Source organism: Centroberyx gerrardi, chromosome 14 (assembly GCF_048128805.1).
Source record: "Centroberyx gerrardi isolate f3 chromosome 14, fCenGer3.hap1.cur.20231027, whole genome shotgun sequence".
In the NCBI taxonomy this organism is placed as follows: domain Eukaryota; kingdom Metazoa; phylum Chordata; class Actinopteri; order Beryciformes; family Berycidae; genus Centroberyx; species Centroberyx gerrardi.
Window position 1 is genome coordinate 14,353,135 of NC_136010.1, and position 72,089 is coordinate 14,425,223.

The window sequence follows — 72,089 nt, forward strand, 5'->3', positions numbered from 1 at the left end:
TATGGTGTGAAAGCATGAACTTTTCATAACAAGCCTCAGCCTCAACTCCTCCAATCAACATTTTTTTGTATTTTTATGTATTTCTCTATTAGAACCGGACATGACAAGCAATGTTAAGCAGTGTTAAGCCATATTGGGCCGTGTTACATGTGCAGCATACGCAGTATTTCTCACTGGCTCTGAAGGAATTTGACACCAGAGAATGTATCAAACATGCACAGCCCCTCTTTAGATGTTAGTCCTACTTTCACTATGTTAAGGATGTTCAGGTGAGCTCCGAATCTATTATTATACTAGTGTATTATTTGTCACAGTATGCACTCTGTCTAACTTTTTGAAAAGCAATTTGAAGGCAACAATAAACATATCATCCCCTAAGCATAATTCAGTTATTGTTTGGACTAATCATTTAAAAAAGATCAGAAAACAAAAGCCTTACAAAAGAAACAGTTTTAAAAAAAATCCCAAATTACGGAAAATCATTACGGCAGATGTGTTCGGTTCAAGAGGCAAAGTTGTAGAATAAGGAAAGCTGGATGTGTGTAGCAATCAAGTTTCGGACTAATGGTGTAGACATTAGGACCTTTCAAAGTCAATTTTGACCTTTTATAATAGCAGTTCATCAGGCCAATAATGTACAGAACAAAGCACCAAGATGCCTCATCCCTCCAAGATTTGTCAAAATCGGACCAGTAGAGTACGAGATATTACATTTGTGTAATTATAGCGCCCTCATTAGACATTTTTCGAAATGCCACAACACACTGACAGGACATGTCAGTCATGTCAGTCAGTCAGTTATGGCCTTTCAGAGCTTGAAATCTTGACCTTTAACAAGAAAAAGTATATTTCCTTGAGCAAATGTATGGGCCAGCTGAAAGCAGCTGGAAGTAAGCAACACGTTTCTTAGTGAATTACTGGATTATCAAGTGCATGATGACCTCTGACAGAAAATCCAACTTGGTGGAGTGCAAAGTGCTTCATAGACTGGCTAGAGAGACTGCCGGCGTATCTTGCACTTCTAATGCGATTTGAAAAGTTTCATCACATGTAAATAAAAAACAGAATACATCTTCTCTGTTGTTGGCAGTCTCTCTGGTCAGCCCGTGCTTCGTGGCTTGAGGAGAGTGCGCAGATGGGTCTAATGTGGTCATGAGGTGACAGAGACTTTCAAAGGTTACTTTTAAACGAAACTGCACTTTTTGGTGATTTTTTTTTTTTTAATATTTATATTGTGTCAAATTGGCTTTCTGCCGCACGGCATCTCATCAGGTTTTGCTACCAGGAAAACAGCAGGCCGTGGTTGGACGCCATTTAGAGTCTGTGGGTCTATAGTGGAAGCTACATTTTCACAGCAGTAGGTCTACTTGCAAATATGGGTCTGGCGCAGATCACTGTTTTGCCAGTACAGTAACAGGATGGGTTGAGTTTGGAGTAAAATGAAATGGGACAGCTGAGTGTATGTTCATGAAAGCGAACCAAACATCATTACTGTGTTGCAAAGAGTTGCAAACAGTTGTTTATGTTACTCAGTAACCTAATGGGAGGCACGTTCTCTGGGTATAACCTTACTCTGAAGAGTGGCATAACTGTTGCTACAGGCAATTCATTAGAGGTGCATGGAGAGAGAGATGAATGAATGGACAGAAAGGATTTCATTATGTTCCTTTGTGCTGTTTTCTCATTTGGTCAAGGGGCTACTCCTCATATATCAGCCACGCCGGCTGGATTGGCTACAGTGATTGATTGGAAGTAGAGAAACGTGTGGATGCTAAAAGCCTTCAGGAGAGATTCCACAAAGCGCTGGCAAAAAGCCAACGCTCCCTCATAAAGCTCGCCCGCTTGTTCCATTTATGTCCAACAAAACCAGACTGAAGGTCAGCGACGTTTCATGGATTCACTCCTAATTTACAGGAAAGCATCCTTCACCCCCGTTGTTGGCCTTTTGCTTTCTAGCACACAGCTCTCTTCATCACAGGCTGGTCCAGATAAGGACAAAAGGCTGCAGTTCAGTACTTAATTATTATTGCATGTGGAATGAAGGAGTTTTTACTCCTATTGCACCTGAACCTGAGTACTCTTAAATCTTCTGGTGGAGGGGAGACTCATAAACTCTGAATGAAGGGGGTGGTCTGATCTGGTTTTATGGAGAAGCTGCTGGTTATAGATGACCATGGTGATGTAAGCTTGTCTGTGGGACACCTATCACCTTGACAATGCAGCTCTTTTTATCCTTGATGCTCAGTGTACCGTACCAAGCAATCATGGAGAGAGTAAGAAGAGCTTTGATAAATGACTTATAAAACAATGACATCATTGTCCTATCTATATTAAAACTATTTCACTTCCCGAGGAAATACAATACATTGCGGTCACTTCTTATAGACCACATCCGTGTTTGCACCAAATTTCAGTTTGTTGTCAATCACCGTACCCAAATATTTATATTGTTCAACAAATCCTATGCTAGACCCTTTAATGAAGGTTTCCAATGGTGGGATGACCTCCTAAAGTCAATGGCCATGTCCTTGGTCTTAGTGCCATTTCATTTAATAGGATTTTCCTCTACTAGGTGTCAATCAATCTGCAAAGAAGGGTTCATGCAAGATATCAGCCAGAGAAATCCACATCAAAGGAAACTGGCTTTTCTGTGGTGGCAGTGGTTGAGCATGGGGCTGATTACACACAGATGGATTTTGGATCAATTTTTGCATGAAAATGACAATAGAAATTGGAGTGATTGTTAGAGGTGTAAGAAAGAGATAGATTATAGTGTATTAAAGTACTGTATGTTATTTGAAGGGGAGAATCAAACAGAAACAGGCACATAGAGCTGTGAATGACTGAGCTGATACTGTCGGGGAGGAAGAGGAACAAAGCGCTGGGCTCGGCATACAGATAAGTCACAGCACAGCAGGAGGGACTGGAGAGGGATGGGGAAGAAACAACAACACTGCCATAGACATGTAGTTGGCACCAATTACTCCACTTTCAGAGTTCATACAGATTGCTACCAGACTAGGAATATTCAGTGTTTGTGTGTCTCTCTTTCTGTCTCCTGTATCTCTATCAGGGGCCTGAATTGAATCGCATGAATAATCTGATCCTGCCCAGATGCACTGGAACAACATGCGTGCACACACACACACACGCACACACACACGCACACACGCAAACGCACACGCACACGCACACGCACACACACACACACGTATAAGTATGTGTCCAAGTGCATTTTCCAGCCACAGCAGTCGCTAATCTCCTATCTCCTCCTACATGCAGGGACCTTTTTCTAATCTCACATCCTCCTTAAAGTCACAATGAAATGGCATTTTGAGAGGATCTTGTCTCCGTAATTTGATGTATTGCTGGTTGAAACAGGATGTTGATGCGTGGCATAATGTGAGTAGGGGTCATTCAAAAGTGGCTGACGGTACAAATCGATGGGACAGCAGTATCCTTTAGGGAGATAAAGGCAGTTTTATATGATGGGAAGGGTGGAGAGGGGATTGTTCAAGAATCTGCTTTGGTTGGAATTTGTATGTTCGCCTACTCAGTAGGCGAACATACAAATTCCAACCTCACAGATTAACACAGTAGGCCCTACTGTGTTATGAAGCAATGACAAAAAATTATTGTTATGCAGGTGTATATTATGACATGGAAAATTAGCTAACAAGGTCAAAAAGTCATTTTTCAATTCATTTACATTTTAATTTCTTTTAACTTTGAACACAAGCATTGAACTCTGTGGGGGTGAAAGCAGCTCCTTGCAGCATCAAATGGGCTAATTTAGAGGAAACAGAAGTGTGGAGGACACAGTACAAAAACTTGAATCCAGATGTCAAGTGTTTCATTTATTTGTACCAAATAAGGGTTTTTTGATCAACATCAGAGTTAAGCCTATCACCAAGTCTTCTCTGTCTGCGCACTAATGTCTTATGATGAAGAGATCACACTCCTAGAGTCACTCCAAGAAGTCTAATTGCATACTGCTGTTTCCTATCAGCTAGACCCATAAAGTGTAGTCCAATCATTAGGGAGCAATTACATCAGGACACAATCTTTCCATTCAGCCCACATACCAGTCCACATTCATTAGATCACTGTAAACAGATTAGATTCACCAGTAAATAAAAAAATTAAAGAACACAAACAACACAACACACAGATTGGCTCACCTTGTTTGGAATTCACTCGCTTGCTTTCAGGCAGTTGAAGCATTGACGATACTTTGTGTGAAGTGAAGTTGTTATTTTGTACCAGGAGAAAATTTCAAAGCATTTCCACTAATGTTTGATGAATGGACTTCAGAGGAGTGTGGGAAGGGATTTGCTAGAGGCTTGTTGCGCTGCTATCTATGCCTGTATCTGTCTACCATGAAAGCAGCACCTCAAGCGTCCCGCTCGCACTCCAGGAGCTATGCTTCTGATATCCGTTGACTGAATAGCATCTAAAATGCATAGGAGTGCAATGGCGGAAAATAGCATTGTAAGACTTAAAGGCATACTGAGTAGGATTGTGGCTTGTAAACACAACTTTCAAAGTTGTCCCCTCCTCCATAGCTCAACAAGATGCGAAGCACACGCCTCCTGAATGCGGTTGCCAGAACAGCAAGAGACAAGCACAGATCCTGTACAGGATGTACGTGACGGCGCGTGTGTTCAATTTTATGCACTGAAGCACCGCGACACGGTTAAATACCACAAGATGACGTCACCTACCGTTAAAGTCTGTATGGCAGCGAAGAAGAGTTACTGTCTGCAAATCCCCGTTACTGACTGTGGAATGTTAAGTTTCACTTTTGTTTTCACACCGGGAGACTCTGTGGATTGAGTTCAGTGCTGCTGGTCTGCTGTCTGTACATCTCCAAATTATGACGTGATGCGACATCAGGCGCATTAGAGATCGATTTAGATCCATTTCTATACAGTGAGCAACTTCTGATTTTGTGCTTCTGTATGGGAAACACTGCATCTCACAGTCAAAAACGCCCTATAGAGGCCATCTGATGAAGCGCATCATCTCACTAAGTGTTAACTGACTGACTGCCTGACCTGAATTTACCTCGTGATGCCCTCGGCTGCGCCGTGGGAAAAACAGTTAAAAAGTACAGCAAGGCGAAATGGCAAGCAGATAAGACTCAATCCAAAACAAGAGTGAATCTGGGGTTGGCAAGTATTGAAGGAGAGGATGGAGATGAAGAGCGACACAAAGTTGGCCTGTTTTCTGTTGGACAGGTAGGTGCTGGTTAGCTTATCAGCTTTTCTACTACAACGAAGCTTTGCTAATAACGGTAGCTAGCTGCCAGCTCACAACACACACAAGCTCTGACCAGAACTCCAGTTACTCTGTGTTAGAGTTCAGGATCGCTACCGTAGCCAGCGAGGCTTTTAGATATAAAACGATTTAGCAGTGGTTTTGGTTGCAGGCGTACACACCCACTGCCAAAAGGTTGACGCCCCAAACATTCAGAAATAAGAAAATCCAGGCAGAAGGCAGGCTCTCTGCAGACACAGACACTGTCACAGACGCCAATGGGCTGTAAGTAATGATTGAGTAGGATCCTTTTTGTTTTTTGAGTTTATGCTATTTCAAAGGGGCAAATCCTGCTCAGTATGCCTTTAAAAAAGATGGACCCCAAATAAACAAGTATAACAGCCTCCATACTCTACTATATCATTTGAAGGATGTATACAGTAGGCTACGTTATCTGACCTGCATTACATAGACACTGTATATTGTCGCAGTCAGGTGAAAACCTTGCATCTCCAAAATGTCAACTTTGTCTTCTTTTTAGCTTGACCACCATCCATTTCTGAGTTTATCCAATCCATGTAAATCTTCAAGTGAAGTTAAAACATGAAAATCACCAAAATTGGATTTACTTAGTTTTCACATGACGACTTCATTGACATGAGTGTTCCATTTACAAGTTATGTTGACACATCCCAGCATGCACATCCATATAGTCTGTCTTTCTCTCTCTCTCCCTCCCTCCCTCCCTTTCCCTCTCTTTCTGAAACAGACTTTTTCCCTCCTCCTTCAAATGCAAATGAGTACTATCTATAACCCATTGAGAGAGTGAAACTCAATTATTCCATTCAATACATAGACACTCACTGCCTCTATTCACATAATGACACTATTATTCCGCCTTAAATTATAATTTCAATCCATTGCATAAGCAATTACAGATTGTAGTTGTGAGGGTCTGTGTTGTTGTCTTCGTTATCTCAATCCCTTTTCATCTCCCATTGAGATTGCACCTTACACACCATGATACACTGAAGGGCATCCTGTCCCTCTTTTCTGTTTTGCTTATCTTGCTCTCAAGCCCCCTTATACAGTTACTCTCTACCTCTTCCATCTGTCACTCATCATCTCCATTTAATCAATAGATACCCCCCCCTTAATACATCTGCTCCTGCAATCTGCACCTCCACCCTTTACTATCAAGTGGCCAAATGGTTGTTTTACATTGACGTCAACACTTTCCTGTTCATCTTTATTTTTGCTTTTAGTTATCCTGAGGAGTTACTTTTATTGCCCCGAATAGACTTTTCTTTATTTCAGCACAGCCTTACAACACATTGTTTTTCTCTTTTTCACCTGGGAGCTGCGGAGTACAACAACAAATTTTACTGTTGGCCACTGAGCAGTTGGGGAGTAGGTGATAGCTGATGATTGAAGGGGAGAGCACCACTTCCCTGTGCAGCTTTTACAGGCTTGTTTCTCTAATCTCCTTTAATTTACAGGTCCCTGCAAACCCATATAGTAATATGACTTCTATTGCATTTTCCCAAGCCTTATAATTCATTTTTGTTACCCTCAGAAGTGACCTGTCTAGAATTCACCATAAACCTTGGCTGATGATGTATGACTTAACCACAATCCTCCCGCACAACTGCTATCCTCCCCCATCCCCATGTCACTCAGCCTCCTCCATTCCTCCTAGCACTATTCTTTCATCATACATTACATTGGTCTTTTGTAACACCTGAACACCTCTTCCCCTGCACCTCCACCTCTGCTCTCGCCTAGCTTTCTCATCATTCTTCCTTCCCTCCTCTATCTTCACTTCTTCTCTCTCCCCTTTCCTTTTCTTTTCCCTTCGCAGCATGAGGGGGGTTGATGAGCTACTTTCCCTGGAAGTGCTGAGCGTTGTGTTTATTCAGTCGCTTTAATGACTTGCTCACTCATTAGAGTCTGTCATCCTCAGCCCTGACACGGTGGCATAATGGTAGGTGTTGAGAGCAGGAGGGAAAACAGCCTCCCTTAAGATCCAATCTATGTCAGACAGAGAGAGAGAGAGGGGGGGGGGGCAAGGAGGAGAGAGAGACAGAGAGGGAAGTTGTGATGTAATCTTCTAAAGAGAGAGAGAAAGAGTCATGTAAGAGATAAGGAAAGAAGACAGCAAGAGATGTGCCCTTTTCTGCTAACTTCAAGCTGTACATCAGGCTCGGACCAAACTATGCAGCTGCTTAAGGTACTTAATGAGGCATGTCTGAGTTAATGAGATGTGTGGGCTTGTGTGCGCCTAATGTGTGTGTCTTGGGAGTGTGCATCGACTATGTATGCAGGACGTGTGTGTTCGCATGTGTATGCATGTGTGTGTCTGTGTGTGTATGTCCTCCTGTGAGAGTATTTACATTAAAAGTATTTCTTCATAAAGTTTTGAGCAAGCGGAGGATGCCGGAGGAGACGAGAGGGTGCCATGATGGCTTTGTTGCCATAGATGCAGCGTGATCATGAGTGGGAGGGAATTTGTCACATTTCGTGATTGCAAATTGATTTGAATTAGAGTTACAGTGGGGATATAGGGCGAAGCATAGTGTTATGTTAATGGTGCCGCAGTTACACAATCATCACAATGGCACAGATTCACACCAATCACGCGGGACAAGTGAGGAGAACAAGAGAACGGGAAAAAGCTTTCAAATGGAAATAGTTGGAGTGCACTTGTACTACTTATGGAGACTGATATGAGTTTCAACTTCATTGATCCCAAGGGGAAATTGAAGTCTTCACACAAAATACAGAGATCCTGAACAAAAAACAAAAACAAACAAAAAAACAGCTCATACATAAAAACATATAGACTCTACACACTTAGGCCATCAAAGACACAATGATTTTAAGTGTTATGGTTGTAGTAAAGCTCAGCTAGGACCTGTGCCAAGTCCAACAGCATCCTGTCACATGGGCCATTCCAAATATATTCACCTTATCATTGCCTGCTGGCTGTGTGGTGTGGTGTTTACATCCAGACCCCCCCCCCAGTCATTAAAGCCCGGGGTCAACTTACTGCTGGTGCTGGTGAGATAGTAGCAGTGAGTTAGAGTGTGATTGACATGTAACACCTGTGGAGAGTGTACATTGTAATACTCAGGCTTTTCCACATCAATATTAGGCAACAATTCACCAACACACATGTTCTTAGCCTCAACTATAAAGATACACCACACCTTTTGTCCTCATGTTGTCATTTTCAAAGCAGTTTGTGTTATCACAAACTTGGTCCGTACTCTACTTAGATATAAGATCTATTATTTAAAGATCAAAAAGTTATTAAGTCTCAACCATTGACAAAAAAGAGTAGAAAGAGTTCAGACATGTATTTTGTGACAGGTACACTAGTATCATTGTGATCGAAGGCCATTAACATGGCCACGGCTGACCTATGACACCTGGACTCCTGTAAAAGGATTTCTCCCATCATGCATCATGTGGGGAAATAAAAAGAATGGGAGACAAGGGAATGGAAAGCGAAATGGAAAGAAATAACAAGGGAAAGGGGAAGCAAGGTAGAGAAAGGAATGACAAATAACATTTTTGGTACCAAACAACCCATGGCCTATTAACAATGTGGACATTACCGAGCCACTGGAATTTAGTAGCTGTGTGTATATGTGTATGTGTCTGTGATCATGCATGTATTAGTGTGGTGTGTGTGTGTGTGTGTAAGAGCATTATTATATTTTTCTTGATATTTATTTTTTCCTAAGTGTTATGTCTATGCTGTGGATTGTGTATTCCTGGTAGTTATCCGTACTGAGTGGGGGAACCTGGTACGTTGATTTATCTTTGATAGTGACTTTTTGATCATGTATTTTTCATATTGATTGTATAATTAATTGAACTGTATGCATGTATGTATTTAAGTGTCACTTCCGCTTTGAGCAACACAACGCTGATGATGGCTTATTGCTGAAACGCGTCCGTCGTTTGTGCTCTATAGCTGCCCATTCAAATATATGACAAAAGGACATTAAGAGTGCTGGCTTTTCTTTCTTCATGTATTAATCTTTGGCCGTGCACCTAAGGAGGATTTTCTTGACCGAGTTGTGCTCGCATTTGGTGGAGTTTGGTCATGTTGCACTTAAAGACAGCCTATGTTTTGCGAGTGACAGCCTCATGCATAATGCATGCTGTACATGAGCATATCAGGATAGCTGACATTTGGTTGCTTGTCAGTCAGGATATATCAACCCGGGGGAAATGACCACATGTCCCCAGATAGCCTGATAATCACACATGGGCATTGACGTGCACACACAGCACATACAAAAGTCAGAGCACATTTCCCTCCAAGGTAGTGTAAATGGCAGATGTCCCTGTTACTGTGAAAGGCTCTACTGTATATGTATCGCTTTGGGGCAAATCAGCCGATCTCTGTCTAACAGCATAAAACATTTGTTCAGCTTCCCATTCTCTGTAAAGCACAGCATCAGTGGTTATTTAATACTCACTGCTACTAAGCTAAGATGCCACACTTTCTATGCTGTTCTGCATATAGCCGGCCTGTCACACACACTCATGTAACACAACATACTGTATACACAAGCCCCCCCCCCCACCCCCCCCCCCCCACCCCCCCACCCCCCCCCCCCCCCACACACACACACACACACACACACATACAGGGAGTCATGGAGAAAGCAGCTGCTCAGGCATGGCTTACTGTTGGAATCACACTTTTATTTTTAAACTGGCTGTTTGTGCCACTCCAGTGAGAAGAGACAGGATGAAGGGAGTGATGCACATTCTGCACATAAGAGCATTTCTTCACTAACCTGCACTGACAATATAGGTGCTTGGGATATTTCATGAACACTGCAAGGTATCATTTTTTCAATCTCTGGTAGATTCCCTTTTTTCTTTCTAGTCAGATCATGTGAACCGTGGTCTTAATTACTGGACAGCTCCCTCCATGGGTGTACGTTTGGTTTGAGAGGTGGTGGTGGTGGTGGTGGGTGGGGGTTCAATGAACTGCTTACATAAGATCACATGACTCAAAGTGCTATACGGCTGTTTTTTTTTCAAAGCTGCAAATCACATGAAACCTTGCACAGACATACAAACATCCTATGCGTATACATGTGAAAAGCCATGAGTCAAAGTGTCACACGACAGACTCCAGCCCATCTTACACCAAATGCATGAGCTAGACCATGAAAAAAAGTATGAAAGAGAAGTAATAATAAAACAGCCACAGCACTCGGACAGTGCATTCTAGAGTTAAAATCAGGCTGTTTTCATTCTACTTCAGCCACCTATGTTTCTTTCCTTAATCTAATCAGCTTTTTTTCTAATGTTGTGTTTATTTTATTTTGTTAAATTCTCCTTGTCTATTTTAAAGAGGGATTATTCTTCTTTTTGTCACCATCAAACCATCCATACTCTCAGCTGTGTTCTTCTTCTTTAATGTTCAGGCTGTTTTAGTAGAGTAGAAATACTGAATAGAGCAGAACAGAGCAGAACAGAACAGAGCAGAACAGAACGGAAATACTGATGGTATTTCCATTTGCTGAAGGTGTGATCTGAGCTCTCTCTCTGGAGTGGTATAACCCCACACCTGCCACAATGCAGCGCAGAGCCAAGGTACACACATGTACACACACGCACACACACCATGGGTAACATGGGATCAATTTGAATGTGTGTGTGTGTGCGTGCATGCGTGTGTGTGTGTGTGTGTCACTGTGTGTATGAAGGCAGGGTTAGTGTCATGCCACGCGGGGTCTCATCCTTTAAAGAGTGTCTATCCTGCTGATGTCCTGCCACCTCTAGGGAGACAGAGGAGAGACGCTCCACTGATTGGATTTACGACAGGAGACAATAAGGATATGGATGAGGGCGAATGGAAGGAAAGAGAAGGAGAGAGAGAAAACAAAATGGAGTGACAGGATGAAAGAGAGAGAGAGAGAGAGAGAGAGAGAGAGAGGATACATGTACCCACACAAATGAACGTCAGCTCCTTTTTGCGGAAATGCAGGCTGACAGGCTCAAAGGTGTGGCTTACATTAACCTCCACTATGGAGGAGATGTCAGAGGTACAAGGACCACCGGCTGCACTGAAAGCCACAAAATGCTGTTCTACAGCATAGTGGGAACCAAAGGAATATAGATGAGCGGTGTTGTGCGGAAACATGGTGGCAAAGCATTGATATAATGTGGTGACTGAACAGGCCACATTACAGATATGAAAGGCAAAATACTAGTTGGCGTTAGATCATTTTGTGTTCTGTCCTGTCCTGTTTAATTTAGTGTCTTGTCTTGTGTTTCATCCTGTGTGATAAAGGTCTTATGCCAGGAGTGTGTGTGTCCTGTCCTGTCCATGTCCTGCTGCCTATTTGTAAGGTCCCTGATTATACTGATAACTATAACAAAAAGATTTGAGTAAAAGTTTCTCCTTTGATTAAGAGCAGATGCCTGGTTCACACTGTTTTGACGCGCCATGCGATGCCTTCGCTACCCTCCACCACTAAACAGAGACTTTTATGTAATTGCAGATTTCCACCAAGCAATTGTATGCTGTACACTCATTTATTCTACTGCAACTTTTCCATATATTGTCTTCTAATGAGCAGGTTGGGTATATGTCCAATTATTTTGTGCATATGCTGATTATTAACAAGGAGTATCATGAATTCATGGGATTAGGCTTGAAAATGAGACTGTCAATCCTATAATGGTTTGGTTATGCTAAATGTATACAAAGATATGGTATGACAAGGCAATAGTCACCTAATGGTACATTGCACAGGACAGGACACAGTAATGGACAGGACAGGACAGGAATTGTATCATTAGGATACACCTAATAATACAAGACCCTCAGGACAGGACACTGCCCAGGAAAAAAGCACAAAATGATCTATTGTAACCCTCTCTCCAAAACACATCAAAGGAGTGATGGTTCAGCAGGAGGACGAGTCGACGTCGGTTGCACTGTGTTTGTCCTCAAACTACCCTCTGGCAAAGACAAAGTATAAAGGAGAAGAGTTTGGATTGAGCGAATTTTTAACGTCATGCAGGGAAAACTTCAGGATCAGGAATAATGAGTAGCATGAAACCTATACTTGTTCTTCTGCACGTGGAGGAGCGATAGCTCTTTCAAACATACAGTAGACACTCCTTTATCAAACACAGAGCCAGTGTTGGGTTTCACAGCTAACTTGGGAGAGGACATCCACCCAATGTTTCCATATGTCACTTAAAGCTACAGTAGGCAACTTGGGTCTCAGTTAGGGGGGCTGGGATGCTCTTCTCTGTTGCAGCCCCATTTTGTGATTTAGTCTGATGACATGGGTGTGTTTTTGCCAGGCCTCTGGGACCGGCCTAGAAGAGTGAAAGTAGCTAACTGACTGACTGACTGACTGACTGACTGACTGACTACCCATTGTTGAAAGTTGCGCAAGAAGTGGCGTCAAGACCTACACAGTTATGATGGTATACATCAGTGGTTCTCAACGTGGGGTCCGGGGACCACCAGGGGTCCCCAGCATATTGATCAATTGTTAAACTTCATTATTTCATTTACAATAAGTTAACACAATTAGAGAATGTAGAAGAATGACTGTTTTTATCATAGTTTTACTGTTATCTCTCTACAGATAGTCATGGAATTGGTATAGTTATAGTTATCTTTATATTTATCGTTCTAGATGATGTGAATGGGCCTTTATTGTACAAAGTGCCACTTATATAGTATATCATTACAATGCAGAGGGCATACTAGGGTGCAAAAGCCAAGAGGAGGTGAGACATCAAGGGCCCGGCTTGCAGTAGGTCAACCTAGTCGTGTTACATAAAAAGCTTGTCCATATAGTGCAGCTTTAAATCTTCCAAGAAACAAGCAAGGATCAAAGTGCTGACCACACCTTGGATTTGAACTGAAAAGGATGTGTTGTGCTCCTCTCTTTCACGTCACACTCAACGACCTATTCACTACAAGAGGTGCCATATCATCCCCGAGGCCTGTCCTGTGACTTGTGATGCATTTAAAAAAGATTGATGATAGCAAGGGGATTGTAGTTGCCCACATGACAGCAGAAGTCTAAAAATACAGAAAAGTGAACAGTGACAGCGGGGATTTAAAGCAATAATCCATCATAAAGCACGGCTCACATGTTATTCCTATGTCTCTGGAGTGTTTGGCCTATAAGCAACTTTGTCCCAAAACTACAGAATGGAACCAAAACTGATTTGTGATGTCATCAAAACCCACTTTCTGTTGCTGTTTGGCTGACTATAAATAGGGCATGGATTTTGCAGACTTGCGTTGACCTTTTACTCTCAAACATAAAAGCTGCTGATAAACCTGGGAAATCACCATGAGTCCTGTCACAGTGTCTGTGAACATTGTCTCCAATTCACTGAAAATGTTCATGTACGTTTTACCACAGATTGAGTCAATTTATAAGAATAAATTGACTCAATCTGTGGTAAAACGTACATGAAGGGTGGATTTTTATTTTAAATCCCGACTGGAGACTTGTTCGTTCTTTCTTTTTGCTTTTCGTGTTTACACTTGTTCTTCTCTGGTGGACACCATGTAATCCCCTTACTTTACAGATAAGGTTTGTGTTTTGCTTCAGGTAGCAGAGCAACACTGCCAAGCCAAGCCAAACATTTTGATTTTGAACATTTTACAGCAACAGCAACAGCAACAGCAACAACAACAACAACCACAACAACAATAACTATCTTCATGCACTTTTCTTTTGAGCTGTAATATACAGTATATATCTATATATTATGTATAAACATATATCAATCTCATATAATAATGGGAAGATTAGCTGACTCCATTAATGCCCAGATCCTGTTAGCAGAAGCTAAATTCAGAAACCTTATTGTGTATTTTCAGTTAGAAGACTTAAAAGAAGAAACAGATTATGAATCTTATTTCCTCTGGCAGGTTGTTTCAAAATTGAGGCCCTGGACAGTAAAAAGAGTTTTATCTTTATATTTCTGGACATAGGGAGTTAAAATCTCTATCATATAAGCTGAGGTCAAGCCAGTTATTGCTTTAAAAGTAATCAATAAAATCTTAAATTTTAATGAACTTGTGCAGATGCTCATGAAGATCCCACGCCTTATGTGATTTCAAAAGTCGAAATATAGAATTGCTGCAGTTAAACCATTAGTCCAGTCATGTTTCTGTTACTGTCTGTCTGAGCGCATGCTTGTGTACATGAGTGAGATTCTTGAGTCATTCCTGAGTCACCTTTAACACATCTGACTTTTTGAACATAAAAACTGAAACAATGAGTGAATCCCCCTGCATTACTGTACTTGCACATAGCCAGCTATTTGCTTGAACAACTTGAACAAATTAAAATTAAGTGACAGATTTATGGTTATTATGATTCATAAACATTTCATTGAGTCTGGGAAAAGTAGATATCTTTAAATCCCGCAAACGAAACCATTGGCATGCATTGGTGTAATTTGGTTTGGGAAGGAATTATTTGCAGCACAACGTACAATAATCACACAGGTGCTAGTGCCAGTGTTTGTGTGTGTGTGTGTGTGTGTGTGTGTGTGTGCGTGTGCCTCAGACAGCGTTACATTGGTGGATCATGCCTTTAAGCTTCTCACAGAAACAGCTAAGAAAACTGTCCTGTAACCACTTCTGCAATGCCTGACCATGTTCCACTTTCCACTCTATTGCACTTTTAATTTAACTGCAAAGTGTTTTTGTGAGAGAAAGGCAGCATGGGGATCCAACCTGGCAGAAGAGAGACAACTCCAGTAACCTGGGGCCTCATTTATATACTTTACACACGCTCAAAAAGGATGCGTACACCACATTCCATGCAAACGTTGGGATTTATAAAAACCAGACTTGATGTGAGAATGTGTGTACATCTATAGAAATTTTGACCCAGGCATACGCACATTTTGGACACACTGAGAAATGGCAACTCTTTAATCAATTCTTTATGCTCCATATAAAATTACACAGACTTCTAATAGGCTAAACTTCCACAGGAACAAGCAGGCCTTAATCATTTGTTTGTTGCTTTAGTCTAAAAACCATCTGCCCTAAAGCATCTCCCTATTTGCAATGAACTCTCATTATGGGCTCATAAGTTGTGTGTCCCAATTAATTGCTATAGGTGTTCAAGATGTGGACTGAATGTCACAAGGTTAAACAAGTACAGATCCTGTACAGGCACACGGCGCGTGTGTTGAATTCCACTAGCTGCGGCCATACTGATCCGTCGAAAAACGGACAGAATTATTGACGGATAGATTTCTGTCCATTGGGCTGTTGTGGAACGTCAACATGGTGGAGAGGCAGAAATACAGCAGCCTAGCTTCGCTCATAACGGAGCTACTTCATACAAACAAGTTAACCCTCCAGACCCCAGTAGAATTCTAGAATGTTGCTGCAGTTCACTGAGAATTTTCACTTAAATCAGCATTTTCTTGCTCATTCCAAACAAACAGCTATATCTCAAAAATAAAAAGAAATTGACAATCACAAGTTTTTCCATTTAAAAAAACACAACTTACCCCTTTACTTTGGTACCAAATACATGGCAAGGCGAGTCAGGGCGTCTCCTTACTTAAGTGTCATTCACAGCATGACAACAAAACAGATCGTTCCTATCTTGGCTAGCGATAAGCTTTCAAAATACATACAAAACCTCCAGCGCTTCAACCTACACAGTAATGAGACCAGACAATAGTAGTCGCCAAACAAATATGGAAAAAGTCACCAAACTTATATGGAGAAAACTCGCCGCGACCCGGTCGGTCCTCCTACAGACTCTTCGGCGCACTGTCTCCCAGAAAACAGCGTCCGTCTCCGGCAGTGAGAGCCAGGTAGGTCCCGCTGTTTAGTGAAGGTGATCTTGTGTCTTGTTTTATCGAACAACAAGAAGCGATTTTGATCAAAGATCTTCAACTCACAATGTCTACGTAACTTTCCACTACACATGGTGGGTCAGGTTGTCTCACAGCACAATCTTACAGCTTCCATAAGGTTTTACAGTAAAAGCGGTGACGCTTAGCCGGCGAAGCATAGCCGGCGAAACTGTCTGTCTGTGTCTGTCATTTGATTGTGTGTTTGTTTAAAGTCGCCTGGAATGAGTGGAGTTTTCCGTTGTTAAGCACTGTGGTTGGCCCGAAGGTCCAAACACCACCCAGCCGGAAAACTTTGGTCATAAAAGCGAGCGACATCTTGATAAGTGTTACCTGACTGACTGACTGACTAACTGACTGACTGACTGAGTGACTGAGTGACTGACTGACTGACTGACTGACTGACTGACTGACTGACTGACTGACTGACTGACTGACTGACTGAGTGACTGACTGAGTGACTGACTGACTGACTGACTGACTGACTGACTGACTGACTGACTGACTGACTGACTAACTGACTGAGTGACTGACTGACTAACTGACTGACTGACTGACTGACTGACTGACTAACTGACTGAGTGACTGACTGACTAACTGACTGACTGACTGACTGACTGACCTGAATTTGTCACATGATGCCCTGAAGTCTGTTCTTTAGCTTGCTATTCATCTTTTTTTAGTCAATTCAAATGAATGTGAAATGTTGAATGTGTGGTTATATTCATTCTTTCCAAAAACAAAAGGCACATAGGATATGTGGGTCACCCAGCAGCCTCATCTTCCTCTGATGTCATGTTGGTGTCACCCTCTTTTCTGGCACAATGGCACTAATTAGAGTTTCCCTGATTATCATTCATCAAGAGGAGAGAGCTCCGGTGTCTCCTCGCCCCGCCAGTGGCTCTGACACTCCGTCGATGCGCAGCAATACGCTCCTTGGCATCAACCTTTACACCTTTATTTATTTTTTATTTTTAGTTTGATAAAGGGTCCGGCTCTCGGAGCTGGCAGCATTAACTGCAGCTGTGACATGCTGCCACTCAACAAAACTTTTTTTGGTTGGTGATACCCGAACTGAGGCCTTTGCCATTTTCTCACACAAAGATAATGGAATTACAAGCACATTTACATGCATATCAATATTCATGAAGGGCATTTCATTAACCCATCTATGGTTAATGGTGGGAGTAAAGGGGGCGGAGTATGACGCTTGTGTGTGTGTGTACCATTTCAAGATTATTGGGATTTAAAAATTGCGTGCCGGTGTGCGTGCCCACGGTTTTATAAATCCGAACACTCTTTGTCTGTACATACTTTTCCTCTTTTGTACACACGTAACCTTTTAGTGCGGAGTCTACACACAGTTATATAAAGGAGGCCCCTGGTCATTGAAACAAGAGCTCTCACTTGGCGGGAGAACACTAAAGCCTCCCTCTTCAAATTATCCATTTTACCACATTTCCTGCTGAACTGCTAACAGCTCCTTAACCTGTGCAATGCATTCTGAAACTTGCCTGCAGACAAGCTTACGTGTGCGTATGCACACACACACACACACACACACACACACACACACACACACACCCACACACACACACACACACACACACACACAGAGAAAACACTCAAACTGGCAAAGGCATTTACCACAAAGTGACTTAATTCCGTATTATCCTTTTGTCATTAATTTGATTCACACCCACACATTTGTTACGTGAGACACATATACAAAAAGGGGATAACACCGTCTTACACACAGATAACTACGTGTGGCATTCATTTGCATATGTCCTTCCTCACAGTGTTTGTAATCCCACACGAAAGGTTTAAACTTCTCATTCAACAAAGATTCGCTGTCCCATCAACATTTTCACACTTAAGAAATGATGGTGACTTTGAAAAGACGCAACTCAGATGACGGAAACCACCGAGTGAATCAAGGAGAACGGCACTGCATCTACATTGTGCACAGTCAGGGGGACGGTTTCATAAGTCCAACGGATGGATGGCCCTGTTTGCGTGGTAAGAGAGGAAAGGGATTGTGTAAGGAGGTAACTATATGTATGACTATCTACCCACACAATCACTACAGTGACCAAGTGTTATGTGTTTCATTATGGACACCCACACATTACGTCAATGACCTCTTCCCATTCATGTCTGGGTACAAAGCTGAGGATGAGGAGGTGTTTGAGCATGTGGTTGTATCTGTTTTTTTTGGTCCATGTGTTTGTGTGGAACAAGGTGTTTGAAGGAATGTGTGAATTTTGTTATGTGTGTATGCTGGTACCATGATTCATGACGCATCCTTGACTATTGTTATTTTAGCATATATTATATATTCAGTCACATATGGCGATTAAATCCATTTGTCCCACCAATATGTTCCCATACACTCAGTCACCTCACTCCTACAGGCAGGCGAGGAGACCAGTGAGAGGAGAAAGAGAGAAGCTGAGCAAGATATATAGAGAGAAGGGGATGAGAGAACAAGGCTGAATATTCTTTCCCCTATATGGAAGAGCCTGAGACCAACAGTCCTTCCTGCATTCAAAACCCTAACACATCACTTTCCCAGCTCAGTGGGAAGGGAATTCTCCTTCAGTTACTCCGTAAACATGACTAATTTGGAGCTCAGCCTCCAACCCCCACCGACACATCATTAAGTAGCACCTTCCTTCCCAGAGCTGATGTGGATGCTGCTGCCTTGGGTTACACCTCCGTACTGTCACACAATGCTACAGGTAGAGCACTAAGTGGGCAATAACACCCACACATAAAAAGCCACATAACATAACATGGACATACACATTCAACACTACACACACACACACACACACACACATACTTTATACATATACTACAACACAGCAATGCACGCTGTAAGCATTTTCCTTAGGCTCCAAGTAGAATAAACCTGATAGCAAAACAAAGATCTCTCATGAGAGCAGCAAACAGTGAGCAATTATTCATGTTCTTTTTACAGCAATTCTTATTCTAATGAGCCAAGTCACAGAGTTGCTTAATTATCATTTTTTTTGTTGCTGGCAGGGCCAGTGTAGAATATCAGCAACGCCCAATTCTGTAGGATGTTTATTGATATGGTCCTCAATCTAAAAGGTCAGGGGAATACATATCCTTTCCAAATAATAACATGGCCTTGTGTGCTGTGATTATCAGGCAGCTCCAATCCTGTAATTCAGGCTCCAACTCTATTCTAACGATCAACTCTAAACCAGCATTTGATTGGTCAGTCAGAAAAGTTCTTTTTTCCAAAGGCTTAATCAATAGCCAAGCATCCTGCATAAAGATTGCTTCTTGCTGTGATAAAATGAAAGAGCAGAAATGGCTGCAGGACAGTCAAATTTGAATCAATGCTTTGTACACAAAACCATCAATAGAGCCCAGCTTAATGGTTTATATGATTATCAAAGTTATCAGCGTGAAAACTAACCAGAATCAATTAGTTTAATCAAATTATCCATCCAATCAGCGGAGGCAGCATTTCAGTTAGAGTCATTAAATTAGAATATGTTTCTAAAATGTATTACACATCCTAAAAACTAATTGAGAATGCAGTCCAGTGCACTTTTACATCACCTGCTAAATTGTATTGTTTATTAGTTTGATGTGGTTAAAACTCCATTTGATGTATAGCACATGTACTTAGTGACTAAATGGTTAAATTAATCTGTCCATACTGTGGGCACTCTGGGCGACTGTGGGTTCATAGTAACTTGCAAGCAAAAGTAGACCCAGTCAGAGAAAGCATATAATGTGGCTGAATGTGAAGCAGAGAGGCGCAACAAAGGAGAGTGGTTCAGATAGTTATAGCTCAGATTTCAGGGGGCAACAAGGTCTATATTTGGGAAAGCCGCTGAGACATTTGGTTATCCCTCTTCATTTGTGTGTTTATGAGAGCCTCATTTTCCCCGCTGCACTCTATTTACGAGCACATTCATTGTGACTTGCCCTCTCCTCTCTGGCAGGAGCGATAGGCATGAGCAAGTCACACGGGGCAAACAACCTTGCTACTTGCAATTGTTTGTGTCTGTATGTTGAACACAGACTTACAGTACAATGTATGCCAGTCAAATAAATCCAATCTATACTGTGATGTGAGAGCCGTTACCACTCCATGTCATGGCTCACACAAACCACATGGTGGATTCCAAGTAACTGTCACTCAATAAACTGTAGAATGCAACGTATAGTATCATACTAGCGTTGACCCGGTTATCCTCTCTAAACCACATGTGCTCAATCAATCTTGTAGCCCGCACACTTATGAAGACTCACCCCTGCTGCATAACCAACAGCCTAGGTCCACTAAAGCCATGTGGAAATATTCAGCCAGCTGCTTATCAGCGCTGCAGTACAGTAAGATGCAAAAAAAAGATTGTAATGTAATGTAAAATGATGGCAAATCAATGCACACACTTCACGTGGGCAACGCAAATCAGCCAGGATGCTTGTACACACACAGAACAGGTCAGACCAGACACAATAAACAGTGAAACTAGAGCCTCTGTGAGACTAGGGCAAAAGCAACATAATCTACCTCACATTCAGTATCATGCTTGTTTTTTTTAAATAGACCAAATATTAAACTCAGTAAACTTCTTTAATGAAACTCTCCTTGGGACACTTTGCACTTGTTAGAGTTAGAGTTCATATCTGTCTTCTCAGAACAAAGGACAACATGATACAGCTCCCACTAAAACTCTTGCCAGTTCAATCACATCAAGATACTTCTGCTGGTGCCAGAATGCCTACCTTACTGAGAGGGTATGCCAGAGATGGCTGGGGATCACGTGTTTTGGGTGAAATCCAGAGCGGAGCCGGGCATCGCTTCACCCATGGGTGGCAGTACCATAGCCAGAGCGGACGAGCGGGGCACGGTGCATGCTGCAGACTTCTGTGTAGCCACGGGAAAACTCTGGCGTGCGCAGTACTACACACTCAGTCGCTCCCTCACACACAGTCGCTGAGTGAGGGGATCCGCTCGCAGCACAGCGCAACAGTAGAGAAGGTGCAGCCCAGCAGCTGCGCTCAGGGAGATCCAAGAAGGGACAGACACAGACAGACGTGCTGCTGCTGCTGCTGCCCTCAACTGATCTGCTGCCTCTCTCTGAACTCTCCTCCCTCTCTCTCTCTCTCTCTCTTTTCTCTGTCTCTCCCTCCTGCTGCCACTCTCCCCCCGTTCCCTTATCTGCTTTTCACTGGTGCTTTTCCTTGAGTCTGTCTTCTGCTCTCCTCTTTCGGTCTGCAGCTCCCACTCTCTCCCCTAGTCCCCTCTCTGTTTCTCTGCGCTCCCTCTCTAGTTAAATCTGTCTTTCTTGTGCATACACACATGCACTCTCCACACTGTGTCTCTCCTCCCTCTATCTCGCCCTCTCTCCCTCTCTCTCCCTCTCTCCCTCCCTCTCTTTCACACACACACACAGATACACATGTTACAGAAACTGTACACTCTCTCAGTCTCACACTTTGATGTTTCAGGGTTTTGTTTTTTTTTCACACAAAACACATTCAGTACTCACATGCAGAATCTCTTTCAAAAGGGTTTGCTTTCTCAACCAGTCATTCTCATGAATACACTTGTCTGTTTAAACTGTTTTTCATCTCTCCTTACGAGTGATTACAGCCCCTTGTTCTCTCATTCCCATCTCACCCCCTGGACATAAACTCACATACTCTCTTGACAATCTCTCTTGACAAATCCATAAAACATAAAGCCTCCGTGCTGTACAATCCTCAGCAGAGCCCTTATTCATTTTAAATGCCGTGCTACATAAATATGGTAGAGAGGAACAGAGGAGATAAGGACCAGGGGATGAGAGAGCAAGAGAGAAATGTAACAGTAGGGAGGCAGAGGGATAATGACACAATATAAAATGGATATCTGGATGTGGAGGCTTCTTTGGGGAGATCTGCAGAGTGGTTTGGGACTGGGGCAAGGGGTTTGGCTTCGAAGTGCAAGTGAAAGCAAAATGTCACAGCTAATCTTTGCCAGCGCGTGCTGTTCATCCGTCGCCACCAGCAAAGACACACTGGTGTGTCACCCATCCTCCCCAGCTCCCTTCGTACACTGTTTCACAACCAGTGGAATATGTAGTGGGACCATTATTCAAAAGGGGAAAAAACAACAAAAAAAAAACTTTACATCAGCCTTCATTCTGACAAGGAAATGAATGAACATAGGGGCTTGAAGAGGGGTATTTCATATGTACAGTGAAAATAGTGCTACTATTGTACCCATTCATGCATGTGAGTGTGAATGCAGAAATATGCCTTCAGTCAATGCAGTGCTGTGTAAGTGGAATAAATTAGAGCGAGACTGAGAGAAGAAATGGGGGTGGAGGAAAAGCATCAGCCAATCGCCATGCACATAATCCTGTTTGATCTTGATCACATATTGACCACTATAATATCAATCACAGGAAAGACTGTATGGTTATTGATCTCTCTTGTTTACTATATTCATTGATTTCACTAATATTACTGTGAAGTCTGCATTAGAATATTCTGAGTTACATTTATGACTGGATTCTCTTATAGGCTTAAATTGAAAATAAATCAATACGGTGTCCAAGGGAAACAGATAGCTATAATGTCCTCCATTACAACAAGTGATAAAACACACCTGAGGAGTACGCATCTACTTCACAAGACAACAAGGGAGAATGCTTTTGTGATGGATTTTTTTTGTAATGCTTGTATCTTTGCAGCAACACAACGCAATCCGTTCCATCACAGTATCCTCTCTCTCTCTCTCTCTCTCTCTCTCACTGCCCCTGCGTCCCTTCTTTCTGCTCTATAGCACCAGCTGCTCAGTCTTCAGTGGGATGCCTTTACGCTCACCTGAATCAGCATACAACATGGTCAGCAATAGCAGAACAGCACCTGGTGAATGGACAGATAGCCATCCATCAGGGTACAGCTCGCTCCAGCAGCTCATGCAGAAATAAGCAGAAGAAGGCAGCTCGAGCACAAATGATGTGATGACAATGTAAATGAGCAATGAGCAACTGTATCATAACGTGAAATTAGAGTGATTTTCTTCTTTTCTTTTATCAAATTGATGCTAAATGGACAAAATGACATACAGCTTGGTGAGCCAGGCGATGCTGTGTTAGATTCACCATTTGAACAGGTGGATGAGATGAATGGATACTGTGTGTTCAGGGAGATTCTTGCCACACTCGCCGGGTAAGATGAATGGGATGTGCAGGGAGTCCATCCTTTTTTGTGTGACGTATTGACTTACAAAGGCAAAGTTTGATTTACTTTCCGGACTTTGTAGGGTTTCTGTCATTGATGTGAGCCTTTTAACACAGCGAAGAGGAATCCAGCAGCTCAGATAAAACTTTTCTTATCTGCCTCTGGCCATCTCCGCTGTGTCTTGTGCCCCAGTGTGACCACTTGAAAGAGGTCAATTCCAAATGACATATGAGCACACACAGACCACAAACAGAAGTGGGACCACAAATCTGCACACACACACAATTGTACTCATAAAGGAATAGTTCACCCAAAAATGAAAATTCAGTCATTATCTACCCACCCCCATGTCAGTTGAAACTCTGGTGAAGTTTGGTTGTTTGTCTTTGAGGACTTTAGGGTTCCAAAAATAACAAAACATAATCATAAAATTACTCCATACAGCTCGTGCAGCATAATCCCAGTCTTCTGACGCCATGCGATCACTCTGTGAGTGGAAAAAACGAGATTTGATCCATTAATGCAAATCTTTCTGCATTGTATTTAGCTTCCGCATTACCAAACCTCACGAGATGGAGGTCGTACACTGCCGCACACACGAACCTTGCGCGGCCACGGTGGCCTTGCGAGGTTTGGTTTGTGGCATGGGGCATGGGGGGTGAGTAAGATAATGACTGAATTTTCATTTTTGGGTGAACTATTCCTTTAAGGCCACTCTTCACTAACAGTATGTCGATCTGATTGAGGAATCACATCGTCTTTCAAACAGTTGTCCCCTTGTCGCACTGCTGAGTCAAATCTTTGTCTCCACTGTCCGCCCGTCTTCCAAAGCAGCGTGTGGCAAACATGTCATAAATATATTTTCATAGGCAGGGAGTGGCTCGGACGCCAGGAGAGCTGCTGCTGAGCTGATAGTCACAGAAAGTGAGGCAGGCCCGGCCGGCAGATCTACTGCAGGGATCCGTAACCCCGAGCAAAAGCATAAATCAAGAACAGAAGACGCTTGTACATAGATATCTCCACCAGGTTTGCCTGCCCTGTGCAGCGCAGCAAGCTGTCATGTGTCTTGATTATGACCTACTGGGAAACTGCACCACCTCATGTTTGTGTTCTCAGGGAAATATTGTGCATGAAGTGTGGGAATTGTTTTGTTGGCAGGGGTTGCCAGAGTTTTTAAACCTTAAGATGTTTATTTTAGACATTTAGACATGCCATTTCATATTGTTGCCAGTTATTATATCAAGAAACTGTATATATCTATGTATCTGTCTCATATCTTATGCATGTGTGTATGTATATGCGTACATATGGTACCTGTGTCTGCATATTAGGGAGCATGTAACATATTTGGACATGTAGTCTGTCTATGCTACATTCTGTTTAGACAGGCTGTCACTCTGTGTCTTGTATCCCGCTGATTGATGGCTGTTTAATGTTGGCTCTAACCGCTGCTTTTCATTTCTCCCCCTTAAGTATGGGAGCTTCCTCCCCTGACTTTCTTTCTTTCTTTCTTTCTTTCTAATTGCTTTATTTGTATTATATGCTTTGTTTGTTTTTTGTTTTTTTCTTATTTATTCTAAATTTTGTTTCTCATTACCATACATGTAAACCAATTACATTTTGCATTTGCTTATGATTTGCTTAGAATTGGCCTAACTTTCTAAAGGCAGCATCTGTCAACAACACGACTGTTAAGTTTACATTCGTATCAGCTAACCAAAGCCCCACCCATTACCGCTGTTATCAATTATCAATAGCACAGCATTATATATCTGTCCCTCATGCTTGTTAATGACTAGGCTAGTTACCATATTATTATTATTATTCTGCCAATTGCATTTATTGTGAATTGCTCTGGATACGACCATCAGCAAATGCCTCAAATGTAACGTAAATGTAATTTGATTACTTCAGTGATTACTGCAATGTTCAGCTGTACCCTATCTTCTTGATAGAATATCCTAAAGGTTTATTTTCAGACCTACTGATAATGCCTAATATACGTTTTTCCTCAGTGTTAATAAATTTTAAACTTTCATTTTCTTCTTCTTTGTTTTGTTTTGTTTTTTTAGAATGATCAATTTCATTCCCTGTCAGCTGAGTAGCCCTATCTGTCCAAGAATGTTCACAGTTCCTCATAGCTCAGATCATTAGTTGTGTGGCTAAATCACCGAAAAACGGATCTAATTCTGTGATTATATGTTCTGGGTCATGATTTTGATGAGCTGACACGGCTCACTACTGATCATCTGATTATCTATGGCTGATCTGTCTATGTTGTAACATCTAACTCACAGCATTCTTCTCTCTCTCTCTCTCTCTCTCTCTCCCCCCCTCTCTCTCTCTCCCTCTCTCTCTTTCTCCCTCTCTCTCTCTCCCTCCCTCTCTCTTTCTCTCTTTCTCTTTGTCTTATTCTTGTGTTAGTGAAAACAACCCTCTTGGTATGTGGGTCAGGGCTCTCTGTGTATTCCTTTTTTATCAAAGCCAGGAAAAAGAAGAAAGGACTGACAAGAATAGAGAGAGTGAGAATTAGCTTGATGGGAGAAAAGAGAGGAGGTGCGTCACGTGTCGGCGCACATTGCACTATGACCAAACAATCATCCTTCTTCCTCCCACCGCGGGTCCACCAGGATTAGAATAGGAGGACACATGCAGGTGCACTTCTCATGATGTTGTCATGGTGAAACGAGGTTACTCAATAACCCACATGACTTCAAATGAATGCCAATTAGTCACACTGATAGATGTGTGAATGTGAAGAGTAAATGCATGCATAGATCAAAGAGTGTGTCAACTGTAGATGAGAACGCAAGACATCTACAACACATAATATCAGGATGGTCATGTTTATGATCCACATAACTAGAGGGGATTTTTTTCTTTGATGTAAACAACAATGTATTATCAGCAGACGATTATCAGCCACTCAGTGTATGTTTTCTGTGACATAGACAACGTATTTGACATCAATGACCGTGATTAGCTGAAATGTATCAAGCTGAAAATGTGACGCCAGTGGATGCGACACACTGAAAACTTGATTAGCGATTGCCATCATTCTGATGAGTGCTTACTGCCCCGGTCCTTTCATAAAGAGAAGGATCCCTTTAAACTGCCATTCAAAGCAGGCACATAGTAATGTTCTATAGCAGTTATATTATGTTCTATTAAATCCATATGATGCAACCATTATGCAAGGCTGAAATGTATGATTTTATCAAGACCTACTCTCGCTGCTGTCACCCAGTCTATTGTGATCTATTTTTCTATTCTATTACTCTTTACATTGGGCCTAACATAAAGAGGTCTGGTTTTGTAAGAATGACCTCCAGCTATGACTGAATTCGCCCTTTCTTCAAATGCCTCCTCCTCCTCCTCCTTTTCTTGTTTGTTTTACTGCTTGTGTCACATGCAAGCGGGTCTCTGCTTTAATTTGCATGTAGACGGCATTCAGCGTTGAGCAGTAGTGACAGTGTTTACTTAGTTCCGTCCCCCTGAAGCCTAGTCTTCATCTGCAATGTGGATGTAAGCCTACAAGCATCAATAATACCAGTTAACAAGTGATGGGAGAGAAAATGAAAATAAAGGAACAAAGCTTGTCGTCCACTGACAAAGGCTTCCTCTGAACAAGCTATGAATGTTTGCTGCCTCCAGGCAATCTATAGATGGATGCAAGGAGGACTGATACACTGGAGAGTCAAAGCACATCATCATGGTACAAATTGATATCTTTTTAGGGTTTCTGTATACTATATGGCTTATCTCTGCACTGGTTATACTGTGCATAGGGACAATGGACACACCCATGCTCTAGTTCAGGATCCTTTAAAAATGAAAAAGAATCAACCCTCTTTTTTCCAATTTAGGAATGGTATTTAAGTCACGGTGTAGCTATAATATTCTCTTCTCTAATGATGAGATTCATTGACCTCCACCTACCCACCACCATTGACTAGAACACATCCGACTGATGCTCAGAAGCCATTTTGTGCAACACAGAGATGAGCTTTCACATCAGCTCTCAATCAAGACCGGACTCATCCCAGAGGCCAGGCTCCACTCGCGGAGGTTTGATGAGTTTGAGTGTCAGTTTGAGTCAAATCCCATAGTAACAGGCCCTTGCTTATCTGCTCAGCCGACTGAAACAAAGTAATTAATGACTAATTGAGTTTTACAACTCGACATGCCGATAACAATGACCTTGGGCTAGGGTAAACAAGCAGTACAGTATGGGAAAAGGCCTGCCGCTAGTGTGAACAAGCAAACAAATATACTCGCTAACAGCTAATTCATGCAACCATACACACGGACCGCACCACAGATACTATATAGTACATTCTCTCTCTCAATTTTTGTTCCTCTCTTCCACATACACACACATAGGCACGCACAGAGACAGTATGTCTTGCTTGGCAGGACACTATACTGTATGTACTCTGATAAACAAACCCATAAAGTGCTTGCTATCTCATCATCCATAAATTCCATCAGTCATGGAGGTCCCACGGCCATAGTCTGTACATATCAAGCATATCCCCTATTTAGCTCACCATTTCTTGGTTGGTCAGGCCGTTCTCCCCCATTTACTCAGATAAATCTGAGGTAGGCTGAAGTGTAGAGAAAAAAAGTCCTTTGATGACATTGCTACAATTGTTTCTGCTATATGCAAATGTGAGCTGTATTTTGATGGAAGACGTAGCTGCTGGATAACTGGGGATGGACTGGGGAGGGGTGAGCCTCAAATACCAGTTTTAATCATAGTGAGACCTTTCGTAATGAGATTCTCTAATAGTGCAAAAGCAGACCTTTAAGAGAGCAAGAGGAAGAAGAAGGGAGAGGGAGCGTGTGTGTGAGAGAGAGAGAGAGGGAGAGAGAGAGAGAGAGAGCGCAAAAACACATTTTTAGAATATATTCTGTGTACAGTGTGAATGTGTGCATATCTTGTAATAGGTGTGTGCACCTGTTGTGTGTTTATGCGGCAGGCGGTGTGATAAGTGAAGAGACTGTCACAAAGCAGCCAGCACAGGAAAAAAAAGTAGTGAAATCTAATAAATGGAAACGGTGTTTCGGCTGTTGAGCGTGGCAGGAGGCAACCTGGTCAGTGATAAATCATGGTTTTGCAGCTGGCTGCCTTTAATCTTCTCTTATTGTCTTTATTTCATTTCATTTGACCCTCTCCCCTGCCGTATTGAGTTTGTTTCATTATTCACGCCTGCTGCATGTGTGAAACTCTTGCTTGGCTTCTCTTGCCCCTCAGGCAGAGAAAACTGCATTATGTCCTCCGCTGCTCGCTTGCTCTCCTTATCACTCCCCCCCCCCCCCCCCCCCCCAACCAAACACCCACCCACCCCTCACTCCCCTGTTTACGGCATATTTGTCAGTCACTCATTCATAGGACCAGTCTCTCCTGTTGGTGTGCGTTTGTTTAAGTCACTCACCCACGTACTCCCTTCCTCATCTCACTCCCTCCCTCTCTCAAAATTACTTGTCTTTCCACATTCTGAGAAGTTAAACCCCTGCGCCCATTCATCCCTCAGCCTCTGATTGACTGGATCTTAAATAGCTCAAGGTCAAGCCGCGAAAATCCTGCAGAAGTTTAGGGAATGCTTGGCCATTTCCTGCTTAATCTGTCTCGACTTAAAGGACCTTCCATCCTCGTCCCTGGATACTAGAGTGTGAGGCCCCTCCTGATCCCTGGTAAACACACTTCTGCTTCTGAGTCCTACCAGATACTTGTGGGAAAGAACTGCCATGTTGCCGAGCTTTATTCCAGCAAGCAAAGTGCTTCCATACTTCTGTTTATCAATGAGCCAGCAGAGCAATTCTCGGAAAGGAAAATTCCGAATGATTTTTTTTTTCCAGTGCTAACAAGTATTTCTGACCTTGCAACAGTTTCATACATTCCAGTAATCATTTTGTTTTCAGCCCGGCAGCTTAAAAGTTTAGTCAGTAGGTTATCGAGCACCAGTCAAAGGAAAACTTTGGCAGTATGTAGGCTACGGTAACTTCAGGAGACGGGAATGAACAGCGCATCTAGCGGCTCCATTGAGCTCTGTCACATAGAGATGCAATTTGCCCGTCAATATGTTCTGGCTCATGAAGTAGCAGCTTGCTGCGATGGAGCTCAATATGTTTACCAGTCAATGTATAGATTTGGCTATGGATGATAAAATCGTGCAATGGAAACATACCGCAATATTGTTACATAGCAATAAAATTAAATAGTGCACTGCCGCTGAAATTGTGCAATAATAATAGGCTTTTGTTGTGTGACTGAGACACGTGTTTTGAATATTCCCCAAGTTAAACACAAGGCTAAATACAAGAGGGGATTATTGCCCTCCGCTGCAGTCCTTCCTTGTAGTTAGCAGCATGTGCGTAGGTTTCAGAAGCACAAAATGATGAAAAACAATGTTGGGAGCCACACTCCACTAGTCTTTTAAAGAAGCAGAGAGGCGAAGGATGCCCACATTCTTTTTCATCACCCCACACCTAATGAGAAAAGGAAAGGAGGGTGAATTGTCCTTAAAAGCAGAATAGGAATAGGAATAAAAGTAAGAGAGATGAGTGTTTGTGGCTCTGTGTGTCTGTGTGTGTGTGTGTGTGTGTATGTGTGTGTGAGTAGCAGTTACAGGTGACATCAACACAATCTCTCAATCCGCTAAACTCAAAGTGACGTCACACATCGTCTCACAGTTTATCAGACCATCTAGGTATTACCTGCATTCTGTCTCCTACAAGATTGTACACATTAATGTCAAAAGTTCTGCATCCCAGGTCCATCAAATTTTGAGAGTATTTCAAGCGAGCACAAGTTCTGGTGTAGCAGTAGCAGTGTGGCGCGGTGAGTAGCAACACCGTCCTTCAACCGGAGAACACGTGCTGAAGCCCCTGTGTGTGTCGGTACGCCTCCGCCCTGCTGACGTGTCCTTGAGCAAGACGCTGAATCCCCACCAGCTGTGGGGCGATTGTTGCTGATCCTGCACTCTGGCCTCTCTGTTGAGGGAGGTAAGCAAAAAAGAGAATTTCTTATGGGGATCAATAAAGTATCACATTTTTATTAATTCATTTTGTTTGCAGCAATATCCCATGTATTTCTGCAGTAGTGTGCAAAATGCTTATCGCTGCTCTTGTGAAACACCTTTTAACTCCATTTAAGAATATATATATATGTTGTATTATATATAATATTGATGGACATTTTTGTAATAACAGTGTTAGTGTTACTGAATGGAATATTCAAAATCCCCCAGGCTCACCAATAGGAGGCCCCAACTCAAAAGTGTGTGGTTGAAATGACATTCGAACACATTTATTTATTTAGGAGCAGAGATAATATGCTTTTAAGGCCCTTCGCTGTAGGTCCCTATGAAACTGTCTGTCTGCTCTGCAGCCTCCATACTTGACCACTGATGTGGAAAGAGATGGCAGCCAGCAAAAAGCCATAGTGGGATGAAGACTCATGCTTATATTGGGCAACTTATGGTCCAATAGAAGAACTTAGTCATTCAATATCCGCCAGTCTCCCCATGTGACCAGCATTTGTGATGGAGCGGCTCAGAGACAGGAGATGAATCCACTTCATCAAACTAATGGCCCAGAGAGGGCAGGTTTGATTTTCAATGCTTATTTAAATAGATATAAATCGTACCAGTGAAAACACTTTGAAGGCATCTATCCAAGGGCGTAGAATTGGGTAGGGACGGTAGGGACGTGTCCCTACCAATATCAAGCGACTCTGAAATGTCCCTAGCAATTATTTTGATTGACAATAAAGGTTGTTTTGTCCGTCAGTGTCTGGTCAATGTTAACAGATAGTGTTCTCTACTACGAGTCCCGCTGCATTGGTGTAGTGCATTGGTGTCCCGTGTCGGCATAGCAACGGACGCTGTAACGAAACTTTAGTATAACAGCTGTTTTAGAATGTTATTGCGTCACCCAGATAAAAATTGGCGTGACACCGCCTCCCTAACCCCCCCAAAAAAATCGCTGATTGGCTTTGCCATTTCTTGCTAACGTATGAAATGCTGTGGGCTGTGTACAAGAAGAGCCAAAACTCCGCCTACCGGCGAGCATGCGAGTGAAGACTCCATCCTATTTTATATTAGTAACAGTTGTGTTTAGCCATTAAAGTTAGTTTATTTAAGTACCGTGTCGCGTGCGTCTGTGACGGGTGACGACCGTAAGTAGCCTACATGTCACAAGTGAGATTGAACAGTGCTGATGTTGCCACACTGGACAACACTGATGTAAAACAAATATGCCAACAGTTCATCTCTGTTAATGACAGGCGTAGGCATGTGTTTGGCTCCTTCAAATAGGAGCAAGGCAGTGGACACTCAGCTGTTTGTATGTAGGGTTTGGATATAGTTTACAATATCTTATTATTATTATTATTATTATTATTTTAAATGTAAATACAGATCGTTGGTTTGAATAGGCAACAGTACTACAGTACCTGCCTTAAAACAAAATGTGCTCTTCAAAGTCCCATTCAGCTGGCAAATTTGAGTAAAAGATTCATTAATGTGCTACACCCCTGTGTCTGTGTGTCTGTTAATGAGTGTATTGGCTACCATAACTATCTAGATCAGTGGTTCTCAACGTGGGGTCCGGGGACCACCAGCGGTCCTTGAGGGGCTTCCAGGGGGTCCCCAGCAAATTGATGAATTGTTAAACTTCAGCATCATTTAATTTACAAATAGTTAACACAATTACAGAATGTAGAAGAATGACTGTTTTGATCATAGTTTCACTGTTATCTCTCTACCTACAATACAGACAGTCATGGGATTCTGGATCAAAATCATATCTAACAATAAAAGTATTCTCAGATTTGGGTCCGAGAGACAAAATCTCATCAAATGGGGGTCCATGGCTCTAATGTGGACTAAACTAGGGGTCCTCGATATGAAAAAGGTTGAGAATCACTGATCTAGATGATATGAAATGGCGGTCAGAAGTCTATCATAAATGCAAAACGCCTCAGCTTCCAGTGGGGGTTACATCCCCTCCGGACCTCCCCCATTTGTGTCCCTACCAATGTCAAAATCAAACCTACGCCCTTGCATCTATCTCTTGGTCATGAAAATCATATATGGTTGCATTTTAAGCAGCTGACTACTTTGGAGTGTATCACTTCTGCCCCACATCCGTCTAAAATTATCCAGTATAATGAGAGCACAGTATTTGCGTGTTTGTGTGCGTGTGACCATGAGAGAGTGCATTCATGGGACCACGTTTAAGCTGATTATGTCATCAAGCCTTAGGCAGCCACTCTCATCCGTCTGCCTAAAGTCACACACACAAACACCTTAATCCCTGACTTTTTGAACCTTTGAATATGCAACATGGCATTGGGATGGATTCCTATGCTACTTCCAACCTGCATTCGATGTTCCCTCTAAGCCAGTAGTATCCGGTCCTGTACCAAACACTACAGCGGCTGATTTCACTAATTAGCACAGCTTCAAACAGAGAGGGAGGAACTAATTTGTGAACTCTGCTGGTAGACTGTTTCGTTTGAATGAAAGCCTGCATACTCTTCCATGGCACAGGGATGAATTGTCTAAACTTCAATGAATCAGGATTTCATGTCACAAATATCTTGTGCTCATCCTTTCTTTGTGATGGGGTTATAAATTGTCTACATAAATGTAGAAAATATTAGAATTACAATCAGTTGTTAAGGGAAGATAATTAAAGGATCTGAATGGAACATTTGAACACTCTTATCAGTATTTGTTAATCGCTCAAACTCATTGTCTCCTCCAGGCTCCAGGCTGTCCATATGGATCAGAGTGTATGATGAGGGAAATGTTCCCTATGCCTTCATAATCCCTGCTATAAAATACAACTTTTTCACTCTACCGGCGCCTCTCTGACATGTGATCAAGGACATACTGAACCCAGGGGAGCAACACATCTGCTCCGCACAGGAGCCAGTTGGACATTGTCATTTGCGCTGCTGCTAACATCAGTGGCCGTGACCTCCCTTCTGTCTCTCCCATACTCTCCACTCATGTCAAAAACAAAACAGCAGAGAGCTCCCAGTAAGCTATTCCCATGATACTTTGACCAAAGTGCATTAATGGTGAAATTCTTTGTTTTACAATTGACAAATTATTGTTCTCTTAGTCTCAGTAGAGAGCCCCATAATGCTCTTCATTACCTGTTGAGCAGTGTGGTTCAATATTTTTAAATGCAGGACCACGTTCCAGGCATTCATCAGTAAGGCGAAAAATGCAAATTTTTTGAAGTCACTGCTGAGTCACTGACACGACTGTATGGGAGTGCTGAAAGTTTGAGCAGGAAAGAATGATGAGAAATAAACTGCTGCATTTCTGCATCATGCTGACCATCTTCAGTATTACACCTTGAATTTTGAATTGGCTGCAACTGGTTCGGTCCCTCAAGAGCTACGTTATACACGTCAGCAGGTTGCCCATGGGCCGCGAAAATCCTTGAAAGTTTGTGGATTTGAGAAAAATAAAACACGGCCTTAAAAAAGACACAGCACCCAAATTCAATATGCCTCATCTTTCTGGATCTCTCTCCATCCTAGCATGAGCACTTCACATCCTGAGGAAAACCCTGTGGTGAATATTCAAATTGATATAGTTTGAAAATGATTTGACCATGATTTCTTGACTTAAGTAAAATAGTTTCATTTTGACCAATTTTGACCAATGTTGAGTCCTTGAATTTTACCAAACAAAACCTTGAAAGTAATTGAAAAATACTTGAATTTGATGTCCAACTCAGTGTGGGAACCCTGCAATACACACACACACCAGGCTGTTCTACACACTTAATTTCTTCACATGATCACTGTATGTTCTTTTGGCGCAGGCAAATGGCTTCCTCCATCACATGCCTCAAACCAATTGAATTGAATTCAATGAAACTGACCAGCATGAAATATGACTCTCAAATCAATGTGTCTCGGTGGAAAATAAAATACATCAAAAAAGCCAAATACCCCACTCACAGCGGAAGCTTAACGGAGTAGGGAGTAATCCTTCTAATCAGGAGTAAAGTCAGGGCCGACGCCCACAGAAACAATCTTTCACATCCAGCTATGGATTGTCTGCTCCTGCATGTACATATATATCCTGAATCCTGCTGCAGGAGCGCAGCTGGCTTGGTATGATCTATGCCAGGGGCTTCCATTCTCCTCTTTTTTCATATAACAGGCAGGCTTGTGGGAATATGGTTCCTACAGCATTCACCCAATCTGTAATGGTACTTGAGTGCATGTATCCATAGCAAACCATCTCTCTTCATTTGATCCTGCAATCAAGCCCGCGCTGCACTGGAGTACAAATGCTGGCTTTCACACATTCGCAGTGCCGTTGTTGTGATTGCTCCGGGACTTTTGTGTAACAACAAAATTATCTTCTGTGTCAGAGTCTGGCTTTGTTTAGACGGAGGTTGTATGAGTCTTGACACCTTGAATAATAACATCATTTTCATTCTGAAACGCAAATTCTTCCCCGATTGTATTTCTAGATTGTATTTCTCACTTGTTTGTTTGCTGTGCTGGATTGGTTACAGTTGAAATATAAGGTTGTTGTCCATATTTGTCTCAGAGTATAATTTTGCACTGCTGTAAAATGATGTGGGACTGTCTTTTTCACTATCATTAATGTCATTATCCAGTTAGTAAGCACCGTGAATTTTATGGGTATCTACTTACAGATCATAATATTTCCATCCTTTTCACTCAAATATCATGTCATTACACTTTAAGTGATTCTCAGGCAGTTTACTGCCACAGTGTCGTGTTCAACTGACACACTACTCAGATTAGTTATGTCAAAAAAGCTGCGAAGACTGTCCACAGTTTGTGTAGCGGGCCTTGAACACTGTCCCACTTTCATACTTACTAAGTCCTCGGCTCTGCCAGAGGCATTTGTCACCGCTATCGCCCTCCCCAAGGGACTTAACTTTGTGTCAGTGTGTATCTGCTGGTGTCACGTCTGAGACAGGGCATGTCACTAGGGAAAAATCACAGGCCCTATACCCTGCAATCAGCAGCCAAGGCTAGCCTAACTAAATGGCTTTTAACTGTATATACAAATTAAAGCCTGTCGCTACATATTGTTCAGAAACCTCGGCTTTTTAACTTTTGTTGTGAGAAAAGTGGCTGGATTTTCCCTTTTTCTTTATTTCTTTTACCTCGTTTTTGTGTGCACGTGTGTGTGTGTGTAGGTGTGTGTGTGTGTGTGTGTGTGCTCTTGCCTGCATGTTACTATGTGCACCTAAGTGCTTTTGTGTGCAGATTGCATCATCCTTTTTACTGTATACCTTAGTGAGGGAAAGTGCAGTGATATCATGGTTTATCACTCCTGGTGCTGAGTGATGGATGATCTCTGCCTGCCTGTGCTTCCTGCCCTGCTTCAGTCCTTTTAAGTAAAAGAGATGTTTTAAAAGGTCCCATATTGTTCAGTTTTCACAATTTTGTTTTCAAATACACCCTCTATGGCTCAGGATGATAATAATGTTCTATAAGATGTTTTGCAAATACATGTAGTTCAGTTAAAAGCTGAATTGAATTAGTTAAAATGAATGAATATGCACATTAAGTCGTCACAGGCAGAACATTGTGACTGTTCTGCCTGTGACGACTTAATCTGCACATTCATTCATTTTAACTAATTCAATGGACCGGGATTGGTCGACAACACCAGCTCCTCTAATTCAAATCAGGTAAACTGGGTTAGTCTGAAACGTCCCGTAAAACAGAATGGATTTTTTAAAATGTCTTCATTAAACTTATTTGATCACATGAATCCCTACGATACGGGACCTTTAAATATTCGGTCAGAATGATAGGTGGGTCCCTAGCCGTGGCTGTGTGAGCGAGCTCTATATCTGGTCTATAGCCTGTCGGAGTTCGGTGGGATGTGCTGTCTCCAATGCAGGCAAGTGGAAAGACGAGGCCGCCACTCTCGCTCCATACATCCTATGCAGCTCTCTCACTACAGTACGAGACAGACTTGCTTCTAGCATCAGTGAACACAATCAAATACTGTACAGTCCCAAAACTTCATGCAAAATTCATGCAAGCACACACACACACGTATCCACACTGACACATGAAGTACTGGTTAACACACTCTGTTTTGTCTCTATCTCTCTTTTCATCTATCTCAACTGTATCCGCGATGCCCTTCAGTTTGTCCTTTGTCCCACTTCAGTCCTTATCCTCTCGCTCTCTGCACACACACACACACACACATACACACTCATCTCCCTCCTTCTCTGTCTTTCCAATCATTTCCTTGGCAGAAAACCAGTCAAGGAGAGCATCTGCCACTTCCCAGATAAAGTAGAGCGCGGCGCATGGCATGATGTAATACACCTAAACTTCAGAGGAACAGAGGAACTTTCAGACATTCTGCTATCAAAGTTAATACCCCTCACTGTCTCGGGGCTATAAAAGCACCAGAGCTGGAGATCATATCAAAGTACTTGCAGGAAGCGGGATGATGGGTGGGGTGGGGATGTGGCTGTGTCATATGTGTGTGTGTGTATGTGTGTGGCTGTGTGTGTCCTGTCAGTTCGACTTAAGCAAAACATTCTAAAATCATACAGGGACGACAGAAACTCAACGAGTGGTGTGTCGTCTGTGGAGAGGAGACCCGATGCACTCCGAACTCAGTGCTTTGACAACAGGCCATGTGGGAAATGTTCCGTGGAGTCTCGTGAGTGATCATGACAACGCATCTGTGATCAAGGCATGATCAAAGCACACAGTGTGATTTATGAACAAACAAATGTGTATGATATGTAACTGGTGAAATTAATCGTTTATCCTGTAGCGCTTATCTGGTTCTCTGTCCCTGTGCGGTTGGCGCTGGAGATTTGAAGCAACAAGAGAGAGAGAGAATTCACATCTTATCTTATTTTGATGATCCATGACAGCTTAATTAAGATTTCTGTAAAAAATCTCAACAAATATAGAAATAAGAGAGGCATCATTATGTTATCGTAAAGCAACAGTTTCTGGAGCTGTTCTCTATTGACAGGAGGATGACTTTGAGGACACTTTTACAGTATCCGGGGCGACTATGAGAATATGGCTTTACTCATTTTCTGTTAATTTTCTGGCTTTGTGTTACTTGGGCATAAATCTCACATCAAAAGTCAAGCAAACTTCAACTTCAACTTCTTAAATTCTAATTGAGATCGTTACGTCATGGCTCCCATATAAACACACATAGAGAGGTTGAAAAAACAAAATAACCAGGAAGTGACCCACCATTGGGGTATACGCATTTGTCAGTTCCCATTCCCAGCCACTTATTTTTAGACTGCCAGTAAAGCAAATCCAAACATCTCTTAGCCTGTTGTGACGTTCGCCATGCATGTAAACATTTACATGTTAGGCTGTCTCCACTGTGAAATGACTAAAACTTCCAAATGAGCAATTCGCATTAACAGAAACTAATAGCATCACTTGCAAGTTAGCTGTACTTTAGAAGTTCCCAGATGGCCTTTGTGCATCTTTATAGTTGCTCTGGAAAATTTCACTTGATGACATCTCAAACTAGGACTATGGATCTTTATCAAATTATTTAGTTGTTCGAGATCACAGGGATGATGTATGTGAATTATGATTTACTGTGTTTACTGTGTTTTCCCCTTTAAGTTCTGATACCATAGAGATTAAAACAAAAAAGTATTTTTATTGTTGCCATAAGACAGTGGAATATTTGACAACAGAGAAAGGAGTTTGGAGGTAGCACTTCCATAACTGTAGACGTTGATGTAAAGTCAAGTCAATGGTTCCAAGTCACCACAGCCTGCCTGTGGTATCTATAATTACACTGCTCAGAGAATGGATTTCTGCTGGCTTTTGTTCAAATATTCAGTTGCCTTTCCTCTTGTATTTAGCTTCATTTGATTAATTTTTGGCTGAATGTTGAGAGCCAGGAATGAGTTTTCTGAGTAATTATTTTGAAATCGGGGGCCCTACAACTTTTTCTCTGAAACTTTTTCGAGGGAAACCTGATCCTTCACACCCTAAGTGGTTCCAATTTCCTAAGCAAAAAGGAATGTCTGAATTTATATATCCAAGCATATTCGCTAAGCTGCTTTTAGGGGATCACTCACCTAAGATATCATCACAGTGAGCGGGGACGGTTAATAGATTCCTACCACACACAGGTTCATATTCCGTCTCTATTCCATTTACACTTTTGTAGTCCATAGGCTCAACAGCTCTCTCCCCGCTCTTATCTTTTCCATTAGGTCCTTGCCTGTGGTCTCTGAGATATGGATTAACCCCACCAGGGGGCAATTCATCATCCCCAAATAGCATGGCATGGCATGGCACTCCCTCTCACCACAGCACTGCACACTTTTAGGACTGCTGTTTTTGCTGCTGTCACTGTTCCTCTCTGTTAAACCTACCTTCTCTATCTCTCCCTCTTCCTCTATCTCTCCCTCTCCCTCTCTCTCTCTCTCTCTCATCTGCACACAGTAGCGTAACGAGTCAGCGCCGGGCCCCAATGCAAGATGGTCGAAGCGGGCCCTGCCCATCACAATGCATCATAATGTTCCGCTTGCTATTCAGTCTGCGGCCTGCCTTCCTCCTGCCTCTCCTCCTCCCCTCTCCCTTCGGTACGGATTGTTCCGTTACGACCTCACCAGAATTTATTGAGATCAGGTTCTTGTATAAGATTTGTTATATATAAGATTATGTTATGTTACGGTAACATAACATAATGTCAGTAGCGAATGACAGAAGTGAAAGCACGCAGCTTTAAAACAACCAGCAACAGTGAAATGCACTGCACAGTTGACGCCTAAATGAAATGATTACTAAGAAAACAGACCGCCGTGCTATACTTGACAAAATCTAGTGTCGGAGCACCATAACAGATGAAAACATGATCGGTGACAGCACACCTTGACACAGATGAAAACATAATCGGTGACACTTACTTACTGTCTTAACTCTTCTAACTTCTAACTCTTCTAACGCAGTAGTACGCATGTGTCCATAATCACCATAGCCCAGAATTCCGTGGGGCGGGGGCACATTTTGCACATTTTTGAACATCAAATCGCCCATTAATCCTTATTTAAACTTAATTTAGAAATGTAATATAGAGGAGTCAATAAACTATATGTAAAACTGTTTTCTGTTATTGTATTGTTATTTATTTGGTGAATGAATGACATCAAGTATGTGACACCATGGAGCAGATGACTGGCTCATTGAGTACTATAAATATTTACAGCTTACCACTAAAGTTTAGTGGCTGCATGTATACTGTAGACTCAGTACTCAAGATCTTATGATATGTTAGTGGCGAGACAAAGAAGGTTCTGTGCATGTGTGCGGGCCCTGAACTGTTGCGGGCTGCAATACCTGCATATATGGTAGTTTTGCCGCTGTCTGCACACAAACACACTTTGGTGGCTGTACATCTAGGCCCATGATGGATGCAGGTAGCTATGAGACAGTTCTGAAGAGGCAGCTTCAGAGTGATTCCTCGGAGTGACAGCCTGTTATTTACCCTACATCAGTGACAGCGGAGTGAGGGGACTGGGTCATCTTAACAATCGTCTTGACAGCCCAGCTGGAACAGAGGGGATCAGGGCTCGGGCAGGTCGGTTATGGAGGTGAGCCAGAGGCACTCTCTCAACCTCTTCCTTGTTCACCCACTCTTATCTTCCATTCCCTTTGGCTGGATATGCTATGCATTTTGATATCCCCCCTCTCTCTCTATCTCTCTCTCTCTCTCTCTCTCTCTCTCCTCTCTTTTCCTCACTCTGCAGCACAATATTAAGGGGAAATGTACAAGGACAGAGATAAATGTTGTTTTCCCCTGCAGTAAACGAGGGAGGAATAACACTGGAAAAGTTAAAGAAAGAGTAAGTGAGGCATATTGAGAATCTAAAAAGATGAAAAATGGAAGCAGTAATAATGCTCTATTACTGAGCTGCCATTATCCCAACCTCCAGTCATCTCTCATCCTTATTGTGGCCCATTTGTTCAGTTTATTGGCCCTTATCTCCATCCCAAGAAAACTCTTACTGTCTCACAGATGCCCTGTCAGCCTCTTTAAAATATTCCTGTGAAGATTATCTGTTTATAGATTTGATCTCACGTGACCAAGGTTCATATTCACAGCAAGCTTATGGAAATGTACATGTGTGCTAGAACTAGGCTCTCAAACAACACCACTTTGCTTTATCTCACAGTCATTTCTCCACCAGCGAGCAATCTCAAAGCTGTTATCTTGTATTTCTCTGTGTCTCTCTTGATTGGGAGAGACAGAAAAGGCAGTGTTGTTGGAGGCACAAGAAGACACAGAGAGAGAGAGAGAGAGAGAGAGAGAGAGAGAGAGAGAGAGAAAGAGAACACAGTGAAAATGATGAAAAGCAATGACATTGTGTTGTGGTTATGAATTCAAAAACGAAGAGATTTTGCCCCAAGGACGCGTCTCCCACAATGCACTGCATGTATGACATCCCTGTTTCAGTAAAGTTTGTGGTTTTACTGTAAAGACAGAGTGGGACTGGAAGGTCAGGGTCATCCAATCATTCCCCCACACAGAGCACAAGCCTGTTGGTAATACAGTCTTCGATCCGTCAAGCCTTGCCAGAGACAGAGAGTAGGAGTCAGAGCCCAGAGTGTGCTTCTTTGTGCTTTGCCGTGGAGTCGGTTAACAATTGTGTAGCAACAATTGTGTAGGGCATGTTTACACACATTTGGAGCGATGTAATCAAACGCTGGAGCATTTACTCTTCTAGTTTGGCTCGTTTGAGAAGGTGAGAACAATGGCATTCAAACTCAGGTGCACACCAAATAACCACAATGGGACACCTGAAAATGTGGGTCCTCGTCCTCTTCAAAGCGAACTGCGGTGTGGTTCATTAGGAGTTTTAGATGTTGATATCTGATAGCCAACAGGAAAGCTTAACATAACAAAAGCGACCGAGGAGAAATTTGGAGTCAAGATGAGACGAAATCCTTTGCTACCTATGAACAAAGTCAAACCACAGGTTTGACTGATGCTCATATTTAGTTATTTCTTCATGTATTCTTAAGTGGTATGAACACCAGTGAAGGTAAATCATGGCAAAGACTGTAGACAAGTCCACATGCTTAGCTAAAGTTACTGGGACTGGAACCTAAATTAATCCTTAAATCAGAAATCTAATTATCAAAGTTGTATCAATGTCCCATATATCCTTATGTTTCAGGGAAAAGGTTATACTGTTGGAAACTATTATCTTCACTTTTTTGGGTCACTTCCCTTAACCTCAATATAACAAATAAAACATCCATTGACATTTTCCATTGCATGGTTTTGTTGTGACAAAGTTGTGACAAGGTCTCATTAATTAGCATATTGTTAAATGTAATTTTCTGCTTAAATTAGGGGTTGTGAGAACACTGAAGAGTGTAAGCTGATCAATCAGTGTACAAGTGATCCAAATAAGAGTTACCAATTACAAATATATTCCTATTGCTGCAGGCTTTGATTTGAATATTGTCAGTTATTGTGTGGAAAGGGGCATCAGTGGGCTAAGGCACGTACCATGTAGACACAACGTCCTGGGTTTGAATCCAACCCAGGACCTTTGTCCCATGTCATCCTCTTCTCTCTTTCTTCCAATCTTTCCTGTCTCCCTACTTTGATCTTTCCAATAAAGGCGAAAATGTCAGAAAAAAAAAGGTATTCCCTAGAAAGAACAATAAGCTTTTTCTCCACACAAACTTTGCTCCATTAATGTTACAGAGGGTAGGGTATACCTTCAGGTTAATAAAGGTGCTGTGGGGATATTTGAAGGAGTTTCAAAAAGAATGGGAGGCTATAAGCAGTGACTCAATTTACAGCCTTCATCCAAGTTAATTTCCTTATTTGTTGTCTGCAGATGGATCTTATTGGTTGACTTGGCGAGCTTTGTTTTCCAATTATGATGATTATGCACTGTTGAACTCCTTTGGCCCAGTGCTTCCAAGAAATCTAAATTGGTATTTCCAAATTACAGCGGGTTATCTGTGACTCATGTTTTGGACAGACCAAATATAGGATGATATGCTACGGCTATACTGAGGGAATTCTGGTCCAATCAATAAATGATTCTGGCAGCTAGTGTGAGAGCGCAGTGTAGCATGTAGCAAGAGAGAGTCTCCAGGGGAGGTCAAGCTGGCCTGTGACCTTTCCATTGACTGAGGGGGCCAGAGAGATTGGGGGAACACATTCATCAAACCCCTCACCATGACCTATCAACTGGTTCACCACTGCCATATACTTCGCTCAATTCTACTCATTTATGCCTGCACATGCACATGCACATGCACACACAGACAGACACACACACATGTGAACACATGAACCCACATGATGGTACGGCCAGCCAGGCTCCTCAGGAGCAAAGAGCGATTCCACCAAAGAACGATTCCTCAGCTGAGCTCATCAGAGAGGAGGGAGGGATGCAGAGAGAGAATGAAAGGCCATGCACCAGTGGTGATATAGATTAGAGTTATGCCTGACTTTAGTCCATGGGCTCAGACCCAAAATTTAACGTACCAGTACCATCTGGATGGGCAAATTCTAGTTGTGATTCTTTAATTCCTATACATCCCTAGATTATGTTTTGATATGATAGACCTTGCAGACTGGCAGCTTATTAGTGGTTATCCCCTCTTAAAGTATGGACTGCTGTCGTTCAAAACCGGGAAAGTGCCTTCCCTGGAAATCATCTTTCTTTCATTATATCCTCTCCCTGGGGTGTGTCTGGACTACTGACTGTTAGTATTACATGTAGAAACATGTTCAACAGACATGTCTAGATATACTATACTACATAGTGTCTACTAAATTGGCACGTCTCAGTCAAAAAGAGTTTTATTTGTATTAATGTGTATATGAACAGCTACATTCAAAATGTGTTACGACTAGAGTTAGAGGGTTACATTTTTTTTCCTGCCACCTTACGCTACAGTGGCTACACTCAGGTCCTCAACTATAGAATATACAGCGTCGGGACCTGAGCTCTGCTCCCAAAAGCCAGTCATTTCTTCTGCCAATGTCGGTGGAGCAGGGGGCCTAAGTCTTAGAGGGCTATGCCTATACTCATAGAATCTGGAGTTACGGTAACATAACTAACGTTCTATTTCGAAGCTGATGTAGTCAATGCCCACTGAGACACCAAGGACCTCAAGTAGATAACATACACCAGTTCACAACCCTATAATACGAAGCGTAATAAGGCAGGAAAACACCGGCTGTGCCATGGTTGACCTCATGTCAAACTTGTGTGGAAAAAAGGCGAGTGATAGAACACTCGCTCCACACAACACTGCCGTTGCAGAATGTGAGACGTTGATTACGTATCGTAATGATCCCTCATGCAGCCCACTAATCCGTGATGATTAGATTGGGGGCGCACCGTTTGGCATGTGTGTAAAAACGCCAGATCTGACAACGCGTCATCTGCGGTCTAGCACGTTTAAGACTGAATGAGTCAGGGAGGACTCAGACACATCGCGCAGATAGAAACGGATGAAAGGGCACGGAGAAGCCCAAGATGCCGCTGCGCAGATGTCTGCCACCACCATCCCTCTGAGGAGGGCCGTAGATGATGACAAGGCTCTCGCGGAGTGCGCCCGGACGCCCTGCGGTGGCTCGGCTCCCGCCGCACTGTAAGCTTGTGTGATGGCATCACACAGCCAGTGCGACAGACGCTGTTTTGACAGAGCCGAGCCTTGTGAATGCCCTCTGTAATGAACAAACAGCTGCTGTGTCTGTTGGATGTTTGCTGTGCGCAAAACATACTGAGACAAAGCGCGCACTGGGCAGAGTCGGTGAGACGCTTCCTCTGCCTCATTTCTGTGAGGCGGGGGGAGAACCCCTCGAGGGAAATAATTCTCGACCGAAAGGAGTTTGCTAGGACTTTAGGTGTGAATGATGGATTTGGCTGTAAAGTCGCTGCGTTCCTGTCCTCTCTAATAGAAAGGCAGGACAGCGAGACCGACAGCGCGTATAAGTCACTCACTCTCTTAGCCGACGTTAGGGCTAGGAGGAGCGCTGTTTTCAGGGATAGCATCTTGAGAGAGACTTGGGCTATCGGCTCGAAAGGGGGACCCCCCAGAGCGCGCAACACCAGAGGTAAATCCCACTGCGGATCTAGAGAGCGTACGACAGGTTTCTGTCGTCTGACTCTCTTTAAAAAGCGCTTCACCAAGGGATGCGCGAAAACTGATCTCTCTCCATAGCCCTCGTGGCAGGATGAAATGGCTGCAGCATACACTTTGATTGTAGATGGAGCCAAATCGTTATCTACCAACATCTGAAGGTAGGTTAACATGAGAGGCAGAGAACACGACGTGGGATCTGAGCCTCTCTCCACACACCAGCGCTGAAAAGCAGACCAGCAGACCTACCCGCGTAACACACTGTAGTAGAAGGGGCTCTCACACCTTGGATAGTGCGCACCACCGCAGGGGCAGACCTAACCTTTCCAAGCGCTCCAGTTCAGCGGCCAGGCCCACACTTGTTGGCATATTACCGGGAGGTGGAGGATCGCACCGTCCAGCTGACAGTGCGTCTCTGCACCATGGGAGCTGCCACGGTTTCCCCGCCAGCAGCTGCACCATGGTCGGGAACCAAGACACGCTTGTGCGTTCTGGTGCCACCAGAATAACCGCCAGGTTCGGAACGCGTGCTAAGAGGCGAGAAATCAGGGGAACTGGGGGAAACGCATAAAAGAGAGCCAAAGCGGGGGGTGTTTGACCGGCGGCTCCTGGACGTACACATCCCCGCCTAAGAGGCCGTGAGCAGGTGCAGGATGCTCTGCTGGCATCGCTATGCCCCTCAAATCCGCTGCCTGCTTAATGATGTTCGGCAAGTCCAGGAGAAGTCCTTTGGCAGCCGGCATGTGGCTGGCAGATTGGAGCAGAGAAGGAGAGGACCGCAGCAGCGGAGCTCCTTGCCGCGGTGGGGAAGGGGAAAGCCGCAATTGCGGAGCCCTGCCCTCAAGATCAGGCTCCAGGTCTCCCGACTGGGAGACGGGAGAATCGGGAGGAGAGCCCGAGATGGAGGGAGCCGAGCCGGCTGACTCGTGCCCGCTATCGAGGATTTCCTCCGGAATATTCGGGAAGTCATTGCCGCAGAGGATCTTGTCCAGCTCGTCGTCCGGAGAGATGCCGCCACGGTCAGCCCAGCTACTGTCGCCGCTTCCCTCCACCTGGAGTGCCGTGAAGGCGTCCGCCCGCCGCTGCAGTTCCGCCACAGGCAGTCGAGCACAGAATTGGCAGGAGGCCTGCGGAGTCAACGCTAACCCGGCATGAACGGTGCCCAGGCAAGCCTCGCAGCGGCGGTGGAGGTCCGACGGCAGGATGTAGCCGGTCCGGCAGGCGGTACACAAGCGGACAGCTCCTCCGGCGCGGTGAGACGACTTCTTCATCTTCTTCTTCTTCTTCTTGATTGCTTGATCGCTGAAGAAATTTTGGGAGCAGAGCTCAGGTCCCGACGCTGTATATTCTATAGTTGAGGACCTGAGTGTAGCCACTGTAGCGTAAAATGGCGGGAAAGAAAATTGCTAAAGAAAATTAGCTAGCTAGCTAAACTAGCTAAACTAAACTAGCTAGCTAGCTAACGTTACCTCTAAATATGGATCTGGCTGGGGATAAGTTAATTCACTTGAGGCGGTAAACACAGTCTGGTTACGTTTTTAAACCTTTTATTCTGTTGATGGGTAGACTTTATCTTTGTTTGAAGTACTTTGAACAAAATTACTTACAAGGGCAAGGCATCTGTCACAGACTAGCTGTTATGGTCCTAGCAGTCACCAGTCACCAGCCACTAGACTCACTCACTGAACGCAACTCACGTGCTACAGAGATGCTACAGAGATGGAATCTGGGAAACCTGGACACAAACAAAACCTTCAAAAAGTGTTTATGTGTTAATTATTTCAAAAGTGGAGTCGGCTTCTATTAAATATACTGTATATTTTCAATTACATAATTTATTTAGAAATAATTTATATTGGGGCAAAGAAAACAAGAATAACAACAACAAAATCTCCTACAGGCGCTAATAGGGGAAAATAACAAAATGTCCAATAAATATGAAAAGCTGCTCCTGTGGAAAGGCTATCATATATTAATTTACTTATATTGACCCTATAAACAATTTAGTATAGATAAGGTTTTGCCCACTCAGATGGTACCGATATCTGGTCTGGCCCATGGACTACTTGCAAAAAGACCAAACACATGACAGCGAAATTAATGAGGCTACACTTGAGAAGCAAAGACAGATGATAAAGTGGAAAAGAAAGTGATGGTAAAAGAGGGTAAGAGAATGCTAATGAGACAGAGGGGGAGAAGTTCTTGTCTTGCTGCAGTTTTTGTTTTTGCACTAATCAAGATGTGAATTACTAGCCTTCAGTAAGCTTTAATATTGTCTGATTTGATCAGATAATAGTATCTCCATGGTGTGCAGTATCTTTGTTGACCTTCTTATGTCCTTCTTGCTTGTCTGAGGATGAGGGAAGCTTCAGCTGCCTTAAGGGAAATTGTTTGCATGTCTGAAGCCATGTGTGTTGTTTGTATCTATACATCCAAGTTGTGTGCAGGGAAGATGTATATGTTTTCTGTGTCTTTGACAGTATTTTCTGAGATGCCCTCTGCAGTGCTGCCCTATTCCTGCTGGAGAGAAGAGGAGCGGGGAGGAAAAAAGGAAAAAGGAGAAGGCAGGGAACTGGAAGATTTTCATCTTAACTTGGTGTATACTTGGTTGAACAGCCAAGCCAGATACCACATAGTGCAGCGGGATCTGGCTGGGGGAGAGAGTGAGAGAAAGGCCAGATAGGTAAAGAAAATGAGGACTTAGAGGGGAGAAAAAAGACAAAGAAACAGAAGAAAAAATGTATTTGAAGGATTGAAGGGGAAGACACGGAAAGAGAGGAAGAGGGGTTCATCTGGATGAAGTAAGATGGAGAGACAGGAGGACATGTAGTGGGGGTAGGATCAAGAACATGACCACCTCTTTCGACACCTCACCCACAATATGGTGTCATTTTGATTTCCCAGTCCCTTCTCCTCTCTTCTCTATGTCACAACACATTTCATGCTCGCCTGTTCCTATCCAAGCCTGCCTGTATCCTGATCAGCAAGAATGTAAAAGCGAAACATCTTCTACATTCTGCCTTGAATTCATTGTCGTTTTGCATCTCAATATTGAGAAATCTTGCAATGAATCCATGTTTTTTCCGTCTGATTTTGCTCCTGTTTTCTGTACAGTAGCATGTGCCTGTACTGGCTGGTCTGTAGGGCAGACCACTGCAGTAGTTTACTGACTCCATTTATCTGTTTCCATAATCCCAGATAATCCCTCTTTTGCACATTAACCATGGGATCCAATTTCCACCCTCTCTGGAGGTGTGGAGCTCAAAGGGCCTAGGCACCCTTTTCGCTGTGGCGGTGGGAGAGAGAGAGAGAGAAAGAGAGAAAGAAAGAGAGAGAGAGAGAGAGAGAGAGAGAGAGAGAGAGAGAGAGAGAGAGAGAGAGAGAGAGAGAGAGAGAGAGAGAGAGAGAGAGAGAACAATCTGTTATTGAGATCTAGTCTGTCAGGGGCCAATCCAGATCTGATCCAAAGTTCTCAGATCACTTGTCACTATAGAAAGATCAATTAGCCTCTTCTTTGTCTCTTCATAGCAGCAAGCAAAGAGTCTCCTCTTCCAAAAATGTCCAAAAATTCCTCTAAGGGCATTGAAGAGTTGAAGATCTGTAACATTAATTTCTACGAATGTCTGGACACGATATGAATATGACAAGTGTTACATATTGTCAGTGTTGTAGCTGAATAGTGCAGCAGTCATAGCAGTTTAAACTTTGGGGCAGCAGGGCGGCCCCAAGGTTCCAACCTCTGTGTCGACAAGCATCTGCCCTGCTGAAATGTTGTTGAGCAAGACACTGAATCCCTACTAATAAAAAAGACAATATAATTTCACATTATTATTATAAACAAATTCTGTAATCAGAAGTACAGGGTGTGACAATAAAAAGTGCTGATGTTTCATAACATTACAAAAATGCTGTTGTTTTTCCTTAAAAGGGCATTAAGTAATCTATGACGAACTCTTGAGCTCCACTATCAGCGCTGCATCGTGTTGCTATCAGTGTTGCGCCAATCTGACGTTCTCCCTGCTCCACAGGGAGCATGACGTTGTGAATGGATACACCAGAAAACAACCATTTAATTAATCTTTATTTCAATGAGGGAGAATGCGGGCATCAGCCATTGAGAATTGAACCTCAGCAACGCGAGCAGTGGAGCATCTTTCAGCGCTTTTAAAGGAATCATTCCTTCAATGGTTGGCAGCTGATGGCTGTAGTGGAGCAGGGCTGTTAGAGTTACGACTTATCAACCTATATCGACAACCAAAGAGGTCCAACACAGGGCCGGATTAACCAACCACAGGGCCCCCGGGCACACATGTCCTATTGGGGCCCCTCTCCCCTCGGTACGCACCAACACACCGTAACTCAAGATACTAGCCTGCTCACAAACAATACAAACGTAAACCTTTAACAGGTTCAAAGAAATCTGAAACTCAGTTTTTGCTATTACAAACTGCCATCCTTTCTATCTAGAGATCACTCATTCAATTTGAGAGTGATGACATTTGTCCAACCCCAAGGCAAGCTTTAGTTTTAGTTGGTGGAGCTTCCCTTTGATTACATTTGGATTGCAGGTTGTGGCTTTAAGGAGGCGAGGTGACAGGTGGCGATACTGAAGCACCAAAAAAAAAGTTAAATGTTAAAATTTATTGAAAAGGTTTGACTATGTCTGTACCTAGACCCCCCTGCCCCACCAGTATATAATTAGTGCTCTGTATCTTAGTTGGATGATATTCACAAAATGCACTGCTCATAAACATACAATCAATAGGTGGCAGTTTAATAATTGTGGTTGGGGCCTCCGTATCAATAGAAATTGTGTTTAGGGCCCCCAATGTCATTAGAGTCTGTGTCATTATAAACTGTGGCCTATGGGCCGAGGCAGGTAAGTGTGTGTCAGGGTCCCACCGGGCTGCACATTTCAATTGAAATTAGTAAAATGCAAAATGCATTGAACACGGACGCGGACTCAGAATATTCTGGGGCCCCTGGTGGTCTGGGGCCCCGGGGCATGTGCCCTGCATGCCGGTCGGTCATACAGGCATGGTCCAACAACACAACAATATACAACGTGTTGAAATTTCAAAGGGCCGGGAGTGCAGGCCGGAAAGTGAGTTTTTTTTTTTTGCCATTTCTGCTTTATTGGACAGTTGCAGTAGGGAGAGACAGGAAATACATATAGCCTTAATGGACTTAGCCTTAATGGTACGTGGTTGAGCCACCAGGGCGCCCTCAGAAAGTGAGTTTTGAAAGCCAGGAATCATAACCCTATCACTCTATAACCCTATCACTGTCCTCTCAAGCCGCCACCCCCTTCAATTTCTTGTATTGTACCTTATTGTGCTTCTTTTCCATGCAGCGGAGAAGCTTCTTCAGCAGGCTATTGAAGAAGTCAAATGTGCCCACTTCCAATCAAAATGAAAATTGAGCTTTTGAACTAGGTTTGGTGTGTTTTTTCTGCATGACTGAGTGCCATTCTAACAGCTGTCGATGTGAGAAGAAGCCATCAGCGGACATCATTAGCTCCTATTCATATGCCGTCACTTTGATTATGTCATTTGTCAGTCACAGGCACCGCAAAAGACTACTCAACACCAGGGAATCCTGCTTCACACACTTTTGTCATCTCGTATCTTTTCTGACATTAGTTGGAGAGATCCATGTGTCGCAGTGGTAAATATTATAATTCAAATCATACGATCAAACCCAGCAGGATCTAAGCTGCACATGTGCATAAAAGCCTATTGCATAAAAGATTAATGTGCAGATTGAGGGCATCATTATCATGCCATCAATGTGATAGATGCAGTGATTCATTCTCATGTGCTCAAGCTATTGAATGTTCAATTGTGTGGCAATATAACTCACATTAATAAAACTGGATGATTGGTAAGAGGAATGCTTGCGACATGAATTAAAAGATTGGTTGATTAGTCTGTTTGAATTCCATTATTAATCAACTCCCACAGGTTGATGGGGAACATGTTTTAGAATGTTGTGAATGAGAATGCCATGGAGGCTAGGGGATGATAAATGGCCGTAGATATTACAGTAGACAATGCTATCTCTTGCATATTTTTTTTGCACACAGTCACCATCAAAATACAACTGTAAGATTTGTTAATGGAATAATCCTAAAACCCAAAAACCAAGAATGATAGCAAAGCCTGGTGTTTTATTTGATTCCACTGAGAAATTCATTCTACTCTGCAAGGCTTTGCCACGCTTGTAGAAGTAAACACTGTAATGCCTTGTATAAACAGTTTGTAGGTGTGTGAGGAGTCTCGTGCAAGAGAGGTGACAGCGTAGCCACCCCCAGAGAGTCCCCCTCCTAGGAAGGATGATTGTTGGATATGGGTTGTGCATATAACATACACAGTATGCTTCTTGAATAATGTTTGTAATGCCTTCCTGTGAAATGATCCTGATCATTTATATTCAGTATTCACTGACCCCAACACACAGTTTACAAAAATGCATAAGTATGCATTCTATATTCTTTGTTTTTGTTTCTGCTGATGATTAATAGACGGTGGGATACAAGGTGTCATGGCTACTTTGCGGAATTCTCGTTCTTTTCAAATGTGTGCACATGTAAGAGAGCTCTGCCTTAGCAACATTATCATCTACTACCTATGCTTCATAAGCATGCCCTCCCCAGCAACTTGTATTAATGTTACGGAATCAAAGGGAACATTTTCACACTCTTTGTGATGAACCCTGCGCTATCCAGCTCAGTGTGTTAAGAGAATTCAGAATCAAAGTGTGCCCGAGCAGAGGGAGGAGTGGTCAGAGTAGAAGGAGAGGTCTGGTGCATACTGAGTGTCAGGTGAATAGGCTGATAAGTGCAAAAGAGAGGCAGGTAGTAATTAAAAGTGTGAGTGTGAGTTAGCCTGAGGGGTCTGATCTGGCCCGCTTAATGAAATATGTTAATTTGAGCACTACATTTCACCTTAATGCCTATCCTGAGGTCATTCACTTCCACCCCGCATTCCTCATTTGTCATGGGCTGCAGTTTTAATTTCAGAAGGAAAGGTAAAGAAACATCTGTAGTCATTACCACAGGCAAACTATGCCCAAGGTTGCACCAAAAGAAAAACAAGTCAACGGTATAATTATTTAGTACTAGTCCATACCCAGGGATGCGCGCGCCACAACTACGTGCAGACTTGCCAAAAAGGCGCATAAACAGCGTAAATTTGGGAAAATGGAAAAATCAGCTCCGTCAGTCCCTGCCTATGCCAATGCTCAATGCCCATGTGCAGTTTCAGATTGATTGGCCAACCCGTTGAGGAGCAAAATGGATGCGGACGGACAGGCGGACGGACGGACGGACGGACAGACGGACGGACAGACGGACGGACAGACGGACGGACAGAGTTTTCCTCATTTTATAGTAGGATGTTGGACCAATTAGTGTGATGCACTTTTAGCAATCTATAATAGGTCCTGGCTTAGAAATGTCAGCTGAAAAGGAAAAAATCCTATTGAATATTTAGGTAATTGGATTCCTGTCATGGAGGGTTAGTGAAAGAAGAGAAATTGAATTTAAGCATAGTATTTCATAAGGTATCTTACATTTTCTCTTGACTTTTTTCCCATGGATGCACATAGAAATGTGATTTTCCCCCTTTGCTCTTGTACCTGGGTATTAAACTACAACCATTGGCTGGTGAAAGCAGAAATGAAAAAACACCCTCAAAATTTTACCAGAATGGATATAGAATATGAACTTTCAGATTATGTGATGGAGATTATCTGCCATCTTCCCTCTAGTCTGGCAATAACAAGTAGTTTGAGTGGATCTTGATTGAGGAGTGCTCATACAGCATGCGTGTCACGGATGGCAGACGCTCATACCCATGGTGGGCTCTCCCTTTCTCCCTCCCCTCCCCCCTCCTCCTTCACACTCAGTTTAACAATATGCATGTTTATCACATGTGTCTCCATATGAATTCTATCAGGCCGAAGCTCCTTTAACAGCTAATCACTGTGAGGCACCGGCAGCTGAGAGCCAAATATGAAAAGCTTACTTGAATCGCGTCAAAACCCACTCACAGCTACCAGGACTAATGTGCACATGGAAACCTTTTCATGGAGGAGAAAACCACTGGTTCAATTTAATTACAGCACACTCTCCTCCATAATCCAGCCTGTTACGGTATACAAGAGGCTCCGTCCTACCACACAAGCACTGTGGATAAGTGGTAACAGGAAGCTGTGTGAAGCTGTGTTGCTGTGCGCCCGTCCGCGCGTGAATCTGTGTGTGTGTTTATACTACTACATACTTTTATATGTGTATTAGCCCTTCAATGCGATTAGGGCTGATTGAAGTGACGGAGGCGGTGTGGATTCAATGGCCAGGGCATTCGGAGGATATGATGACCTTCATAATGCCATAATTCCCATGTCAGCACACCAGCCACTCCTCCCCGCAGATGGATTGTGGGACTATAATCAACCTGTAAGAGGTTTAAACAGCTCTGGAGAATTAAGTGCAATAGGCCCTGTGTGTTTAATATCTCAACCGCCCCGATCACTCACCTCCCGCCGCACCCTGCCGGTGTCGCGCTGCCAAATAGCTTAGGGGATACAGGCAGAGTTGTGTGTGTGTGTGTGTTGTGTGTGTTCTCTGCTTCACTTTGCCATGCATTTCAATTGCATCATGTGGTAGGGTGTGCCAATGGAGGTGGGTTTGGGGGGAGGGGCGCATGTTACTGGGATGAATGTGAGATAAATACACTTGAAGGCAGCGCTGGATGGGTGATGCATTCAAACACCCTTTGACAGCTTGTAAATTGGTTTTGCCATTGCTGAAAGAACCCTGCAATCTTCTTCATATTGTGTGCGCAAATGTACTGTATGTGCCCTGTGTGTGCGTGTGTGTGTGTGTGTGTGTGTGTGAGAGAGGAGAGAGAGAGAGAGGTGCAGGCATTACAATAGGCTTTTTACTTAGCAGTTAATAGAGATTGTGTGAACCCGTCATGATGTGATTGGCCAGAGGTATCAGGCTCACACTCTCAGGTCTGCAATCACACAGGCAGACAGACCTCAAATGGACTCCTATTAAATTGGAGATTGAAATCTATTCCTGAAAGTCAAAAGTGTCCCTGGCCAACCTTAAACATACATGCAGCTGTATGTGCATATGCACACACACACACACACACACACACACACACACACACATACACACATACAAAATGATATAATTTGGCTCAGAATGGCTTATCTTTGGTATATTTTTCTGTAATTATAGTCATTGGAATATTACATTAGCCTATATATTTTACATTATATTACCGCCATTGCCACACCACTGCCAGTAGGTTTGTTCCATTGAAATGAAGCCATTGTTTTCCCAATCAACAAGATTGCTCTTAATACAAGGATGGATCAACATAGGTTTTAAATGTATTTGAAGCTTTTTGTTTGTTTTAATATGTATTATTTTAAGTCTAAAGCAAAGTGGACCTGCAGTGCGAGCTGTAGTGGGATCTAAATGGCGATCAGCAAGACCATCCATTCTACAGTCTACTGGTATGTGTGTGTTCTCATAATTCATATAGTAAAAAAGGCCAGATTGGGGCTTAAATTGACTTTCTGTCAGGACAGAGAAATCTTTTTGCTGTATCATGACTTCTCACAAACTGATGTCTTAGTTGTGACATTATGGCATTAGAGTAATAACGTGATAACGTGAGAATTAAACTACAAAGATATTTGACAGATGGCAAATTAGGCAGTTAATTGTGTCATTTCTCATACAGAGGGAACATAAATGATGACGGTTCCTTTCATGAGTGGCAGTTATGTGGATGAGGCTTAATGACTTCGGTGCAAATGATGAGAGAAGATCAAAACAATTTTGAGTCTTTGAGTTAATCTGGCTTCATTTGGCTTTGCTGTTGCCGTACTCTCTCAGTCTTAGCCATGGCAGAGTTAGATTTCTACAGATTTTGTGTGCAGTTTGTGTGTGTGTGTGTGTGTGTGTGTGTGTGTGTGTGTAGTGAAAGAGCAGAACTGGTTATCCAGTCCTATTTGCTACTCTGCAGGGTTCCGCGGCATCCTCCGAACACGTGAACTTTCTCAAACTTTCCTCATTCTCAAAAGTTTTATAATTCTACCTCCCTGGGTGAGAGACAGATTAGGTGAAGAGATATTTGACTATCTGGGCCTCTCCCCAAGTTACTAAATATATATCCTGTAGGCAGTAGGTGTGACTCATTCCCTGATTGATATCTCCAATCGATAAACCAACATGACCAAATCTGTATTGACAATCCGTCAGCTCTAAAATAATCGCTGACCCATCTGTCTGTCCAAGGCCAATGCAGGAGGCCTCATTTGTCCAAACAAACCCAGCGCCAATGCAGGGCAATCCCAGTGTGTCTGTCATGCCTCTGCCACACTCCCACTGTGTCTACCAAAGGGGCATAAATTGACCAAAATACAATGCGAGGTACATGGTATTTGGTCCCCAATGCCCTCTATTACATAGTTCAAGCAAGTGAAAAGTGCAATCCGGTATTAATGAGAAAAGCAGTATTGTAAGTGTTAATTCTGACAGTGTTTGACAAGCTTATCAGAGTCAGTTCCTCAGGCTAAGCAGGTGATTATAACGTAATGATCTAAAAAAAACCTTGAGGACAAAGCTCACACATGGCAACTCAATAAACTGTCCAATAAACAGACAAATCAATGTGGTGACCTTTGGGTTTCATTATGTCCTCTCAGAATTTACAAGATCATGACAGACCATGACTTTCATATGTTATTGGGACTGCGTGGCATTATCTGTGGAGAGAGGTGGACAGACAGAGAGAGACGGGAGGGGGGGGCATGATGCGCCTGGTGGGGTTAAAGAGGGGCATTACTGCAGTGGCCTGGTGGACAGAGCAGGAATATGAGCGCAGAGGGCTGCATAGACACACAGTGCATGCACACAGTCAAGCCGGCACCAGCAGCAACCGTCTGTGTGTGAACATACTCAAGGTTTTCAGATTCCAAAGCAGTCACTGGCTGCAACAGCTGAGAAGACAGAGCCAGTCACAACAACACAGGGCATTGCTGTACTTTTGTGTGTATGTGTGTGTGTGTGTGTGTGTGTGTGTGTGTGTGTGTCTTTGGGCTTCCTCCCGCGGCAGGATGTCTGCATTGGCCCTGCAGGGGGTCTAAACTTGCCCAGTTGACAGTATGAAGGATCATTAAGGCCACATCCACACTAAAACGGCGTTTTAAAACGAAAACGAACTCCGTCCACACGAGCGTTTCAGAAATAATCTCCGTCCATACTAACGCGCCTGAAAACGCATATCACATGACCATTCACGTACACTGGGCAGGCGTGTGCCGGTGTAAACATGAAGCAGATTGTCTCCTCTGCGGTTGGTTGCTTAGTTGCAGAAAATACTACGGAAGAAGAACAGCAATGGCGAAAAGTACGACCAGAGATTTCTTTGCTTGGACCGACAACGAGGTGGAACTGTTACTGAAAGTAACACACGAGTATAAGGCGGATGTCGTGACTGATAAGACCCAATCAGGAAGCGAACGTGGGTGTCTGCGTCATCGTTTTCAAAAGTCTCCGTTTCCGCCCATCCAGACTAAAACGCAATCCCGGAGTTTTCAAACTAAAACGGGGTCAGCAGCGTTTGCAAAAGTCTCCGTTTTAGGGGTCCGAAAACACCGGAGTAGTGTGGATGCTAGGTGTAAACGTAGCAAAAGTTATGCGTTTTAAAACGAAAACGTATTAGTGTGGATGTGGCCTAAGGGAGCCAATATGACTCTTACACCCTGGAGAGATGAAGAACATTAAGATGAAGAGCTCACAAAGCGGCTGGGAAGCTCTTCTGATCAACTTCATCAACTAATGTCTTCATCCACTAATGTCTCATTTACTGTAAGCCTAAAGGCTAATTGTGGAACATTTTAGATTGCGACGTCTATCGTTACTAATCACACGTTCAAAGATTAGAATAGAACAAAATAGAACAAATAAACGGAGGGTAAAAGAATGCTGTAGGGGGACAAGGAGGAGGAGGGAGGATGGATTTGGCATAGAGAACATATGATTCCCTTTTGCTCAGATAAATAAAAGACAGTAAATGTCAAACACAGCCAAAACAGTATTTATCATTCATTATTTATCATCTGATGACCCCCCCTCACCTAAAAAAATCCTCATCTTTGTGTGTTCCTGTAGAAGTGTGCAAGCAGCAGTTCCATACAAGCACACATGCGTACGATCAAACACACACCAACTAGAGAGGGAGAGAGAGAGAGAGAGAAATTGAATTTGAGTAATTTATCAATCTGTTAAAATTCATTTTTATTTCTTTTCGCATTCTCTGTGTGCATATTCTCACATTGCCCTTGCCTTTTATCATTTTTTACATTTTCTTTTTTCATTTCTTTAATTTTTCATTTCATAATATTTTTTTTCCCCTCAGTGGAACCCTTTGATGGCAGCCCCCACGGGCTCCTATTAGTACACTCTCTATGAGAGGAGAGGAGAGGGGAGAAGAGCAAGCAAGGTCGTATGATAATCACTCCTCCTCCGTTGGCCGAGGAGAGAGAAGGATGGAGAAGAGAGAAGCGGGGAGAGAGGGAGAGGAGCGGGAAAGAAGGATGGAGAGGGGAGGGAAAGGGGGCAGATAGGGAGAGGAGTGGAAAGAAGGATGGAGAGGGGAGGAGAAGAGGGAAGCGGGGAGACAGGGAGAGGAGCGGGAAAGAAGGATGGAGAGGGGAGGAGAAGAGGGAAGCGGGGAGGCAGAGAGAGAGGAGTGGAAAGAAGGATGGAGGGAGGAGAAGAGGGAAACAGGGAGACAGAGAGAGGAGTGGAAAGAAGGATGGAGAGGGGAAGAGACAAAGTTAAGAAGAAGATTCATATGTTCGCTCTGAGTAAAGCTTTTAATGGTCAGATGGGAGAGGTAAAACAGAAATGCTAAAGAAAAAGATGAAGAGGAGGAGAGAGACAAGAGAGCTTAAAGGAAAAATCCACCCTCAGACATTCTTACACTGTTAGGTAACATCAATCCGTCATGTTCAGTGCATACTAGGAATTATTTTGTGACATTATTTACTTTCTTGGCGTACCCACTTTCCCTCAACCAGCTTCGTCTAATTGTACTTCAGTTGGTGATTTCTTACATTTCCCAGAATTACGTTTACATGGACAGCAATAATCCAATATTAACCTTTCCACCCTTATTCAGACTATTAAAGGTCCCATATTCTACACTTTCCAGTGTTTTATTTTATGTCTTGAGGTTCATTAAAAATCGTTTGTGTGGTATCATGTACCAAAAACACTCTCAATCCATTTTTACACGTTCATTTTCCAGCATCTGTCTGAGCCTTGCCTAGAACAGGCTGTTTCTGTTGCTGTGTCTTTAAGGCTCATTAATATTTACGACCCCTCTGCTCTGATTGGCTAACCGTTTCAAGAGTGAAACGTGAGACACCACAGACCAGGCAGAACAGGCAGCGACAGGTAGGGAAAACTCTCCGGTAACAAACAATGACAACTGCTCAACCGCTTTAAAAAAAACCGCTTTGTTAGCCTATTATTTCTTACAAAAATGATAATGAGCGAACCTTTGTGACGCCACAAAGTTACGGAAGTCCAAACGGCTCGTTTAGAGGCTCGGTTTTCTAATATGGATTGTGTGGATTTAGTTGGCTTTTGCAATGTTTAGATAGCACATCCAACTCCTTTATAATCACAGAGGCGAGGGAAATCACATTTTCCTCGATATGGGACCTTTAAGACAATAGTCTGAATAAGAAATTGCCATGTAAACAGCATTTTCTGATTACCTTAACCTGATTTTAGTCACATTATTGAAGGGCATTTTATACCTTAATCGAACTATGACTCTCTATCAGAGTATTTGCGGCTTTTTGCGACACAAGCAGAAATCAAACTGCTTGACGACACTCGCTTTACCTTCCGGCGGTTGCAAACTTGTTTGCAGAGGAAAAAGATGACTGACAGCAGAAATAATACTGTAAGTCCCAACATTTTTGAGGTGAGGCTGAAACTGTCACCATGCTCGGGATTTTGAGGGAAGTGGAAATCATTAAGTTTTTAGTAAAGGCTTAAACTGTTTGTGTGCTCCAGTGACTTCTCCTTTGTCCTGCTAATTGGACTAAGCTCTGTAGCATGTAAACGGAAAAATGAATGGAATAGTTTTATAAGCAATCCATGTAAACATACAACATAGTCACTGACTTTCAACAATCTCCAAAGAAGGGGGTTCTCTGTGCTGTATATACGCATAGATGCATTATTGTATGGGCGGTTACACAGTTATATTTCACGGTACAGGTTCTGCTCTGTAGGGTGCTCACCATGAGTCCACACAGCGTGCCGTGCGATATGGAATATACATCATTTCAAGAAACTAGCCTACAGAAACATACCATCGCAACTCTGATTAATAAAGAACCAGACAGGAGGAGGGAGGGGGAAAGAAGCACAGCTGAAAGTTTAAATGGACTGCTTTGTTTGAAGTGCCGAATGTGATTAGTGTTCTGATGTGGATCAGCTGATGTGGCACACATGACTTACGTGTCCTGCCTGAACTAATAGGTAAGGGCTGGTACATTTTTGGTAAGGGTTGGTTAGGAAACAGACGATTTGGCTAAGGTTAGGGTAAGTGTTTTGGACATGGTTAAATAAGGAAAACTTGCACTAATTTAAGCTTTACTCACAGTAAAAAAGACTTTTGCATTTGCATTTTAAGACATTGTCCTCATTTCACAAAATTTCAGGACACCAGGCTCCTCAGGGATGCAAAGAGTGAAGCATTTTGAAAAAAAAGGCTGAGAGAACAAATTTCCACATCATGATTCTTTTACTTGGCTTTTGGAATGTATCCAAAAGGATGAAGGAGAGACACAGAGAGTGAAAAAGTGAGAGTGTCCGCGTTCTCTTTAGATAGATCCCACTGGGCCCTAGAAATAAGAGGGAGTGTGTGTGTGTGTGCGCCAACGTGTGTGTGTAGGTGTGTGTGTGTGTGTGTGTGTGTGTGTGTGTGTGTGCGTGCCAGCGTTTGTGTGTGTGTGTGTGTATAGCTTAATACACACTTGAATTCACATAATAATTCACACACCTGAAGTCTTGTAAGCATCTATGTCTCCCTTAGGTAGATGAAATTCCACTTTGGCCAGCTGGTCGCCGGTAGTCTTGATGTTTACTTTACTACATTTCACTTTTTCAGAAAAAAAGTTAAAAATATTTCCCACTGTTCCCCCCCAAGCACCAGTTCATTTTGAGTTAGCTCATGTTTCCCCAGAACTAGGAGCTACGTACCTCCACCAAAGTGTTTTTTTGCGGTTGCTAGCTACTCTTAATGTCTGAACACTTGAATGTAGATCACAGCTATACTGGAATGCATGAATACAGATGTATTTCAACTACTTTTAAATGTTTCTGAAGTTAACTGAAATGGTTTGTGGGTAGTGGTAGCTTAATCCTATTCCTATTTCCCACTACACAGATTTTTGTGTTATATTAAAAATGTTCCTTGCTCACGGGAGATGATATAACATACTGTATATCATATATTTATATTTTAACTATATTTTCAAATTCAGTTTTCTCAATTGAAATTTAGTTGAGTGAGCTCTCTGAGATACACATTAGGAACTTGGGAAACTGCCAGAGAGCATACTGGTATTATTACTACTTTTTACTACGTTTTCACTAGCTAGTTGAATTTTTTGTCCCCATTTCGTTTCTGTGCCTTCATTACCAACCTTTTGGTCAAGACCTCATCAAATAATTTAAGGAAGACCAGAAACCACAGAGGGTGTATGTCCAGAATGAAAACTAGCGGTACCAGTACACTCTCTTGTTGACGTTGTTGGATTGCATCTTTGATTGTTTGCTTTTCCTTTTTTTGGTTTTATTATACAGATCAAAGTGAAGGGAGACAGGAAATATTGGGGTGGAGAGATGGGAATGACATGCAACAAAGGTCCTGGACCGGATTTGAACCCAGGACGTTGCGTTGGTACACACCTTAGCCAACTGAGCCACCAGGACGCCTGATTGTTTGCTTTTCCTAAGATGTGTTTCCTGGATGTGCGTCTCAGAGAGCTCATTCTGAATTGAGAACTGAATTGGAATTTATACTTTCCAATTGTGCCTTACAAATTCAATTTTTGAATTCATTTATGCAAAAAAAACAAGATTTCTTTAATTCAATGTTTCAATATAAGCATGACAAATGCAAATGTTAAACTACAATCTCTGCTGGCACTAATCTCTCTCCATAAAAATGTGACTGTTAAAGCAAGAGCATCTGTGTTCTTGTTTGCTTTGATGCATTTCCAAGTTTTTCATTCAAGGCTTCAATCGATCAATACGTCATTGATGAAAGTGGAAGTTTTCCTGCAAAGTAATGAAAGCAGCCTCACATACAGCACATCAGTCATTTTCCATGCCAATGGAAAGTGCAATTGCTGCCTCTGAGTTATAGATTACCCAAAGTAATAGACTATCCATAGCAACAACGGAACATTTGCCTAAATAGTTTTTCAAATTTGACCAATTTGATTATTTGTGGCATTTCTTAATAGTGCATATTTGTTTGCTGTGAGCAGCAAAACATTGTGTGCAAACTTCTAAGTCGACTGGTGCAGGCAGCTGCAGTTTGGAGGAAACATTGACTTCAGAGTTGTTAGAAACTCTTGTTAGTCTGGCCAGGCGAGGAGCGGGCTGGCCTGCTTGGGGAGTTGACCTCTTTGGAAAATCACCCATGACTCGACATGTGGAGGTCTGCATAAGGCCTGCTTATCAGAGCATGTACCTCTCAATTTATCCTTATTCATATTCTCTCTCTCTCCATTTCCCTTCTCTCTCTCTCTTCTCTCTCTCTCTCTCTCTCTCTCTCTCTCTCTCTCTCCAATATTCATTCCTTCACTCTTCCCCCACTTCCCCTCCCCACTTATTTTTCCTCTTTAATACCTGGGCTCTGGGTCCCACAGCTAATGTCAGAGAGCAAGTTAACCAATGTTGCAATTCTGATGATATACAGCCAACTGTCTGAATCTCACTAAGCCCCCGACTATGACAGTAATTAGCTCCCGAGCTACATTGCCACTGGGCTAGAGGGTGTCTGCCCTATCGCTTTTAGAGAAATAGGGAAAAGTGGGAAAAGCTGAAACAGTGAATTATAGTGAGAGTAATCACTGTTTAACAGGACACATAGGAGGAGATAAGTAAGTGATAAGGTTGGCCGATGTGCCGCTGAGTACAGCAGGACCCCCGTCAGTCCTCTTAATTACAATAATCCCATTATAAACCCAAGATGACAAAATGGACGCCAAGAGAAAATAAACAAGATAGAACTCATGTCATCTCCAAGCAGGGGGGGATTAGCCTGATTTACACACCTGAAATCTTAAAGGACAATTGCAGTGTAATTGGAGTTTTTGCTCATTTCCTGCATTCCCTTACTGTTTTAGTGCTTTTGCCACATTATGAGGTATTTATGTACTGAGAATATTCGGCTTTAAATAATATTAGGCTCTAAATTTATCTGTTGGGTTGAATGGGTTGTGATTGACAGAAGGCGGGTCCTAATGTAACCGCAGAGAACATTAGCTATTCATAGTATTCCCATGATGTCACATGCATTTCCAACCAATATGGCGCTTTACAAAACACACAGCTCATTGGCTGTGTTTGTCATTTGATTGTAATCACCAGTTAATTTATTACAATCACCTGTTATTTTCCTACCAAGATGGCCGTGGGGTGATGTACCAGAATACCATGAATTGGTTGAAAGTTTTATTTTGGAGAGGGAAACGTGGAAATCAGAGAAGCAGAGAGCGGAAGTAAGACAACCGCTCTTGTCTGATCTCGGCTCTCGCAGTTTTCCATAATGCACACATTAATATGAACCAGTGACGGGAATTTCTTTCAAAATGTAAAAGTTTATAGCCTGACATCAGCGTTCTGATGCAACTTTGCAGAACGCGATTGGCGGCTTCTCGTTCACAGTGGTGGATTACCTTTACCAATTGAATTAGACATGTCGGGAGTTGTTTTTTATGCCGTTTGGAATTGAATGGGAGTGAATGAGCCCGAGAGGTATGGTAAAACTGATTTCAAAATATCTTGAATTGTGGTGCATGATGTCACAGTTTTGCAAAATTTAAAAAATAAGCAAAAACGCAAATAACGCTGGAAATGTCCTTTAAACAGCCTAGAGTTCCACTCAACGGACAAGACTAATATATTCTGGTTCTGATGCCAGTTGGATGAAATCTAAGTAACGTTTTCAGATCTGAAATCTTGATTGGCCTTCGGGCAAAAGAAATTGTCTCTCAGCCAAAGCAAAATAGAGAAATAGATGGAATTCATAGTTGCAAGGAAAAATGAACGTTTTGGGTTTCTTTTCTTTTTTTTTTCGTGTAGCTGAGGAAACTCTTAGCAAAAACAAGGCTACAGGCTTACATCCATCCCCCATAAACCAAACAACAAGCCCTAATTCCCAGCAATTTGTGTTTGTACTGATGTGTGTGTGCGTGTGTGTGCGTGTGTGTGTACCTGGCTGTCTGCCAGCATGTGTCCATGTGGATGTGCTTCCTTACATATGCGTATAGTATGTCGCTATAAGTCACGTCTCTATGTGTTTCTGTGAAAGGATTACGTAATCAAACCCCCAACAGAGAGCGAAAAAAACAAAAAAAAAAACATGACAGAGACCATCATGAGTCGAGGCTGGTTCTCCCCCCGGCTCAGACCTCTGACAAGGCTACGAGTCACTTAAAATAACCCCCTGTGCTGTTAGCCACATTAGAGCCTCAACTGCCTCCCACTGTGGATCAGGGCCAAACAGAGGGAGAGAAATCAGTCGCCTGATGTGGGTTATTCAGATTAGTTATAGGCAAGTTGCCAAGCTTTCGAACTGTGTGCGTGTGTGTGCGTGTGTATGCATGCACGTGTGTGTGTGGAGCAACGGCTGGGTGATAGGAGGCTGTCTGTGTTCTAAAAGCATGACAGCAATTGGGATGAAAGGTATTGCAAGGCAATGGAACGCAAGCATAATGCTAGTATAGGGGCACGGGAATAAAAGAGAGGGGTTGGTAGGTGGAGAGATGAACAAGGAGAGAGGAGAGAGAGAGAGAGAGAGAGAGAGAGGGGGGGGAATTGCAGAGCAGAGCAGCCGTTGTTCTGCCTGATATCCTGCTCTGTGACACCTTCTCCCTCAGGGTATTGTGACATCCAGAGGACACGTCTAAGAAACTCTTATCAGCCTTCGCACACGCACACACACACACACACACACATACTTACCCACACATATAGGATGATTCCCACTGAAGTCTTGAGGACAGAGTGCACTGTGTACGGGTGTGAGGAGACAACCGTTCTGGGTGATTTATTTGACATCTTACCCATTCAGTCCTTACTTACTTATTACTGTTATGCTATTTGGCACAAGCTCATGCTACCTCTTCAGTGCCAACAGACAATCAAGGTAGTAACAGATGTATAGGCTCTATAGGCTCTGTGTAGACATGCATACATGTACTGCATCATTAAGGGGCCTATCTATCTCCAGACCTCCAGTCAGCCATGCAGTGTTCATGGTTCATTGGAAGAGAGCCTATTTTTGTCCTGCACATCATGCCGAAGGCCCTTCAGTGATCATGTATGTGGGGACCCATCACACGTGTGGCCATCATGTGCTCGGTACGTATGGCACATACAGAGCGCGGCACTATGGGAGCTGTAAGTGGCTGAAGCCAAAGCATAGATAAACCTAGCCCACTTATAGCCAGCCTGGCATGTGGGCATGTGTGTTGGTAACAGGCAAAGACAGGGTGGTGAGGAAAAAGGGCACTACTGGGGGTTGTTGTTGCTGGTGGTGGTGGTGAGGTGTGTGAAGCGAGTGGGTGATTATAGAACAGAAATAGCACTCTGTGTGTGTGAGTATAGCATGTGAAGTCATTTTCCCATCCAGAATTCCCTGAAAATTGCTTTTAAATTGGTAATCTGTGAGATCGTTGGTGATAAGCAAAGTCATTATTGTTGTGTTTTTTGTACAAAAAAAGAAGTTTCTGTAGGTGTCTGTGCAGTCTGTTCGATTCATTCTAAACAAACCGCTGTTGAAAACGTAAATTGCATTCCTGTGTGCTAACAGATTTTTGCCAAGAAAGAGCTACCTGACACTGGGTGAACAGCAAATGTAGCAATCTAGAAGCTTTCATGAACTGGGTATAGGTTGAATCACTATTGTGTTATATTAATTGGTGATATAGATTAGCAAAACAGACATTTATTCACATGAAACTGTTGCACATTATTACTTTTGATTTTGAATTATGTATTGAATACCTATACCATATAATTATTTCATTTCAGCAAACTATACATACATTGTTCATAGTTACTTCTTAAACCAGACAACACTGCATAGCTTTATTGGCACAAGGTCCTGTTAATTGAAAGGTTGCTTGCTGATGATGTCATTGTTCAGCAGCAAACAAGAAATAATGAGGAAGTGGTGGAAAACTGTACAAACGTTGGTGCATATTTCTCAGCAAAATAGAAACAAGAGGAGACATTCATCAGGTCTAAGGCTGAGTACCCAGCAGGTGCACACACACACACACACACACACACACACACACACACACACACACACACACACGCACGCAGACACAGTGCATATACACAGGTATGCTTCCCTTTTTTTTTGTCCCATCCATTGATCCATTTATTCTCCGCCACAGACTTATTCTGTTACATGATTGGCATTGAGACATGGAGCAACAGGGGTTGTATTTAAAGCACAATAGTGCTGAGGTGGCAGGTGGTGTCACAAGGTAAAAGAATGAATAAACAATGTTTTACCATCATAAAATAACGTGATAATGTTTTTTGCCTGAAACTGGATCCTGCGTGTGTGCGTGCGCGCGGGCGTATGTACATATGCATTCACCCACATTTAACCTCATACATGCACGTGCACACACGCACTTCTATGTCCTCGCTGCCAGACACCCTAGTGCGTGTGTGTGTATGTGTGAGTCCAACAGCTGGAGGGAGCAGATGTAACATGGTGTCCCAGGGGCAGCAGCAGGCTATGCACCATCTCCTTCTGTCCCAGCACTAACACAGACAGGCTGGCCCGGGGTGAAGACTAGACAGGCTGGGTCCTGTAGGGGGCTCAGGTCAGAGAACCCACTCAGCACTGATGCTAATTAACACTGAGAGAAGTGCTGCAATATCGCACCGGTTTAACTCATTAAAAAAAATCAGATCCTGTTCACCGTCCCACTCCATCTCTCCTCGTTTTACACCTTTTGGCCCAAATCATCTTTCCCTTCACAGTTGTCTTGTTATGCTTAATCTCTGTACCATAATTGGATTGGACTTGTTTTATGAGGCAATTCTCGCTATTGTTTGCATGCAAACCAGTAATCAGTTGTGGCATTTTAAGATGCACAATCAAGCTTTTACTTATACTCTGTGAGTTTATGGGTAAGTTATTAGACAGACCATTAGTGTTGAAAGGGGAAGCATGGAAGCTGGGGTAATTATCGTTTTGAAGACTGTTATTGCAGTCATATTCTCCGGGAAAGGACTTCTCAGCACTTCTCAGGACTTGTTAAGATTCCTCACCTTGTTTAAGCACTTGGCTGCATAGGGCACTCTCTCCAATCCATAATGGTGAAACTAGCAAAAGGAAAGAGATTTCCATACAGAACCATTTGAATAGTAAATACAACTCTTGACTAAATCGGTGGACACACCTTGATTTAGAGTGTGCAAACAGCTCATGCACCTTATCTTACTCACCTGTTCTTCTATCGTCAGGATAAGAGATTAAAAAGCGGATTGGGAGGCATAGAGAGAGAATCCTGAAACAACCCTTTGCTTGCTAGCAGCTGCATGCATCTATCTCCCTGTCCATTCTCCCTTCCTTGGCTGTGTGTCCTCCCCGCCCATCTGCCCAGGCTGCTGTGAGGCTGGCCCACTGAGGAGCGCAGCCGGAGGGGCTGGCCGCAGGAATGTTCACCAGACAGGAGATATTTCTCATCCACACACCTTACAACATGCAGCTCATGTGGAATATGTGTGGGAGGGCAACCATCCACACCCACTTTGGATGCTCCATGTGTTTAATCCATCACGTATACAAAAATTAACAGCATGGAATCCATCACATACGAACCATCTTGTGAGCATGTGTGAGCGCGCTCCTCGATGCAACATGTCAGCGCAAATATGGATTTGTTAACGGTTTGATACACATTATCCACTCACTAAAAATAGTTGAATAGTTGAAATTAACCCAACCCATAACCCAACACTGCACTGAAATAGCACTGACCCTAGGTTGTTTCACAGTTTGATGATTTGGCACCATACTTATTACTTTTGAGGTTAACTACTTTATGAATATAATTTTAATCTGTCTAAATACTTTTCACTCCCTGAAATGGAATCTAAACAGTATTGCCAATGAAATCTATATTTCCAACTGCAATAAAGGGTTAATCCAATGTTTTGAGATTCCAGACATAAATGTACTTACCGGTTGGAGATCTATGAAGGAACACCTGGCCTCTTCCTTCATTGTATCATTTGAAGTCAGCATTCGAAGTATGTGGACAAACTATTCAAACCATATGCTTTAAATTGTAAAAACAGCCCTTCGATGTCTCCTGGGTTGGAATTGTTGCGATTGAATTTTTATCCTTAATAATGAACACAATACCTTTGTAATAAAATTATTATTCTACTACTATTACATCAAATACTTGTATGCTACAATGTAACATACACAATGTAACATATTTCCTGGTTTGTAATGTCAGAGGGATCGTAGCAGCCCACTGCTGTGATGATGGTGTGCGCCGACCTGTACTGCTCTAGCCACTCAATGACAACAGACATTTATTTTTTCACATTTAAAGTAACTCTGATGACACAGTTAATGCTAAAACAGTATTATATATTGGGCCATTTATCACTTACACTTCAGTGACAATATACATGAAACCATCCAATAGCCCTCGGGTAACAAGCTAAATGAATTCATTTTAGTGGGCTACGAGCTGGTGTTGTGTAAAAATGTATTAGAGATAATAATGGACATTGACAATTGTTTAGCTACTTCCAGTACACTACTATTAATAAATGCAGGTGCTTAATGACTTTATTCCTCACCATAAAGAATAAATAAATGGACCAGGAAGCCACTGACAAATTCAGCCTTTGGTTGGAGTCCACCAACAAAATGTTGGGTTAGGCAAACAACAAACAACAAAACAATTTTTTGTTGTGCATACATTGGGTGACTAGCTCAACCATACTCCATAAGGTATGAGTAATGGCTCATTTCACACCCACATTTCGCAGGGTGGGTGTATTTCAAATGGCGACTGCATGGTGACGGACAGGTGTGCTGTTTACGAATGTGTGTGTATGTCTGCGTATACGGTGATGTCACAATATGGTGGCGGGAGGGATGCAACCACCTGACTCTCTGTCCACCTGACTTCTAGCTCATTATAAGTCATGTCACGCCTCATAGTGCCTTACCCAACCAGCGTGCTGCAATCATGGTCGATTATCATCTCTCTGCCGCTTTATGGGGTGCTGTTTGGTAGAAATGCAAGGGGTGTTTATGTTGGAAGGGCAAGTCCCTGTAGAGTAAATGACATCCTCCCCTCTGCTTCGCCCTCCTCCCCTTTTTTCTTCATTGATTCATAGTAGAGACAGTAAACAGCCCTCCTCATCTCCCTGTGTGGAGCGACAACTTCCAAATTCTACAATCTCCCAGACCTGAGAAGGCCTGTGGAGGATGGAGACTATCCTGACTCCAATGCACATCTGGGCTGCAAGATATAAAGGTCTTTTTTTACATGTATACCTTTCCATTTCAGTCACAGAAGCCAAATACGTGCACACGGTTTAGATGGCTGTTAGGAAAAACATTTACAGTGTTGTGGATATCGTACACTCCTTTCGAGTGAGATTATTTATTTGAACCCTCCATCTGTGGACATGAAATGTGGAAATGGACATGAGTATGACGGCCATATTGTCTTTATGACACTGTAAATCCCAAGGTGTGCTTTTCAAATGCATCCAGATGAAAACGCTTGAGATAAATGATGAAAGCACTCAAGATCACGAGTGCTGCATAAGTGAGCTGCGATACTGTCTTTTGCTACAAATAAGGCTGTGTGCTGCACAAATGTGCCCTGATATGAAAAGTAATTTGGTTTATGTTACAGCACAGGTGGATTCAATTTGCATCATTCATCTGTGGAAGGCATCCAAGCAGCCCTCCATCTCGCTGCATCATCTGCATTAAGCTTTCCTTGATGTGCAGTTCAGTCTTCAAAAAAAAAAGCTATGTGGAGGCCGCAATGACAACCACCAGCCTCCCTTAGCCCTTTGAGACAAACTTCTTCCCTCTTAGTCATTATTATTGCATGGAGGTGAGATCATAACACTCCCAGTACAGCAGTAAATATCACAGAACATTGGATTGTAGCTGACCTTGGGTGGCCTAGTGGTTAGACCGAACTCCAAAGTCCTAGTCCTGCATTCCATTTGGCCAAAATGCGTCTTCTCCTCCGTCCTCGACTCCTCGCTGACTCGGCATCCAAAAATCAGCCGCCCATCATTAACGGATGTTCCAAACGGTAAAAAGACGCATGAAGGAGCTTTTATATCTTCCTAGCCTCTGTCCTCTAATGAGGCATGGCTGGAGGATACACATGTGTATCCTCAATGCGGAATAATGAGTGGAGATAGTTGATGCGCCTATATAAGCCCACCTCCATACTGTCAGAAATGTGTCGAAAAAATGATGCAGTTGTAAGTAGCCCAAACTATTACGCCATATATTCCCCAAAGAGTAATAGGTAAATCTTGTGTTAGGTGTTATGTTAAATGTTCATATGCTGACAGCTTTGTTTGAGGTGTAGAATGGAAAACTTTGCCCCTACAGGCATAAGTAACTGAGCTGTCACATAGGACGGACTACGACTGGAGGTACCGTCACCCTTTAAGGCTTCTGAATGTGATTATAGGGACAGAGGAGGAGATACAGCAGCTGATAAATCTCTGCATTGAAAAGGCACATCACTCATGGGAAAGATAAATGCTGCAAAAAGGCTTGTCTCTCATTATGTTTTAATCTTTTTGGTGATTTGTGTTTGTGTGGGTTGCCAGGGAATTTCTCTCCAGGATAATACATTTTTACTAAACCTCATTAACAGCCTTCCATTGTCTAGATCTATGGTAATAATCATAAAATAAAACTTTGTGAGATGTCAAATAGCCTACTAAACCAAGTCGAAAAAAAGGATAAAAGACACGCAGCTTAAGAAATTTATTTTAGGTGATAGATGTTCCTTTTAGGTGTTTGACCTCCATAATTTAGACAGGCTAGATAGGCTCATTAGGGGCTGACATAGCTTAGATGAATTGCACATTAATGTTAACTTTGTGAAACTTTTCTATGTGGATTAAACATGAGTCTTAAAATAATTTAGACATCTGTCATCCGTAGAGGGGAAGGGTATTCTGTGCGGGAGGAGCCTCAGTGCCACGCTTCAAATGTCACTTCAATATGGAACGTGTGAGGACATTCCAAACAGGACATGATCACTCTCCTCTCCTCCTCACATCTTCTCCTCGTTTCCCCCTGTGACCTTTCACCGAGGAGTCAAGGAGGAAATCCCCGCTCCTTCAAGACTGAAGGAGCGGGGATTTTCAGTATTGTTTCTACACGTTTCATTTAATAACATGGGCAAGTGTCTTGTGCATTACAATTCTATAGTCAGTGATTTCACAGCATATAGTGATTTCACACTATGCTAATGATAGTGTGAAATCATGATAGAGTATGCTTCCTGGATGCGGATACGTATGGATCCCAGTAATGGGCTGTTTGAATGAACATTTCCGGGTTTTGATTGAATTAATCCCCTGTCCATCCTAGGTCTGTGATTGCTTTCTTTCATGGGATGCAGCTGAGAAGCTCATTCCCACAACAAATGACTTGGTCTAACCATTTCACTCAATTTCTGCTTTTAATGACCTGTCTTAAATCTCACCATCTGCTCATTTCTTTCTCTTTACTGAACTGCATTGCTTTGCGGCCCGGGAAAAGCAGTGAACTATTACTTCCGAGATCCAGCGATATGGGGTAATTGCAATAGGTCCATCCTATTGCCAGTGAGCTTGCTAATAATTCTCTGTACTGTTTGATAATGAAGATTTGGAAGCCAGTATGTTTCAAGACTGATTATGGATGTTGCAATATTTCTGGCACAATTGCACAGGTCATTAAACAGTAGGTAATGAATATAACCTTGGTTCACTGAAGGGAGAGAAGGAGATACAACATATGCCAGGCTGAGGATGTAGAAACATTTTGCACAGCCAGTGTGAAGTTTCTATAATTAAGGTCACTGGGTCACAAAGCTCTCTGTATGACCCACTGGTCTCTGGGGGCATATTTATGTCACATACGTATGTTTGCCTTTGCTCTGATCTGCACTTCAAGGCCTCAGAAAGACCAACGATTGTTTTACCTCCTGCCCTTCCCTCAGGAACTCACCAGAGTTATATTCATAACCTGTCATTATCTTTCAGTCAGTCAGGAGGTAAACATATTCAAGTATGGGACATCAAATCATGCTTGAGGAGCCCAGCTAAATGAGGGCAATGAGGCTGCACTCTGTGATCCCGCAGAGGACAGCATGTGCCACACTGGGTATGAGGTGAAACACGCTGGCTGGAGAGCAGATTTCCTTCACCAATATTCATTTAAACCAGGGATGTCACACTTGGTTATCGAGGGGGACACATTGAAAATTCCAGGTGACATCATAGGTCTGGACACTAGTGCATTATACTGAGGTCAGTAGCTTAATTATTTTTTCTCAATTTGTGCATATTGAACATTCATTCTCTTGTGCCATCTAACTTACAACTACAACAGTAACTATTTTTGCAGATCTGGAGTAAATGACTTAATTAAGTTTCAAATAATTTTGCTCTCATAAGCAATTTGCAGATAAGGCCAGAAATTATATAGGCATGCAATTATATAGGCAGGTATGTAGCTATGTCGGCTAATCTTGGCTATGAGAGAAGCAAGAACACCTCCCGTACACACACAGACACGTGCGCACGCACACGCACACACACTAATGCTGCGTTGACAAAAAAGCGGCATCATGGCATCTACTGCAAAGTGCCTTGTCGTTGCCATGATGACATTAACAAACAAGAGGTTTGACTACTCCATGCACACTGATACAATAAAAAACAAAAAAGCATTTTCAATATTTCATTTGATTTCATTATTTCTAAAATATAATATTTTGCATAAATCATTAAATGTAATTGTAAATGTAAATGAATAGGAATCCAAGCAGGGAACCAGACTCCAACATGGACAGTCAGTAGAAGAAAGTTCTTGCTTATTCACAATTTTATCTTCATTGGAGGAGACTGCTAAACTTTTAAAAATCGTGTTTGTCT